A 72089-nucleotide genomic window follows, 5' to 3' on the forward strand; every position below is an offset into this window, starting at 1 on the left:
ATGTGAAAATTAATAATTTAAACAATTACTATTGTACTTATTTGTCTTATTTTTCTATATATAGTGTCTAAATTTTATTTTTTAATATTATTTAGTAACATAATTAATTATGTTAGTTGACATAACTGTTTATGGAATCAAATATTGACCCTATATATACTAGTGACATAATTAAAAAATTAATTACCAAAATGAATTATTTTTATCAATTAAAAGAGAGAGAATGCAAAAAATGTAATTATATGTAACTTTTTCTTTAGACAAGGGTGGATGCATGCATGTATAAGGGAAAACGTCACCATGTTGGATGTTTTGTGTCCAAAATTCTTCACACGGAAGACATCACTATGCTAGACGCCTTGTAGCATAGATTTTGGTCAAAAAACGTCATCCATGTAGACGTCTTGTGGATGATTTTTTTTTTGCTTAAAACGTCACCATGAATGACGTTTGTGACACCCTCTACCCCACATACATAATTATACAATAAATAAAGATAAATAAAAATCTTCATAAATAAAATTCAAGTCTCTAACCACATAAGGATAAAGAACTCACATTCATAAAATATAAATCATAGTCTAATGTGGAAATTACAAAAGGATAAAATTAAGGTCTTCTAATCAATTTAACAAAAGTAACATTTTAAGCTAATTCTAACTACGTTCTGATGTCACATATCCTATCAGAGCACGCCCAACTGAAGCCTAAGCTTCATCACCAACATGCTCATGTTGATGGTCATCTGCAACACAGTAGAAAACACACATAGAACAAATAGGGGAGTGAGAAACATCTCACTCAAGTTAAGGTGTAGTAGCACATACACAAATCATAACAAAGCACAACACAAAACACACATTAATCAAGCACAACTCAAGTCATACATACATTAGTAGCACATACATAGTCACTCATTATGCAATGATGCCATGGACTTGACTCATAAATGCATGCATGTGGCGCCATATGAAAGTTTCACATTTCTCATCATTGGTATGCTGCTACAGCAGTATACCTGGGGCAAGTTCATTCATGAATACATCACTGGTGACCAAAGGTACACCTGGAATAGTTTGTTACATCACTGGTTTGCAGCCTAAGCGACACACCTGGAATAGATCATTTCATCACTGGTGACCCAAGGTACACCTGGAATAGCTTGCTACATCACTGGTATGCAGCCTAAGCGACACATCTAGAATAAATCATTTCATCACTGGTGACCCAAAGTATACCTGGAATAGCTTGTTACATCACTGGTATGCGGCCTAAGCAGCACACTTGGAATAGATCATTTCATCACTAGTGACCCAAGGTATACCTGGAATAGCTTGTTACATCACTAGTATGTGGCCTAAGCGACACACCTGGAGTCATATATGTACATGATGCATGTCACACATTCACTATTTCATTGACTCAACATTTCACTTATCACGTCTCATCATATCTCATGTCACATTATTTCATAATATCATATCATAGATCATATGTTCACATTTCACATTCTCACGTCATATTCACATAGTCTCATACAAGGAACTTATCATAAACATATACATCAGAATAACACATAAACCATACCAAGAAATTATCCAACATCATACACATTCAATTCGCAATTCATAACATACAAAGCATAACAGTCATAAATCCAACTTCACGAGTTTACGCATTTTTTACAACTAGTCAGTTAATATAATATTTCAATCGGCCAAAACACTTCAAATATTATCCAAAACACAAATCCATCATCAATTTTACATATAATGCCTCAAAATTCATTCGAAGATCATATCCCTAATTTCACTTCATAGGGTTTCCCACGGAAACCCACAAAGCAGTCTAATTCATATCAAAACTTATTTATTTTCGAAATCAAACACATATTCACACCCAGCAAACATTAAAGAACACAATAGAAAACTCAAAAGTCAAAACAGAAAACATTAAAAATTTGTCTGTTTCTCATAGGGTTCTCTCAAGAACCCACATAATACTCTAATTCATATAAAAAATTATATAATTTTGAAATCAAACACATATTTACACTCAACATCACACAAGAAATGCAATAGAACATTTAGAGAGCAAAACAAAAAACTTTAATATTTTGCCTGTTTCTAGAAGCATGTATCAGACAAGGGATTGGGGGTCAATCCTGCTACCTAACAATTATTCTCACACCCCCGAGCGAGATTTCTCACTCCCCCTTACCTGGATAAGCAAAAGATGAAACTAGAGCAAAATCTGGTTGATCTCCTTCTCTTAGTTCTCCTTGGTCTTTAGAGAGTGTGTTTAGGAGTAGTTCTAGAGTCTGCTATTTATAGATTTTAAAAGTGGCCAGAACGGCCCATTTTGGATCCAGAACGGCCCGTGCTGGATCTTTTCATCATGTGTTAAATTCGCATCTAGAACGGTCCGTTCTTAAACCAGAACGGCCCGTTCTGGAGTTGAGTTTTAACTCATAAGACCATGTTTGGAACGTCCCGTTCTTAAACTAGAACGACTCGTTCCCAACTAGGGTTATAGGCATTTTTGGTGGTTTGGAACGCCTCGTTCCAGTTTGGGAACGATTCGTTCCCAACTAGGGTTTATTGACTTTTTTAGTAGTTTAGAACGACCCGTTCCAATTTGGGACTATTCTGAGCTATTAAATACACCCTTATTAGACTTTGGACCTTCATATAATTTATGAAAATTGAGGTGTTACAACGTCTTATTCATCTTGTTTGTGAGAATCTTGGTAGGGTTTAGGGATGACCGTGGGAATCTTGGCAAGTATAGGAGGGTTCATAGAAATTTGTATATTTCTTCTTCATTTTTGGTTACTTCCAAGCACTTTCTTCCAAATACAACATAAATGAAAAAAGTGAGATAATGAGTTGCAATAACTTTAAAGGTGAATAATTTTGAAAATAATAATGAAAAAATATACATTTTAATATAGAATATAGAAAAAATATTAATTTATGAGTATAATTATTTGTCCATCCTAATTAAATTTAATTCAACTTGTTTTTAAACGCTCCATAAGTAGCTCACGCTTACTTTCATCATGTATCTATTAACACTAATTTTCAAGTTCTAATATTTTTAAAAACTTATAAAAACTCCAGTTTTTAAATTTCAATTTAACAAATAAAAAAATTAATTTCAATTAAATTATTTTTTATACAACTTAACAAATTTAATTCTAAATTAAAATTATAACTAATGATCAAAAATTATTTCACAAATACTTCACATAAATAAATCTATACCCTAAAAATATATATGCAAAAAAATCAAATATTGTTATTATTATTAGAATCAACTTAAAATTAAACATAACAAATTCTAAACCATAAAACAAAATATCCTTATATTACTAAATCATTATTATATAACTATAATCATACAAACAATAATATTAATACTTCATTTTAATTAACAACACAATTATTTTCACATCCATCAAATTATAATCATTCCCAAACAACAATCCTAAACTAAAAAATATACATCAAATTAACAACATAAACATTATAAAAACTTTTACTATAAATAAATTAATACTATAATTAAATAAATATCAAATAAAAATTACAAAGTTTACTTACCTTCATGTTTCTCCTTTCACTAGTGGAAAATTAGGATACTACGTCACCCATTTTACGTCAGACATACAAACACCTGATGTAATAAAAACGCGGTGGCATGTTTCGTAATTTTAGTTAAATTATTTACGTCGGACCCTATTAGGGCCGACGTAAATAACCCACAGGACCTGCTTAAAAGAAGGTGTACACTAGCTAGATTTCAAAAACTTCATGGTTTCCTTCTCCCGCGCGTTGTGCAATGGAGGCCACACGCAAGAAATCCTTCCGCCTCCTCCTCAAATCGTGGTTGTCCTCCTCATCTGCACCTTCTTCTGTTTTTCTTCGCGTGATGATGTTTTTCTTCTTCGGACGGTTGCGTTGGTCATGGGCTTTTCTGAGAGGTTCTATGAGGTAGAATCTTCTGCTGAGTGTGTTCACGGGAATAGGAAAGTAATGTTTGCGTTGCATTTCGAGTTTTTTAAGCTGGAGAAGGAAGTGACCAAGTCCGAGTTTGGAGAACCCACTCCTGGGTCTATCAAGCAGAACGGGTCGTTCTGCTTGGCGAACGGCCCGTTCTGCTTGGAGAACGGCCCGTTCTGCTTGGAGAACGGCCCATTCTGATTGGAGAATGGCCCGTGCTGCTTGGAGAATGGTTCGTTCTTCATGCAGAACGGCCCGTTCTGCTTGCACTCATTTTTCTTTTTCTTTTTTTAAATTTTTTATGACTTTTTTACGTTGGACCTTGGCATGTCCGACGTAAATTTACGTTGGTTTTCGTGCCCGACGTAAATTTACGTCTCTCGCTTCAACGTCGAAAGTTTTTCTGACGTAAAACCCCTAAAATAACCGACGTAGAATGTGTATTGTGTACTAGTGTTCTTTTTCTCTTCTCTTCTTCCTTCTTCTTCTTCTTCCTTCTTCGGTCTTCACTCTGGTGACTCTCCCTCAACACTCTCACTCACGCTCAATTCCTTTTTAATTCAACAATAGCCTCTTCTCGAGAGAGAATCAGACTGCAAAAGTATGCAACATAAAACTCGTTAGTCTATACTTGACGCCTCTTTCAATTTTCGGTCAAAATTGCCTACAACTACTGCGTTTCCATGCATGCAACCATTGCCATTCGTACCATGCAACTGTTTTGGTCAAAAAAACAGAAAAACATCCACCAACTTGACATTTTCTAAATGCATGCATTTTTGCATGAAAGGCGTCACCACTTTTGATACCTTCCGAACACGCCAATGACACAGATTAGGGATGACAAATATACCCGTATCCGTAAGTCAGGGACGTATCTATGTAGAAGAGGGTGGGGGCACATGCCCCCACTACCATTTTACATACATAATTTTTTTAGTCAAAAAAATAATATATTTTTAAAAATAAAAGTTATATTTTAATAAAATAAATATATATATATATATATATTTAAATTATCTTATTATAAAATATAAAATTTTAAAAAATTATCCATTTATTTGATATTTATCATATTTTCGAAGGAGATTAGTTCTCATATGTGATAAAAAAAAATATCTTAATAACGAATTAATTTTTTTTAAAAAGTTTAACTTTTGATAAAATAAAATTTGCACCATATATTTATCTTTTGTGTTTTTTATTTATGTATACGTAAATTAAAAAAATTAAAACAGTAAAGATTATAAGATTGTATACATCAATTAATTTAAAAAATCAAAATGGGAAAGATTGGAAGATTTGTATTCTATTTAAAAAATTTATTATAAAATATATTTTGAAATAAATTATCATCTAAAATATTATATTAGATATTAAAAACATGTTTATATTATAAATAAATTAAACTTGGTTTTTATATAATTTAATATATTTATTTTTAAATTTTTATTAGTATTAAATTATTAAAAAGTATATTTTTAGAATTGTAGTTCTAACCAAACATTTAAATTTTTTTATAATATATAAATAAGTCACATTTAGGATATGTATTTTAAAAAATAGTTAGATTTAAACTACTAAATTATAATATAACATAGTCTAACCTAACTTATTTTTATCTTTAATTATAAGCATAAATATAAAAATTTGTAAAAAATAATTATAATATATTTATACTTTTAAAAATTATATATAAAATTTTTAATATTATAAATATATAAATAATTATTGCTCCCACTATCTAAAATTTCTGGATCCGTCACTGCTGTAAGTAATACCCAAACTTGTCATGACTTTGACGAGATATACCCAGTTTGACTAGGTACGAGTATAGGATAAAACCCGATATATTGAATCAGATATGGGTACAAGTACGAGTATATACTTATCCGTCTCCGTTCTCATTCTCAATTTAATACATACTTCTGATTTAAATATGTTAAATTTTTTTAATATTTTATTATGTGTGATTATTTATTATAATATGAGATAGAGAAATAATATAATTATAATATAAGAAAAATAATTTAAAAATATTGTATTTCTTTTTACAAAAAAAATAACAATTTTTGACAGGTGTGGGTACGGGCAAAGGTATACTCAATACCCGACAAGTACGGATACGGGGACAAGATGAGTTTAACTCGCGAGACGAGATTAAGTATCATGAAACTCGTACCCGACCCGTCCCGTTGTCATCCCTAACATAGACCGAAAGAAACATCAACCAACCTGACATTTTCTGAATGCATGCATTTTTGCATGAGAGGCGTCACCACCTTTGACGCCTTCTAGACATTAACGTGACAAAAATTATTTATTTTGGTAATTTAATTTATTTTAGACATTTTTTTATTTATTCTAGATTTTAAGCCAAAAAATTGACTTAATATAATAGGATCAAAACTAACATAAAAAAATGTAAAATAAATTTAATATATGATATTAAAAATAAAATAAATCATCCTTATATATTTAACACAAATTTTTATATTGCATGAGAATGTTTTTTAGAAAAAGAAAATTTTGACGAAAGAAGTTTTAAAGATCTTTTTTAACTTTTTTTATCTAATTTAATTTTTATGTATCATAATTATTTATTAGTTTAATTATAGTATTTTAAAAAAAAATTATCAATAAATAAAATAATATTATATTAAAATATAAATTATTTATTATAAATCTAAAATATTATTTATATTTAAAAATATTTATTTATATATAATTTATTATAAATATTAGTGACCTATACTTCTATATTATTATATTATTATTATATAAAAATAAATATCTTTTTAGTAACCGTTAGATCTCTATTTTTATATGGACTTTTTTATATGGACTTTTTTATATTTTTACTTTACTTAAAAATTTAAATTACTATTTTTTGACATCTTTTTTATGTTAAATAATTTATTCTTTTTAATTAATTATTCAATTATTCTCAAAAATTATTATTTTTTAACAAAAATAAATAAAAACATGAAAGTTTCCTCCTCACTAATATATAATAAATATTTAACTTGTAAATTAGATATGTTAAAATATTAATTAATATATAGTTTATAATTTTAAATGAATTCTTAATTTAAAATCTTGACCATTCATTATTTTAGGCTAAAAACCTATTTTGGTCCCTTATAATAATTGTTTGTTTCAATTTAGTCCTACTTTTATTTTTTGTCTCAATTTGGTCCCTAATAAATTAATTAGTTGCAATGTGGGACTTCCGTCTAAATTATTTAAACGAAGTTAACTGTTGGTCACGTGGATGTCACGTAGATGCACAGGTGGACGCCACGTGAATGCCAAATTTCTTGAAAATACCTGGAACCAGAACGGGTCGTTCTGGGTGCACACTTGGTGTGTTAATTTTGCATCTAAAACGGGCCGTTCCAGATGTAAAATTAACACACCACGAGTACAAAAGAACGACTCGTTCTGAAATCAAAACGACCCGTTCTGGTTTCAGAACGGGCTGTTCTGGATATAGAACAGCCCGTTCCAGAACTATAATAATTTTGAAAAATATTTTTTTTATGATAAAAATTTTAAAATTACTTATTTTTATAAAATACAATTATCTTATAAATAGAGTGGTAATTTTTCCTTTTTCTCTTTCTGTCTGAAGAAATATTTAAGTGTCACTTAATAATTTTTTGCAACTTATTTAAAATTAGAGGAATAAAATGATAAAAAATTAATAGGATAAACATAATAAAATTATTAATTTGTTTTCTTTTAGTGTCCTCTAAATTTTTACACTCATTTAAAACAAAAATATTTTATATGTTATTTTGAATTAATTTAACGAAGTACCATATGATTTTTAAGTTTTTAAAAAAAATTTATAAATTTGATCTATATATGAAAAGCTTTTTAATTTAACAATTAAATTTTTAAAAATTTGATATAGAACATTAATTATTAAGTAAAATAAATCTATCAAGACTTAATCTTGAAGTAAGTAAATTTTTTCTTTATTAAAAATGAAGATAATTTTACCAAAAAATAAAAAATAATTAAACAATAAAATAAAGGTTAAATACTTCTTTTGGTCCCTTACAATATTTTTTTGTTTCAATTTAATCCCACTTTAATTTTAGGTTTCAATTTGGTCTCCAATAATTTAAATCGTTCCAATTTGGGACTTCCATCTAAATGATTTAAACGGAGTTAACTGGTGGCCACGTGGATGCCAGGTGGATGCCACGTAGATGCCACGTAGGTGGATCAAAAAAATACATGAATACACCTGGAACCAGAACGACCCATTCTGAAACCAGAACGACCCGTTCTGGTTACACTGTTGGTGTGTAAAATTTGCACCTGGAACGGGCCGTTCCAGGTCCAAAATTAACACACCAACAGTGTAACCAGAACGGGCCGTTCTGGTACAAAGCATTTTAAACACTAGATTTGGTAATATTGTTAATGAGGATTAATAACTTCAATTGCTAAACATTTGGGCTATACAGTATATCATTAACGATGATGCAGTGCATCACTAAGGACAATGGTAACAAGTTTTATTTCATTGTTAGTCAAACTGGAGTGAACCACTTACTACCAAATTGACACTATACAGTCAAGGATAAAACGAAACAGTGCTTTTCCTTGAAGTCATTGACGATGTACCCTAACAATAACAACCTGTTCTTCAGGAGGTACCCCTAAACCCTGAATTTTATTTTCAATTTTTGAAATACATTGCGGCATTTTAGTCAAGATTTTGAACTAGATAAATTCAAATCAAAAAAATATTTTGGAAGGTCTTATCTTATTTGATTTTTTTTTATAGTTTTATTCATAAATAAATATTAATTTATTTTATTTTTTATTTATTATATATTTATTAATATAGATATAATAAAAAAATACAATAAAAAACATGGCGTTCTGGAACGGACCGTTCTGAATTCAGAACGGCTCATTCTAAAAGCAGAACGACCCGTTCTAAAAGCAGAACGGGACGTTCTGGTTTTAGAACAGGTCGTTCTAGTTTCAGAACGGCCCGTTCTGGTTTCAGGTTTTTTCCAGAATTTTGGTGTCCACGTGTGCATCCACGTAGATGCCACGTGGCCAACAGTTAACTCCATCTAAATCATTTGGAAGGAAGTCCCAAATTGCACTAATTTAAGTTATTGAGGACCAAATTGAGACAAAAAATTAAAGTGGGACTAAATTGAAACAAAAAAACATTGTAAGGGACCAAAAGAGGTATTTAACCTAAAATAAAATATATATAAAATATTAATGTATTTATTATATTAGATATAACAAGATAATTAAAATATAATTAATAATATATATTTTTAAAATTATTAGTATTTTATATATAAAAAAAAAAGAATGAAAAAAAATTTAGTGGGGGCAAGTGCCCCCACTATGATTAACTTAGATCCGTCCCTGCATGTGGTTGTGTGGTGAAATGTTAGTCTTGTGTATCCTCTTCCTTTACTTCAGGTTCTACCTCTTCAGGAACATGTTGTTGTTATAGGGGTACATCGTTAATGACTTCAAGAAAAAATACCATGTCATTTCATCCTTTACTATATAGTGTCAATTTGTTAGTAAGTGGTTCACTCCAGTTTGACTAACAATGAAATAAAATTTGTTACCATTGTCTTTAGTGATACACTGCATTGTCCTTAATGATACACTGTATAGCCCAACTGTTTAGCAATTGAAGTTATCAATTTCCATTGATAATATTACCAAATCAGTGTTTGAAATGCTTTGTACCTTGGATCTTTTTCCTTCCACGATTCACAACCGTGAACTATAATCATTGATAGTTTGTGTTTAACAGTCTGGAACCAGAACGGCCCATTCTGAAACCAGAACGGGCCGTTCTGGTTGCACTTTTAGTGTGTTAATTTTGCACCTGGAAGGGGCCGTTCCGGATGCAAAATTAACACACCAAGAGTGCACCCAGAACGGCTCGTACTGGTTTCAGAACGGGTTGTTCTGGTTTCAAATGAGTTGTTCTGGTTCCAGGTGTTTTCAAAAAAACTAGCATCTACGTGACATCCACGTGCATGCCACGTGACCAACAGTTAACTCTGTTTAAATAATTTAAACGGAAGTCCTACATTGCAACCAATTAATTTATTAGGGATTAAATTGAGTCCAAAAATAAAAGTGGGACTAAATTGAAACAAACAATTATTATAAACGACTAAAATTACTATTTTTTTGACATCTTTTTGATGTTAAATAATTTATTCTTTTTAATTAATTATTCAATTATTCTCAAAATTATTATTTTTTAACAAAAATAAATAAAAACATGAAAGTTTCCTCCTCGCTGAAATATAATAAATATTTAACTTGTAAATTAGATATGTTAAAATATTAATTAATATATAGTTTATAATTTTAAATGAATTGTTAATTTAAAATCTTGACCATTCATTATTTTATTATTACATCTAAAAGTGAATTTTAGTGATGCATTTGGTTCACGGTAGAATTTGCCGGCAACTTAAAAAGAAATGGAAATTGTATCTTTTCTTACCGGAAATTTGAAATTCTACTGAACAAAAATAAAGAATTTGTTTCACAGTTTGTGACTAGCGTCATTCGTCAAACCCTAACCCTCGAACCCTCGCTCTCACTCCCACACGCTCGCGCAACCTCCTTCTCTTGCTCAGAGCACGCTCTCACTTGTGCGGTGCTTCATACCAGGTTTCTTTCTCTTTTAGTTTTCATTTTTTATTTCGTTATTTCGTTTTGTTGGTTTTGTTTTTGATCTAGGGTTTCATTTTTTATTTTTATTTTTTCGAAAAAATGAGAATAGAATGAATTTATTGTTTCAAATTTAAAATGGCGAATGTGCTAATATTTCTGAAATTAACTATGGTATAGACCGAGTGAAGGCCTTGAATGTCGTTGATAGAGCAATAATATGAAGTTGTGTGGCAATTCCTGATCTTATAGTGAAGGGAGAAGGCTATGTGAATATTCTGCTTTCTTCAATTTGGGTTGTCCCTTACTTGTAGCCATAAGAAACGTCTATGGATGACTTCATAGCTAGGATAAAAGCTGTAGTCTTTTTCAGATTATTGTAGGTGTTTATGGGATGAGGATAAGGGGCAGGGTTACAGCTTTCATTAGATGTATACTAGGAAAAAACTAGATGATCGAGAAGTAGTCCATTTTTAAATTTTAAATCCATGGTGATAATGAGAGTAGAAAATAATGAAAATCACATTTTCAGTTTCGACTTTGGATGGGCCATGCTCTATATATGCTTAATGAAATTTGTTTGTACGATGTTCATTTTCTTAGATTCATGTTATTTTCTTTTCAACCTTTTTTTTCCTTCCTTTTTTCGTTTCCTACTACATAATTAGTTTACCATGGTTAATGGTCAAAGAATGGACGATTAATGGGAAAAACGAATCATCCTAAATGTAAAGCAACCATTTTTCTACTATATAAAGCATGGATGACATCATTAATCTTTTTATTTTTATGTTGTTTTCTGCCATATCATAGAATCATTCTACTCTTTAAAAGAAATAAAGCAATCAGTTTCCATCTTTAGCATATAACCCACTTCAGTTTGCCTTCCATGTAGCTAGCATAGTATAATGTAGGGAGCTAAATTGGAAGGATTAGGATTTTGAATAGTGGCATAATTCTTCAAATTGACCATGAACATGAAGTATGTATTCTTGTGAAAGAAGCAAAATGGTAACATTTGCACTATTTTCTACATCAATTACTAGAAGGAGCCAGGACATTATCTTATGAAGTGCTCTATGATTTTAACATTAGACAAGGAATGCTTTCCTTAATTATACATTTCTTCAATATCTCAGAATCAACATCTTAATCAAAATGTTTATTGTGTAAGAAACTAAGAATATGTTTTACGCATGTAATATTATTCAGTAGGCATTTTGATATACTCAACCAGTGCTTACCATGGAAGCTTCACCTTTTAGATTCAGGGATCTTATTCATCTGATATCTTGCACTATTGTGGAAGTCTTTAGGGATAAGGTAAATTCACTAATTCAGCAAGTCCTCTTTGGCTTGTGGGATCCTCCAATGGTCGGGGTAGTTATAGAGGAGGAGTGAGTTGCATGTATTCATGAATTCCTTTTTCAATGACTACTTTTGGCTTCTAGCATGGGCAGGGATAGTTTTCTCTGTGGAGCAGTTGCTCTGTTCGGTCAGTGATCATTCTGCTCCTACACCTAAACTACTGTCTAGGAAAGTCACTTTTAAGTTCTAACAGGCATTTTGCTGGAGTTGAGTGGGAGGAATATAATTATTTTGACCCATTTTAGAATACACCCTAAATCCCACAATCTTAGGCAGGGGAGGTACTGATAGAAAATGCATCATCCTCCACTGGAAGACTTTTATGATTTTTTCAAGGAGTTGCTCATTTGTTTTATTTCTTCTTCCTTAACTTTGTTCTTTTCTTTGCTTTCCTTTAATTTTCGTTATTTATAGAACTGCATGGCCTTTCAAAAAAGATAGATAATTTTGGAGCATAAAGGAAAATAAAAAGAGAAAAAAGAATAAACAAGGAGGAAAAAAAAATTTTAAAAAAAGGAAAATATCGGTGTGTTAGAATCTTTGAAGCACAGATGGCCCTCTTGTTTTAAGTGTTGCAGTGTCAAACACGTTTCTGACATCACACTTGTTTGATAGTCTGACACCATGTTAGACACTTCTATATAGGTATTGAATTTAAAAAATATTTTTTGTTGGCTTGGACACTTAAGCCGATATTCCTCCATTTGGATGGACTATGGAGACATTTATATTATTAAAAAAAAACCTTCATTTTTGTAACTTTTAGATAAGTCAAATTAAAATATGATATATAATATTAAAAATAATGTCTCTCACCTTTTTCAGTTTATTTGAGTCTCCCTCATTCTCTGTGTATGTGGTTTCTCGTTGTCCTATTTTTTAAACATTAAATATGGCAAAATGTTAGTGTCTGTTTTGTGTTCAGTGTATTAGAAGAACCTTGTGCATGATTTTAAATCAGTACAATAGCTCCATATAATTTACTTTTTAGATAATTCCTATGTAGTCTCCTGGCTACCTTGCATTGCTCTTAGCCCCTTTTTTGTTAGTTTTTTTATTTTGGATTGAAGAGTTTTAATAAATTTTTTGGTTAATAGAAAAATACAAATGGATTCGTCACAAAGCACAGTTATTGGGGGAAATGGTGGGAGTGGTGGAAATGGGACGTTGATTTCACAAAATAATGACATGGCAGCTTCTGCAGCAGGAGCTGATGATTCTATGCAGAAGCTGAACCAGGTCAGCAACTCCATTCAGAAAACTTTGGGCCTTATCCATCAGCTTTACCTTACAGTTTCTACCTTCAATGCTGCCTTTCAAATGCCTCTACTCCAGCGCATGTAACTCTCGTCAATCCTTTTCCTTTAATGCATTTTTTCTTTGTTTTACTTTTGCTTTTGCTTCATGTTCAAAATTGATCATATTTTACTTTAAATGTTCCAGAAATGGCCTTGTTGTGGAGCTTGACAACATGGTTAAATTGGCAGAGAAGTGCAACATTCAGGTCCCTATGGAGGTTATCAAGTGAGTTGTTTGCCTTTGTATGTGTTCCATGCTCCTATAGTTTTCTTATGACCTAATTTAAGTTTTATTATTTTTAATTTTTCTCATTATTGTTGGGTTTAGTTTAATTGATGATGGGAAGAATCCCGATGAATTCACCAAAGATGTTATAAACAGCTGTATTGCAAAGAATCAAATCACCAAAGGAAAAACTGATGCTTTAAAGGTCTATTCTTATTCTTGATTTTTATTACATAATGTATCCAGTTTTGTCTTCCCATATATTTAATAGGCATCTTTAGTTCAACTTAGCATTTCTGTTTGGGCAGAGTTTGCGCAAGCATCTTTTGGAGGAACTAGAGCAGAACTTCCCTGATGAGGTTGAAACTTTTAGAGAGAGTCGTGCTGCTGCAGCTGCTGTGAGTATTATTTATTTAGTGTTTTATGTCAATGTAGAACAGAGCTTTAAAAATAGACCTTCCTTTGTCATTGGTTTGCTCTTAGTTTATTTTAGGGTCTTATGATATCATGATTTCTGTATTTTAACTATTCTACTCTTCTTTCCTTAACTGAAAATGGAAACAAACAAGCAATATCAATCCAGAGAGAAGATAAATACACATCATTTTAAAGAAATTGAAATAGAAAGACAATACAGAATAAAGGACAATGCAACTCTTGAGGATTTACTACCGGTTGGTGACAGGATCTTTAATTCAGGAGATCAATTCAGATTTCCAGCATTAGACAGAATTGTCTGATATTGATTGAGTCTGAATTGTACAACTAGGAGAATATGCTTTTTATTATTTTAGGATCTCCTGTATATCCTTTCCTTTTTAAGTTCGCTGCCAACTAAAGGGGAATATCTTCCCTAATAGTCCTTGCCTTGTAATCAATCATTCATAGTGAAATAAAGTATTTTCCAAACAAACGTCCATACTTTCCCTCTCAATTTCTCATGGCCTTCTCTCTCAACTAATAATATTTTTCTCTAGCAAATCACAATTTCAACCCTCCCTTGCGGTAATTCTGTTATTGGTGAATCCATACTATCCACGTACTGTTCTGCCTAACAAGTTCAATTTGAATGCTCACCTTCAAGTACTACTAAGTACTAAGGACAACATCTAACTGTTCAGATTTATTGTTAATTAATGTAAATAGGGATTTGAACTCAATCGCTAGGCCATCAAGTATAACATCTGACTGTTCTTGAGTTGAAACAGTTTCTCCTATAGAAATCAATGAATCTCAAATAGATTTTATGCGCTTAAGGAACTGTGCAACAATTTTATCACCTTTTTTCATGTTGGGAAGTTCAGTGCGGAGATGACATGCATGAGCTTTGGTTTTTGCCTAAAAATGATGGTGAATCTTCTCCTAAAGTTGCCAAGAACGGCAGAATGCAATCCACCAATCCACCCTAGGCAAAATAAAGGAAGAGAGTTCCCAAGCAGTGTAGGCTGGATTTTCAATTCCAGCAACACAATCATCTTCCAAATTGCAACTATTAGGGATTTCTGGAGAAACACAAGCGATGAAGATGATCATCCTCCTAATTTCTGAATGCTTTCTACTCGAGAAACCAATTATTAGGTTCTTTGATAATCCTCATCTAATCCTTTCCTGTTCAAGTTATATTGTTAAAAAATAAGTAACCCCACTAAATTTAATTACCTTGGGGATGGTTTCTGGTGCACTTTTCTCACTCTAGATCACGTGGTTAATTTAATAGTACCATTGTAAATGGCAGCTTTTGAAGAAACTACTTATATTGCTACAGGTTTTGAAAGGGCTTAGCAGGGAAAAGAAACCCGAAGACTAAACTGAATCCTCTAGTGAATTACAAGAAATATATATATTTTTCCATTAACATGAACATTGGCTTTATTGCATGCAGGAGTTGAAACGTCAGACACAGGCACAGGCACAGGCACAAAGCGTACTGCCAAATGGAGATGTGAGGGTAAAATCAGAGCATTGAGTGATATATGTATTTATTGTGCCTTTTTCTCGTGTAAAAATGGAACTCAACAATTTTCTTTTTCTGACGTTTTATGTATGCATTGTATAGTGCAGTTCAGCTCTGCTTCCTTGTTTCTGCATCTTGGTTTAAATGTTATAAATTTGCTGACTCAATTTTTTTGCTCACTTTATTTCAATTGAAAGTTGTTGCTATTTTTGAGTGTGTGCTTATTTCAATGATCTTGAGGTGTAGGGTAAGTGGGAATTTATTGGTAGGTAAGCTTTGCCCACCTATGGAAGGAATAATTGTGTGATTTTCTTTTTTCAATCAACAAAAACTGCATCCATTTTCTTATTACTGCATCGGGTGTTACTAGTTTTCTTAAACACTAGTAAATTTCAAAGAAAAAATCCATCCAATTCCAACGTGAATGTAATGTGCGATTTGAATTAGGTTCTTTTTCGCAGACACTTGTTAAGAATGGTGAATTTGTATCTTCAAATTGACCGGACCCAAAGTCAAGTACTTCCGTTTTTTCCCCATTTATTGTTCAAGATTAGATTATACAGATTAAGAAAAATAAATAACTTTTATTCTTATTAAAGTTATTTATATTTTTAGCACATTTTTGTAACTCTTGTTTACCACTTTGACACTTATAACTCAATTTTTTTTTTGTTCATTCCTAGAATATCTACTGCCGATAGCAGTGACTAATCTCCTTGCTAGGTTGGAGGCACTTCAAAAAGTAGGATAGCTGGTCCCAAGATTTAATGCGGCTGCATAACATTTATAACTTAATATACTATTACTTTCATCGGTTTTAATAAAGTTGTAATTGAAAATAAGTAATTAGTGTTATCTTTAAAGTTTAAAATAACAATTATAAACAAATTACCTAAAGAATGATTGATAGAGGATTATTAAACACGAGAATGTAAACAGGAGTCCTTAAGGTACATGTTAATCAAAATACGAGTTCAATTTCGCAAGTAATTATTGTTACTTGTCCGTTTTAGTTCAAATAGACAGGAAGGTGATGTACAATGAAAGAAATAATTTTTACAATCTATCTCACAGAAGAAAAAGAAAAAAAAAAAACGGGAACCGAAACGGTTTTAAATATAATTTCTCCCATTTCCCCCACCCCTTTGTAAGTGTTCACTTTTTATTTTAACACGATTTTGAACCTTTTAAATAGAGTCAACATAAATCTTGTTCTATTGAATCCTTACATGAAAATTGCGAAACCCAGTTAATGTTTAAACTAAAATGACCTATAAATATGTTTAAAATAACGTGGAAAGTGAGCCTTGCGAACTCAACTGAAAAATCTAATAATTTTCTTTCAAAATTGGCTTAAAATTGCACATAATTACTATTTTAGGTCAACATTACCTCGAACTTAGAGAGTTAAATAAGATCTTTTAAAAGATAAAAGACCAGAATTAAATTTGATTTAAAGATAAGAGATAAAATATATATTTTAGCCAAAAACATACTACATGCTAACCACCGCCGCCAAGCTAGGTAACATAAATGTGAAGCATCACCATCTATCTTCAAGAGGTAACACTAATCATTTGCATATTTGGCTCAAGCTGAACAAGTTAACACATGCTACAACTATTCAGACAAATACGACATGCAAGAAACAAGTTCAAGGAAACAAGTTTGATATCCTTCAAGCAGACTTGATCATCCACCTCGCATATGTGCACCTAGCTCACCAAACTGATCATCTGCCTCCACTGTATCTTCAGATAGCCGCACAGCATCCAGCTTCTGCTTGAGAATTTCTATGGCATTTAGTACTAATTGAGAAGCTTTAATTGCCCCAGTAGATTCAACTGTGAATATGAAACTATCCTGCCTCGCAATAATTTCTACAAGCCCTGGCTTGCCCATAGCTTCTGCCTTCTTAAGCACCTCATCGTCATATGTGTATGCCTCAGCGTCAACCACCATGACCTAATATAAATGCCAAAATAGAAACATAAATTACCTCAAGACAGCGCATTTGATTTTGAAGGTTAGCAAATTCAATGTTTTGGTTTCAACAAAACATACTATATCAAAGAGGGATTCACAATAACAAATCAAAATGAACCTAAAAAAGGGTATCAAGTGGTTGACACTTGACAGAATCAACAAGATACATCAGACATCATTTCAAGAACCCTTTATGTGCCTTTCTTCGACAAAAAAAAGAGTATCCATATCTGCCATTGATAATACTCCTGGATATGCTATACATCCACCATCATGAGCAGGATTGCAAACCTTGATAATGTTTTATTTATTGTATTGCAACTCAAGATTCATTATGAAATTGATAGCTCAGGACCTGATCAGTCTTGATGCATAAATCCTTCACATTCATTCTAGCAATGTTTTCTTTTTCGCACTTGAGTTTATAGTTATCAATCTTGGATGGTGGCAAACACCTAAAACACCAGCACCAACACATAGCCGGATAGGATAGCTTCCATTGTGATATTTTTTTTATACACATTATGTGTGTCAGTGCATGTGTATGTATATTATATATAAATATAGATACTCACAATGAAAAATAAAATCTACTAAAAATTCATGAAATATTCATAATTAACAATAAAAAGTCATACATGTAAACCAAAACATGGTATGGTAGTAAATAACAATAAAAGTCAAGCACCACTCTTTTGAGTTGGTCCTTGAGATGATGCGGCTGTCCACTGCCACACAGGACAGAACAGAGGATATCTAGTGTATCTAGGGTTCAGAAGAACAGAGAAAGGAGTGCTGCATGGGTGTCATTGGAAAACCACCGGAGATGGGTGGCTCTGGCCAATAGAGCAAGGATGTCGGTCATAAAGTGGGTCACACAGAAGTGATGAAACACACAGGACCCCTTGTATTTAGTTTTTTTAACGTTCTGGTAAAGGAGTGGGAATGTCAACTGTGGCCTTTAAAAACACCCCCTAAAAGGACGCTGTTTCAGGGGTGAAAAAAAGGTCTTTTGAAAACCCCTCAACAGAGGGGTGCTATAGCCCCGCAAACAACCACTTTTTGGGCCATGATTGTTGCCAAAACAGCCACAAAGGTAAAACGCACTGCAAATCAATCCATCGCAGCAATAGAATGCTATTAATAGCTCTGCTTGAGTTATTATCTTACATGAAAAGTCTTCTTCAGGATCAAGTACATAAAGTTCTAGGCACCTTCCAGAATGACACGGTATGAAGTTGTTCACTTTCCCCCAGTTTTTCAGGCTTGACAGAAGAATTATGATTTTACAATACCTTGGGATTGGATTTTGGAAGTTATAGAGGCTACCTAAACAGACTTCTCTCTCGCTCCAAAAGATTAATGACAAAAGGCACAAAATTTTAGGGATATATGGCATTAATATCATGTTTATTGAAGACCATCCTTACTCCAAGATAAACCAAAAATTTTACAGAACATAAGCTCTTATGCTTTGGAAAGAGAAGATATTATTTCTCGGTGACAGCTAGCATGACCAAAATATAAATAATCTTGTCTCCTAATTACTGCATGTTCCTCCTCTATGTGATTCTGTAAGCCTATATTAGAGGTCGTTTCCATAAAAAATTGAAAGAACAACATTGAGCATCCTTTACTTCAGTCACAAGAAGCATTATGCATTCAAAACACCAAATTACAAGTGTCATCATTGAACACCTAAAGAAAACAAGTAGAAATATCTCTAAATGCACTTTCTTCTCCACTTCTATCCAAAAAAGATTAAAAATACAACATACAATGTTCAGGATTAGGGATTAGCATGATATTGCAAATTTGTTCAGAAAAAGCTGACATGCATGTGTTAGATAAAGACCAAAAGGCAAACAAACTACCAATTAAGCACCAAACCTAGAAGACAGGCTAAGTAACTTCGAATTATGCACAGAATTAACAATAGCATTACCGATGAAAGCAGAGAAAAGAGCATAACCAAAACCATAATTCAAAAGAGAACAAATGAGAAAAACCCAACCTGTTGTGTTACTGGATCAATTTCAAACACACGAGTAGGACTACTATCAACCCATTCTCTTTTCTCTTCAAGAGTCAATGTCTCCATCAAGTCCTCGTTTATATGAATCTCTGGTTCATACATGAAAGTGACAGTTGCAGCAGGTGACCATTTGGCATGATCTTTGCCAATCCCCTTCCTAGCTATCGCCCTCAGCCTCAGCTCCTGTCCTCGCCTCAACTTCACAATGATAATTCCCCTGAATACCCAGTTAAAAGCAAAGAACACCCATAATAAAAAATAAATAAATAAAAAACCAAATACTCAATTAAAAACAAACAACACCCATATGAAAAAACCAAATACCCATTTGAGAACGAAGAAGACCCAGCTGAAAATAAAGAATACCCATCTTAAAAAACCAAATACCCCCATTTGAAAAACAAAGAACACCCTAATAAAAAAGAAAACCAAATACTCAGTTGAAAAAAGACCACCCATTCCGAAAAAAAAAAACCAAATACCTAGTTGAGAACGAAGAAGACCCATTTGAAAAAACGGTTAATACCCAGCTGAAAACAAAGAACGCCCATTTGAAAAAGAACCAAACGCCCAGTTGAAAACGAAGAAAACCCATTTCAAAATTCCAAATACCCATCTAAAAACAAAGAATACCCAGTTGAAAACGAAGAATGCCCATTTCCAAAAACCAAATACCCAGTCGAAACCGACAAAAACCCGTCTAAAAAACTAGGGTTGGAAAGCAAAACCCGCACCTGTTGTCGCTGGATTCATGGTTAGAAGGGTCAGAGAAATCGACGGGAACGACGGAATGGTCGGAACTGTAGAGGTCCTTGCTGGAGACATCGAGTGTCTGGTCAGTCATACACTTAACCCTAAGATGAAACTCGACGGAGCAGAACTCGCACTGGCCGTCGCCGTCGCAGGCGTCGCAGTCACGTGAGAAGCGCATGGACATTGCACGCTCGCTAGTGAGCGGAATGAGGCCGAGCCTGTGCGCTATGAACTCGTCGTTGAGCACCGAAGAGTTTACCTCGATCTCCACCAGGTCGATCGCGATCGTCGGCACCTCCGCGATCATCACGCGCCGCAGCGCGTTCGCGATACTCGCGTCCGTATCGCGCAGCTCGAACTTCGCGTAATCGTCCTTCAGCTCGCGAATTTTCACCCGAGGCATGCGCGCGTACGATACACCCTCCATCGTAGTTGTTTCCTCTCTCTGTTTGAGGGAAGAAGCGGAAGAAGAATAAGAAGGAATATAAAAACCCTTTCTGAAACCCCAAACGTTCCCTTTTCTCCTCTTACAGAGTTTACATTGTCATGATGTATTTTATTTTAGGGTTTTTGGTTTTGAAATGTTAAAATATGTATTATTAATTTGAATTTAAGAAAAATCAAGTAAGCTTCAAAAGAAATGAAAATAATTCATTTAACATTTGAGAAAAAAGAAATAAGAGTGGCTGAGATAGGAAAATGGGAGTTTTTACTAACTTGGATAGGTGTAAAAGAAACGAAAAAATTTAGTATAGTATTATCGCAAATATTTTTTATTTGATCGATTAGAAATTGGATTTAAATTGTATGTAGTTAACTAAATCATATAGTCAAACAATTATTCATCCTTAGATTTTTGTATTTACTACTCCACATCATTTCTTTTTTACTTTTCAAATTTTAGCACAAAATTACATTGTTAAATTAATAAAAATGAAGTAAAGTTGGTTTATTTTGTTAAAGTTCTCATTAACTAAGGCAATTCGATAAAATTGAATATTCAAATTAAAATAATTAAATATGTTTAATTCTTTTTTATTGGATCAAATTCCATTCAAACTAATTAAAACTAACCTTAAATAATTTGATTAGGGATTTGTATTTTACAAATTCGATAATTGTACAATTAAAGTCATTATATGTTATTATCATAAGTATTATTTTAACATTATTAATAACACATAAGTGCAACATTATTATATCATACTAATATTAACAATAATACTTATAATTAGTATTTTTTAGGCTAATTGCTTGGATCGGTTCAACCAAGACTTGGTGTTATTACCAATTTGGTTTGCTTAATGGATTGGATGTGTCTTTGACTCAGAAGTACCCTAATCAAACCAACTAAAATTCAAAGCGAATTAGACTAATTTTTTTTCCTAATGAACAAATAAACTTGTTTTCATTTAAATTTTCTCACACATTATAAGATGCTTTTACAACTTAAAAGTTAGCCAAGCCTGTCACCACTAGTAAGGCTAGCCTATCACTTATGTTAGTCTATCTGTCCACACTTGTCAGTTAGGAGTGCTCATGGATCAGATTTTTAAAAATTTAAATTGAACCGAACTAATCTATTTTATAAAAGTAGATCGATTAACTAATTTATTTTTTACAAAGTGGATTGATTCAATTTTTTTTTGCTAGGCAAAATGAAATATATTAAAAGTGAGTACAAGGGGTACTCCAACCCATATACAGTTAACTTAATAAAGATTAAGACATGCAGCAGGTTCCCTTAACCAACAAAAGAACGGATAGTAAAAATCAAGATCTTTAGCTTTCAGCCACTTCCAAGAGCGTAGTTTTATCAATTCGACCATATCATTTGGGGATGTGAATTTATTAGTAAATATAGCTTCATTTCTCGCCAACCAAATGCTCCAAATTGAAGCCAACCAGATCACCGCCCATTTTTACTGATTTTTAGCACCACAACTCGGAAGGCCTAGGAATTGCTCAAAATGAGATATGAAATTATTTTGATGAGCAGCAAAGAGGCCACACCATTCCAAACACAACATCCAAACCTGGTATGCAAAGGAACATTCGAAAAATATATGGTAGGAGGTATCAAGACCTTGATTACACCACACACAACCAGAATTAGAAGACAGTAACAAATTCCTTTTTGCAAGATTAACTTTGGTTGGGATTCTGTCAAGCATCACCCTCCAAGCAAAACAAGAAACCTTGGAAGGGACAAGCCTACACCATATGAACTTATGAAGAGGGATTTCTGCAGAAATTGAGGCATTAACAATTATATAGTAGCCTGACTTGACTGAATACAGTCCGCTTGGATCAGTTGACCACTTTCAAGAATCATCATTTGTATCATCTATTTGAACACCAGTTAGATCCATCATCAAAAGTGATAACTGAGATTGCTCCCACTGAAATAATTGTCTCCTCCAACACCAATTCCACCCACTCTCCGCCTCTCTACATAATTTCATATCCGCCACAGACATGTCTTTATTGTTAGAGATAGAAAATAACCTATTATACCTCTCGCAAAAAGGTTTTGTAGTGCACCAAGGATCCCTCCAAAAGGAAGTGTTCCTTCCATTCCCCACTACTCTCACACACTCCTTAGAAAACCAATTACATGTAATTGTTGCACCCTCTTCAATATTCCACAGGTCATACCACCATCTAGATACCCCTTTACGGCCACCTCTCCTATTCAAAGAAGTCACTGCCCCATAAATAGAAGTGATCACTTTAACCCACAAACAATCTCTCTCTACTAACAAACGCCACCTCCACTTTCCTAATAAAGCTAAATTAAAAGATCTCAAATCTCTCACACTCAAACCCCCATAATGTTTTTCTTTACACACATCATCCTAAGACACCCAAGCTATTTTCCTATGTTCATCGTCCCCACCCCAAAGGAAATTTTTAAGTAAAGATTCAAGCTGAGAGATCACACCTGTGGGGGCCTTGAAAAAAGAAAGGAAGTAGATTGGGATTGAATATAAAACAGATTTCAACAGGACAAGTCTTCCGCCAAAAGACAAGAGTTTGCCTTTCCACTTAGTCAACTTTTTTTCCACCTTAGAAATAACAGTTTGCCAAGTTGACAACCGATTGGGGTTGGCCCCAATAAACAAACCCAAATAAGAACACGGAAAATGACCAACTTTGCAATTAAAAAAAGTAGCCATTCGGCCCAGTATCTCTGAATCAATGTTAGCTCCCAAAAGCTTACTTTTGTGAAAATTTACTTTCAACCCAGCTACTAACTCAAACAATTGTAAAACAGATTTAATGGCCCAAACATTTTTCCAAGAGGCCTCTCCCACAAAAATAGTATCATCTGCATATTGTAAGAGAGAAATCAGAATACCATCTCGACCAGCAGAATAGCCTTTAAAAACTTGCATCTGAATTGCTTTAGTCATCAAAGAATTCAAACCCTCTGCAACAATTAAAAATAAAAAAGGTGCTAAAGGATCTCCTTGTCGTAGTCCTCTGCCAACCCCAAATTCACTAGAGGGACTACCATTAACAAGAATTGAAACCCGAGCAGTAGATAAACATTCTGCTATCCACCTCCTCCATTTACTAGGGAATCTCATTCGCTCCATCACAAATAGAAGAAAATCCCAGCTAACAGAATCATACGCCTTCTCAAAGTCAACCTTGAAAAATAAACATACTTGTTTTTTCCTCTTTGTTTCCTCTAAAATTTCATTTGCCACCACAACACCATCAAAAATTAATCTTCCCTTCACAAAAGCAAATTGGCACTCAGATATTACTGATCCAATAACTGTCCTCAATCTATTTGCTAATAACTTTGCCAACACCTTATACATGCACCCAATAAGAGAGATAGGTCGATATTCTTCCACTTTTTGGGGGTTATCTATTTTAGGCACAAGGACCACAAAGGAACTGTTAGAACCCTTAACTAGCTTCCCATATGCATGAAATTCATGAATGTAAGCCATGAAATCGTATTTGATTGTCTCCCAAAAATCCTTAATGAAATTGAAATTGAAACCATCAGGGCCAGGGCTTTTTGATCCGTCACAATCCCACATTGCATTTTTCACCTTTTCCTCGGTAAAAGGCAAAATTAGAGATGCAGCTTCATCCTCCTGCAAAAATTTAAAAGTTGGATCGTTAAGAAAAAGTCTATTACTAGACCTCTCCTCAAAATGTTTCTCATAAAAACCTGTGACCGCCTCTTTAATAGCAGAAGGCTCATAATACGTCTCATTAGCCACCTCTAATGATCGAATTTCATTCCTAAACCTCCGTCGATTTATACAAGAATGAAAGAATTTTGTATTTCCATCCCCTTCTCGCAACCATGTTAACCGTGACTTCTGTAACAAAAGATTATCCTTCAAAGACATATAAGCTACCATTTGTGCCCTCCACTGCTTCCACTGAAGAACATCCTCCTCCTGAAGATTAGAAACTTCACTTTTAAGATCCATTTTGTTAAAGTTATCTCTGGCTTCACTAATTTTGCGATCAAGATCTCCAAAAGTATCCTTATTCCACGTCCTTAACTTGATTTTCAGATTTTTGAGTTTTTCTTTTAAGACAAAAGCAGCCCTTCCAGACACAACTATCTCCCGCCACTGGCTTTTGACAAAAGCCCCGTATCTAACATCATTTCGCCAACAGTCAAGCACCCTAAAAGGCTTAGGGCCCTAGTTCACCTCCTCATTTTTCAATAAAACAGCACAATGATCAGAGACACCTCTCTCCAGTCCCCACTGAACAGTATTAGACCAGGCAGCTAACCAGCCATCTGACACCAAGAATCTGTCTAATCTGCTCATACAAGACCCGTCAGATTTATACCAGGTATATTTCCTCCCATGAAGAGGTAAATCAACCAAGAATGCCTCTTGAATAAAACCATCAAAAGCCTGCATATCATCATCTCTCCAATGAGTAGACACACCCTTTCTTTCCCCGCCTGACCTCACTGCATTGAAATCGCCACCAAAACACCAAACATCACCCCCACGATTTACCCTGAGCTGTATTAAGCTACTCCATAATTCCTTTTTTCTATTCACATCACACGGAGCATAAAGATTAACAATAGAGCAAAGAATATTATTTTCTTTCCACGTTCCAGCCACGCCAATGAAATTTTCACCTAAAAAGATATCATTCGCAGTAAATTTGTCTCTCCTCCAAATTGAAAGTAAACCTCCTGACATATCATTAGATAGTTTGAAAGCCCACCCAAAGTCTCCACCACCAGTTAAAGAATTACAAAACCTATCATCAATCACCTCCCTTTTAGTTTCTTGAAGTAAAAAAACATCAGCCCTCTCCTTGCATAACAATTTTCTCACCTCTAATTTTTTCAATCTCCCCCCAAACCCCTTATGTTTAACGACACCACAATCATTTACTCAACAAAACACCCAACCACACACCCATATTCACCGAATAAAACTACTGAATATCCCTACCAGCTGCCACCCAATCACGCTTTTCCAACTCTTGTAGATCTTTAACAATGACTTCATCAGGAACTAGTCCCTTTACACCCAATTTTTTCCCAATCTCCCACACATGAGCAGCCACAGAGGCAACATTCAATTCCTGTATGCTATCATCTATATGAAAGTCGGCGTGACTCACCTGATTCTGTTTTTTTTGTGGTCTTCCTCTCTTCCTACGATTCCCAGCATCATTGGATACTCCTTGCGAGCCTACAAACAATATCTCTGTTGCCGCATCAGCTAGGGAGATTGGCACCTCCCGCAACTGACCATCACAAAACACCTCACGAGAACCATTTTCTTCAGGCACATCCTTGGCAATTATTGCTTGATTTCCAACTTGTTTATCCATCATGCAAACTACTCTACCTGGCACCACACCCTCAACGCTACTACACAACCTAGGGTTGGATCTGTCAGCAAAATCTACCTTTAGTACATCTTCATCAAAGTGGGCCGCTGCCTCACAATTACATGCGGAGCCCAGCTCGGTACCACACTCCACCACATTGTGCCGCAAAGGTGTAGTTTTTGTAGCTTGGCCTGACCCAACAACACCCTCCACCAAATTATCCCCACACGAAACCTGAACATGGTCATTGCCTAAAACAATTTCATCCGTTTCTGGCAACGCATGCAGCAAATCCTTACGCCGAATTTCATTCTCCACATAAGATGGGTCAATTAATCCTTCATCCTCCAATAAGTGAGATCGGATTACTTCATTAGGCCCAATATCATCACGCCTCCCTCCAACTAAATTATTTGGGCTAGGCACAATGCAAGGCCTAAAGTATGGGTCACCAACATGATGAACCATATTGACATCCTTATTAGGCCCAAGTTCAACATCAGAAAGGCTGCACTCCTGCTTATTATTATCCCCGCAACATGTGGTCAAAATTTGCCAACATATCAGTTACCATATCACCAGAATTCAAATCCTTATTCTCCTTTACTAACATGTCATCAAGATTCTCAAAAATTACACCCGCGTAATCCGGTTACCTGATTTTCTGCATACTCACCAGCTTGAATCCATTGGTTGCACTTCCCCTCTTCCACTTGAAATTCAAAAATACCATTCCTTTCCTGCACATCATGACAAAAAGTATCCCAGCTACTATCCCCAAGTGAAGATTGAGATGAAGAACAATGACTGGAACTCAAAAAATTACTAACTGAGCTACTTGATAACACATTCCAAGGATTAACGAAGGGATCCTCTATAATGCTGATTGAAAAAAAGTAGTCATTAATCTTGATTTTCATCCACCTATTAATCACCTCCACTGAAGTAGTGTGAATTAACATCCAAGCAACATCCAATCTGTCCATATTCTTCGTTCTATCGTCAATGCGTACAAATCTACCAAAAATAGATGCTATTGATCTAAAGAATGTTTCTGACCATATATGTACAGGGACACCAACACATCTTACCCATACATGCTTTCCTTTTACGAATTCATCTTGATTCCACGGGCGAATTGATTCAAACAAAATTGAAAACATGTCCTGTAACTCCTTCATCAAATCCTCAAAATTCTCCCCAGGGAGTGGTTGAATCAATACTAGATTATCACCCATTGGTATAATCTTTATTGAACGAATACCTTCAGATAAGAACTTATCGTGTAAATGGCATACTTCATCAATTTGTCTCACCTGACCAATATAGCATCGTTGTAACCATTCCATCTCCTCATTTGACACAAAAAATTCCATACCATTCCACTTTTCTGCACTCTTAGCTTGTTGGGTTACTTTGGGCTTCCATACCCTCCTTGTATTGGCTCTAACCACGTCCACAAAACTCTGTCCCTGGACTATACCACTCCCATAATTTTGTCTTTGAACCCCCTCTTCCATAACACCGCCCAAAATTGTGCCCACTTCTTTATTCCCCTTCACCTTAGTAAAACGGGATAGATTAACTTGGAGCTTAAAAGTGCCAATCCAAATTTGTTGCAGTTTCCTCTCCAAATACTCAGGATATTCATTCTCCATGAATCTGACGAAACCAAAGCGATCACTGTACTTACTCCTTTTATTTGGAATATACACATCAATAACTTTTCCTCCCCACTTTGTGAAAACTCTCCACATATCTATGGTACCAAAATTCTCAGGAAAATTGGTGAAAAAATATGGCACAACATCATCATAAATTTTGCCAAAAAATCTCCTATGCCGTTGCCACCCATTCCCATTATTCATCACCTTTTCCTCTGGCATCCTCTTGTTCTGTTGATATTCCAATCCCGATCGAAATTCTTTCCTCCGTCTTGATCTCACCACGGTCCATTCTCCCTCATTCTCATGCTTTCTCTCCCACGCTCTCATTTTTTGAAATTCTAATTTGGGAAGGTGAGAGCACTAACCTTGCAATCCAGAGACTCTCCACCTAATGTCGATTTCGCAATCCAAATGCCTCCGCAGGCACACCGACCTGCACCCTTCACGCGGCGGCGGCGCTTCAGGGTTCCTCTTTGTGATTCGATTTTTTTTAAATATGGATCTTTTTTTTTTAAAAAAATTTGGATCAATGTAGTGTGATACGATTATCCATTTTATACTCATATGGATCAATTTTTTAAGAAAACTGAACGGAACTGAATTAATCCACTTTGTAAAAATGGATCGGATAACTGAAACGATTTTATAAAATGGATTGGTTCAAAAAAAATTTTTATCAAAATGGATCAAATTTTTTAATATGGATTGGTTTGGTTATGGATCTATTCAATCAATTTAGATTTCTTACACACCCTTAATGTTAGTAGTCTTAGCCTTGTATTACTCTTTAGTCTTGTCTCTCAATTTAAAAGTGAAAATATACAAAATTACAAAACCAACATCGACAGAATTCAATCCTTTTAATACAATGTATATTATACTAAAAAATTAACCACTATGGTAAATTACACTTTTAATTTTATGAGTGAAAAATTTAATATATATAATATAAAAAATTTATTTATATGTCAAGATCAAAAACTTTAATATATATATATACATATATATATATATATATGTAATTATTTATATAAAATTAATTTATACACTTTAATTGATTTATAATTTAGTTGTTCTATTAATATTATATTGATTATAATTTTTTGAAAGATTTTTTACGGCATGATATGAATTTTATTGAAACTTATAAGTATAAAACATATATGATATTAATATTTTTTTTGAAAAAACTAATAGAAATTAATGATTCACTAGTTTGATTTCTAACTCACTAATTCATTATCTTAATCGATTTGGTAATTGGTTCAATTTTTAAAACATTACTTACAATAATTCTTTTATGATATTATTATTTTATAATATTAATATATTTTATAATTTATTATTTTATTAGGCATCCAACACTCACGAGTTACTATACGATTAATACATAAACGTACGTCACACATCTCGACCATTTCACTTCATCACTTTCTAGCTAGTTTTAAAGTTATTTTTTAGTTCATCTTACTCTAGCCATTAGACTAACTACTAAAAAAAATTCAACATATTTTTTATTTATTATATTATTTGCATATTGACATTCAAGTTCATAAAAGAATCATGAAAGTTATATGTGATGGATTATCTTAGTTTTAAATATTAGAATACTTTAATTTTAAATGTTAAATTATGTTTAGTAACTTTAATTTCATATTTTATACGCTATATTGTTTATTCACAATTGAATGTTATTTACACTCTTTTAAAATAGGTTTTATTTAATTTTTGAGATAAAATAATATATTTTTTATGCTTTAAAAAAAATAAGTAACTACCATTCTTTTTTCAAGAAAATCGATTAAACCAAACAAAATCAAGTAACCAATCCATCGTTGATTGATTTTTATTTAATTTTGGGTTTTATTTAATTTTTGAGATAAACTAATGTATTTTTTATGTTTTAAAAAAATAAATAACTACTATGCTTTTTTCAAGAAAATGGATTAACCAATTCGTTGATTGGTTTGGTTTGAATCACAAATTTTTATTTTAGAAAATCTTATCCAAATTAAACCAATCAAAATTGATTGGTTCAGATTTTAGTTTATCCCAAATCTAAACCAAACTAGTATATAAACACTCCTAGATTTCACACACTCCAAATGAAAATAATGCATCAAGAATGTGAAAAGCTTAATATGTTTAAATCATACTTTTCTTTTCATATTGATACTTTTATACTAGTGTAGTGTATATAAATGTAGAACAATTCACTTTACAAACTAGTTTTGTAAGATTGAGTAGTTGACTTATAGCTCATTATTTTAAAATAGTAGGAGTCCTATTAGTAAATATTGTTGGACTTATCAAACACTAAAAGAACTTGACATTTTATTTAAGATCAAAATACAGTGATGTTATGTATTGAATTTGTGGTGTATTGGAAAGTGAACTACTACAAATTGAGGGGGGAAAAAATACACCGATGAGAATGGAACAAATATAATGACTTTAATACAAAGAAATTAAAATCTTGTAAAGAAGTTGCAAGTATCAATCCCATACTAATCTAAGGAGGGGAGAGGGGAGAATTATAAATATTTCTTTTTGGTTGGAGTGGGGAGAATTGTTGTAAAAGCATAAAATGTAAGAGGAAGAAAATTTCTTCTACCTCTGACCAATTGCACCCTTTGGTGCATTTGAAATTAGCAACCAGTAAATTGCATTTAGTTTAATTCTTCAATAATTAGAGGCATTTAACCGTAGTAAAATTATAACAAGATTTGAGATCTTTACAAATAAAGAGATTATAGAATAATAAAAATAGAGAGAACTTTGAAGAGAGTTTTTTTTTGAAGAAAAAAAAATGAGTCAATTTATGAATTTTTTTTTATTAAAAATAGGATAAAGTTTGTAATCCTATTATAATGTAAGTTTAAATGACCACCGGGTCTTTAGTTTTTTAAAAAAGAAATTAGACAAACACATTAAATTAAAATATAAAACCACTTATATAGTTATAAAAAAGCACTTTTTTAAGAAAAAAGTTTCAACATATGTACCTTTGTTTTCTAATTACCCATGTTAATTACATGGAGGAAAACTTATGTTTGACATTTCCCAACAGTACATCAAATGCACTCTTCGTTGTATTTTCTTACTAATTGATGTAAGAGTACATATCTTTTACAGTAATTTGTTTCAATACACTCGAGTAAGGATTTCCTTTTGGGCAATGGATGGTAATATAATACTTGACCTCGTGGCCTTTACATTATGAAAACTTTTTAATTAGCTAAATATTTTAGTATTTTACAACGTTGTTCGCTTTAGCTTTTATGTAAGGCAACGACACAAAGTGCTTTGATTATGTGTCCAAAAGTGTGTATTCTCATAACAGTTTTAGTTTTAGCTTGAATTAATTAAATTAATTTTTTATTTAAATAAGTCAATTAATTAAGATAAAAAATATTATAGTACTGTTATTGGATCAATTTATTCCCCTTTTTTTTTTATTATTTTGGTATCAATAACAACTAAAATTATGGAGCCCGAGTCTCATTTGTTATTTTTGTCTATTTAAATTCAAATTATTCAATAAAATTAATATATTTCTACAACACAATACATTCTCGCACACACTTTGCCTTTTTCATATGTTATTCTTTTTTATTCCAAATTTAAAATACTCGTCAATTGGTATTAGAGCTCTTTTTTTTATGGACTAGTAAGATAGATGTTGAATTAAATTTTTCATATGTTGCTCCTGTTATCCTTGATAGGGAAAACTATAATCTTTAGGCAGTGAAAATGGAATCGTACTTAGAAGCTTTGGATTTATGAGAAGCCATGAAAAAGGATTATGACGTGCTTTCACTACCTAGAAATCTTACCATGGCCCAAATAAATAACCACACAGAAAAAAAAAACCAAGAAGACAAAGGCAAAATCATGTATATTTATTGGTGTTTCTCAAATCATATTTGATGAAAGAGTCTGAGATGATTAAAGGTTACTCAGATAGATTGATTGACATTACTAATAAGGATAAATTGTTGGGTGGTAAATTTGCATATTAGTTACAGAGCTTAATAGATATGACACATTAATAACCATCTTAAAAAATACAAAGGATCTTTCCGAGATATCATTGGCATAAGCTATACATGCTTTGCAAGCCCAAGAGCAACGAAGGTTTATGAGAAAGGAATCAACAATCAAAGGAGCCTTACTAGGCAAGTGACAAAATATGACCAAGTACATCAAAAACAAGGATTTTGATGGAATGGGAGTAAGTTCAACAGCAGCCAATGCAAAAGGCAAATGGAAAAAGTCTTATTTGGTTCGCCAACGTTGTGGAAAGAAAGGTCATCCACCATTTAGATGTTGGAGAAGACTTGATGCTAAGTATAGTGAGTGCAATCAAATGCGAAATGAAGCTATTATTTGCAAAAATAGAAATCAACCACATGATGAAGTAGCAAAGGCTATTGATAAAGAAGAGGAGGCATATTTGTTTGTTGATCAAGATGAGGAGGCGTATTTGTTTGTTGCTACATGCTTCTCTAGCATTGAATCGAGTCAAAATTGGCTTATTGACAATGGTTGTATGAACCACATGACAAACAACAAGGATCTATTCAAAGTTAGGCATGTCAAAGGTTCAAGTTGGAAATGACAAGTACATTGCTATGAATGGAAAAGAAACTGTAATAATCTCAACCTACTCAAAAACACATTTCATTTTTGATGTGTTATATGTTCCTGAAATTGATTAGAATTTATTAAGTGTTGGACAACTAGTTGAGAAAGGTTATAAAGTGTTCTTTGAAAACAAACATTGTTTGATTAAAGATACATGACAAATATATTCTGAGTAAAAATGAGAGGAAAAAGCTTTGTTCTAAATCCATTATTAGAGGAAGAGCAAATTTTGAGCAAATTTTTTCTACAAAAGAGAATATCATTGAATTGTCATATAAAGGACAAGTTGAAGAAGAACAAGATAATTTTAAAATAGAAGCACCAAAGTCCCAAAATGGTGTTATTAAAGCAAGGTAAAGTCCAATATAATCAAGAGAAGGTAGAGAAGTAGAACCAAAAATATGATATCATCATAAAACCTACTTTAGAGAAAACAACTATTGTTCAAAAGCACACAAAAGGCATATACAATTGGTTAAAGATGCTTTGAGAGAAGAAGAAATTGATGGAGGCCCATGGGCCAAAGGGGCTATGGTTAGAAGGCTAGATAAGGATTAAACTAACATTAAGGAAAAGCCCATGACACTTTTTAGTTGGGTTGTACATTAAAAGCCCAAGTAGTTTAGGGTTTAGGCCATTAGGTTTGTATTTTGGTTTTGAGTCTTGTATTTTGGCCAAGTAGAATAGATTAATTTTTAGACCTTGTATTTCAACCATTTTGAAGGCTAGAAGGTAAATGTGCACATGTGGATACATTACATGTAATCTAGCACACATTTAAAGTGCATTTGGAACCATGTGATCGGCCATGTGGAGGTGGTGGACATGGCATGTCCAAATTCACTTTAAATGTGATCTAAATCACATGATAATGCAACTTACACGAGCTTGCACATGGGGTACCAGATATCTAGGCTTAAGTTTCAAATTTTGAATTTTGAAATTCAAATTTTGGCACCTAGAGTTTAATCTAACCATTCCATGGTTATAATTAAACTCTAGGTTAAGCCTAGCTTCCTTGGCACTCTACCTTAGCCTATAAATCATTAGGATTTGTGTAGATGATACACTTTTGAGCATTACATGAGAGATATCTTTTGCATTTTCTCTCTAGCCAAAAGTCACCTTAAGTAAGGAGAAATCATCATTCACCTTGAGATTTCCTCCTTGTAGCCTTGGAGTTCTATCCAACGAGCTTAGGCAAATCTTCTTCAACTCTTCTCCTTCTTTTCTTTGGATTCAAACCTTTAAGTCTTCTCAAGAATTCAAGAAGGAGTGGCATGTAGAAGTTCATGGAGTTTCTTCAATCCAAGACTCCATCAGAAATAAAAGAGAATTCTATAAAAATTTGAACATGATGAAAAGTGTTTAAAAATCTTGATTAGGAATATGAAAGTTGAAGATGCTAAAACCCAATTATATAAGAGGAAAACAATAAAATTTCAACAAGAAAATTCTCATCTAGAATAACAGATTAAGTTGTTAATGTCTTCTCCAAAATATTGTAAATTAGTAGGTTGAATTTTTTTATAAAGAAGATGAAGTTTGTAACCTTCAAGACAAGGACGAGTGTTGAGAACATGTGTCTTAGATGTTGTCAAAACAATTTTAGTTTTAGTTTAAATTAGTTAAATTAATTTTTTGTTTAAATAAGTCAATTAGTTAAAATAAGAATATTATAGTGTTGTTAGTGAATAATTTGTTTTCCTTTTTTATTATTCCAGTATTAGTAACAACTCCTAAAATTATGGAGCATGAGTTTCATTATGTTATTTTTGTGTATTTAAATTCAAACTATTCAATAAAATTAATATAATTCTACAACACAATACATTCTCTCACATAACCAATTGTTATTCTTCTTTATTCCAAATTTAAAATACACAGCAGCCTTCATTACGGTTTGCATGAAGACAAAGATTATTAACTTGATCTATTTTGGAGCTTATTTAAGTTCAGATCATTCCATCCATGCAAAACAGATAATAATGCTTGATGTTGTTTTTTCTTCCTAACTAAATCTCGTACTCTTTTTTGGGTGTATGCAGAGGGCGATGGAGGAGGCCACATTCTGACTAGAAGAATGCACACAGAGTAAGAAAAATCAGATTATGAATTTTCGATTTTTTCCAGTAGTGTTAGTTTACTGTCCTCTTGGTCATTGGGAGGAAACATTGCATCTTCATATGTATAAATACGTAACAATAGCACAGCACACCCACGAAATATCATCCATAACATGTCCATTGGAATCACAATGCCTTCAGAAGCAGGACATTGCTGTCATTACTAATTGCCATGTTACTAACTTTGAACGATAAAATCATCACATGTTTAGCGCAGATGATGCCTACACAATGAGAAACGAAAATCAATCAGCCAAGATAATGAATATGACTATATGATCACCTATGCTTTACAAAGAGCTCAACAACAATAAAAGCCTTATCTTACGACGTGCAATAAAACCTATGCTTTTCAAAAGAGTTAACGAAACATATTAACTAACATTAAGAATCTCTTTTGTAAACAAAACATGTCAACTAACCTTAGAGTCGCCTTTGTACCACGGCGTATTTTGCAACGGATGGTGGGGAGTCCAAGGCGCTGGTGAGCTTCGTAACGGTGACATCCAGAGAAACCTACAAAAACAAAAGAGAATAGACATATTTAGTTTTCACTGTAGCCAGAGAAACCTACAAAAACAAAAGAGAATAGACATATTTAGTTTTCACTATGTTTGAGAACTCGTTTGTATCAGTTCAGACGAAAATTTACGAGTTTCAATGCACCAAACTGAGAAGCAAAATTTTTTTTTTTTCTGTTCAATGTGAATTTATAATTTTTCAACTGGAAACCAAACATGCACTTAGTTCACCATGGTTAGTCTTTCAAGACCTTCAGCTTTCTGATTTTATTGTTTTTACCAATGAGCATGACCCACTTATACGATAATATAATTATAAGATCCCATACACAATCCAGAAAATCACATACCATAGTAGATTCCATCAACCTCGAGGACATCAATCTGTATACAAAAAGGAACTTGGATTAGCAGCTGAGCAATATATCTCGATGAATCAGAAATTTATTTAATATGAAAAAGGAGGAATTGCAAGTTTTATGAACATAAAATGCTAGAAAATCATATCAAACTAGTATTTCGAAAGACATTCTTTTTATACTATCAGTTATAGAACATTAAATTCAGCAACACAAAAACATATCCCACATTTAGAAACAGGCTCATTATTTCCGGATCATGATCCTCTACAGTATTTTTTCAACTGCATGAATCTCAACCATTAAAATTAAATTTTACTTATAAGAAATATTAATAAAAAAATATAATTAAAATATAATGAATGGTGCAAGATTGAACTGCACCTCCTAACAGTTATTTTTTCAACTGCAGGAGATCCATATCCATTATTTTTTGCCTTCTAACCCTTCAGTGGAACTCAATTGTGCAAGGCTCTGTGCAACATCACATATTAATCATATAAAACAAACATAATCAGAATAGTTATAATAGTATTGTAATAAGCAAAGGCATGCCATCTAGCGATAAATTTTGGTTGGACAATACTTTTCCCACTTTCTTCAGAATAATTGTATTTAAAAAATTAGCCAAGCTTTTATTTCTCGTTCCATATTACTAGGTGATTATATTCACATCACAATTCCATTCATAGTACATTATAACGGATGCAGCCTCCCTTATTGTTCTTTAAATTGAAATCTGTGCTTAATATGGCTGTGTGAAGCCAACCAAAATTGATCCAAAATCATTATAGCCAATTAACAGCGTGGAATGCAACACAAATGTTGCTATTCAAACAAATTCAGAAAATCATTTTAGGTTGTGAGTTTTCATGTTATTTTGTACTCTCACTCAGACCATACCTTTTCAACAGACAAAGTTTGAAGACCAAAGCTAGAACTAGAAGCAATTTCAGCTTATACTCCAATTCAAACCACATCCAAGGGATCATCATAATACATAAAACTCAACATCCCTACTCCCCTAACCCTAACCTTCACTTTCTCATAAACGCAACAAAGGACAAACCACAAACCCAATATAGCAGAAACAGTACATAAACTCCAAAAGCAATGCAGAGATCTTAAACATAAATCAGCAAAAAGGAGAAAGTGGTCACAGGCACTTGAAGACCAATTTCCTTGATACTATCCATTAACTCCTGAACTTTGTTTTGATCATTTGCTCTGGTCCTCATCAAAGGCCTTCTTATCTTATCTAGAGGAAGCTCCAATATCACAGGTCCCCCACCACCACCACTACTGCTTCCAGAACCACCAGGAGGAGCCCCTAAATATTAAAATAAATCATTTGAAATTGAAAAGAGAGAGAGAGAGAGAGAGATGCAATTTTAAATTGGTCAAAAGAAATAGAGGGAGTAGTGCACCGTTGGGGTTGGATGAAGCAAACACAGTGAAACTCCTCAAAGTATTCGGAACCCGCAGAACAAAATTTGCCATTTTCCTTCTTCTATACTTCAATTTTCTTTTTGCTTTTTTTCTTTTTTATCGTGGTTCTATATAAATAGTCAAAATATTGAGAAGCGGAGAATATGATTGGTTACATGACAAGCATGGCCCACCAATTTCAGTGGCTAAGATTGTTCTTCTACAAGCTATAAGGAAGGCCCGTCTACACAGAATACGCGCTACAAAATGGTGAAAGATAAAAAAATTGATCGATTTCAATTTTCAACTTTACTGGGAACCGTGGCTAGGGATGGCAATGGGCCCCAATGGGGGCGGGTAACAGTAAATTCGCCCCGTCTTGCTGAATAAAAATTGGCCCCATACTCATTCCATATCCGTGCAGGTATTCATTAAGCGGGTATCCATGAATTTCTTGAATACCCATGGATATCCACGGATATCCATGGATATTTATAAATTTATTAAGAAATTAAAAAAATTAATTACAAATAGTTTTAAGTTTATATTTTAATGTCATTGAAATATTAAGGCTTAATTGTATTTTTGATCTCTCAAGTATTGCAATTGTACAGTTTTGATCTCCAAGATTTTAATTGGATAATTTTAGTCCCTAAAGAATTACAATTGTGCGATTTTGGTCCTTCAATTTTTAATTGAACAATTTTAGTTCCTCGAATATCATAATAGTGCAATTTTAGGAGGGTGTATTGGATTAGAATTTTAAAGGACTTTTTTAGTTAAAAAAAACCCTGCGGATTTTAAAAGACTTTGCAGGATTTTCATGACTTTTAAGATTTTGCAGGATTCTATAAAACTTAAAATCAGGATTTTAATGGATTCTGCAAGACTTTTAAATCAGGATTTTAATGGATTCTGTGGGATTTTGTGGATTTTGTAGAATTTTTGTGGAGTTTTGACATTTGATAAGATTTTTAAAAAAATTCATACATTCAAATTTAAAAAGAGTCAAAAACAAAAATAATAAAAAAAAAAAATAATGTCTAGATAAATAATAATAATAATAATAATAATAATAATAATTGTCCATAATATCTTATCCTCTTTTTATAGCATCTACTATCAATTGTAATAATTCATCGGAATCCTCCTTATTCCAAGCTTCATATTTTTTTCTCTTTTCCTTTTCCTTTATTATTTCCTTGTGAATCTCCCATTTGAATTACTAAAACAATATATGTTGAAAACTAGTTATATAAATAATTATGGATAAGAGACAAAATTAATAAAATTATATTATTATTTTTAGAAGCACACCAATCATACAAGATCGAATATATCTTGGCTATCCCAATGGATCAAATACCTCAGCCATTATAAAAAAAATATGCAAAAACAGAAATATAGAAACATAAGATAATTTTTTATATAAAAAAAATCAGTATATTTGATATTGGAAAAATATTTAGATACATAATTTTTTTATATAAACGGAAGTATTTAGATATAGAATATATATATATATATATATATATATATATATATAGATATATATATATATATATAATTTTAGTTATATATTATATGATAATTTTTAACAATATTTATAAATGTAAATTATTCTAACAAATATTTTAACAATATTTCCTTTTTTTTTTAAATAAACTAATGAAGGCATAAATCCTAAACCCTAAAAATTAGATACTACAATGTCTTGTGTTAATTTTATTTTTTTAAAATATAAAAAAAATCCTAATTTTACAATATAAAAATAAAAAGAAAAATTCATAGTAAAAAAAATAAAATAATTGTTGAGTCATAAAATGAGGAGAGATAAGAGTAACAAATTAAGGGAAGGAGAGAGATCGTAATTTTTATGCTGAGAGGGTTCTTCTCCCAACTAAGATCTATTTTCATTTCATTCTACTCACAGAAACCCTAACAAATTCATCTTATATATATATATATATATATATATATATATATATATATATTGTAGAGATTATGATATCAATTTCATCTTTCACCTTTTTCTTTTCTTGACCTGTGTTATAAAAAAAATTACCACTTGAAAGTTAAAATTTCAAGTATTTTTTTGTGTTATATAAAGAAACAAATTCAACTACATAGAATAAAATAAAGCAAGTCAATTAAAGAGAACAAACAGAAAAATATAACAAGTCAATAACACTATCATTTACATATCAGAGTTTCACAAAATAGGGGAATGAGATGAGAACAGTACTACAATATTATATATGAGCAATGAACAATAATGCAGTATTATTAGTAGAGAAAAAAATGGAGAAGACAGGAGCATAGAAAAAAAATATGAAAAAATCACTTGAAAATTCTTGAAACACTTGAAAAGTCACTTCAAACAATCATTCAAAATCCGATGGGTTTGGATGAGATTGTTTTATGAATCTGGTATTTATAGATAACACTAGAAAGTCCTTCAAAATCCCTCTCATACAACAATCCTTTAAAATCCTTATATTTTTTAATACCAATGGATTGTTTTTAAGTTGTAAAAAATCTCAAATGAATACCAGTGGATTTTAATGGACTCTTTAAAAAATCTTGAAAATCCAGATTGAATACCACTTGATTGTTTTTAAGTGACATAAAATCCTGATTGAATACCAAAGGACTTTTTTACTCAAAAAAAGTCTTTTAAAATCCTACGAAATCCTAAACCAATACACCCCCTTAGTCTCTTCCATTAAAAATTTAATAATTTTAATATATATATATATATAATGTTTTAAAATTAAACAATTATTTATCTATTCAAATTAACGTATATTATAATTTTCGATATTATATCAAATGATATATATTTATTTTTATTAAATAAATAAAATTTATATATTATTATTTTTATAATATTATTGATAAATTAATATCAATAATATTATTAGTATATTTATAGATAAACTAATAATTTGATAAATATAAATTGTTATATATTAATATACTTTTACAAAAATATAAGTATATTAATTAGAAATATATATATGATCTTATATATTTATATTTTTGTAAAAGTATATTAATATATATTAAGTTATATTTTTCAAATTATTAGTTTATCTATAAATATAGTAAAAATATTATTGATATTAATTTATCAATAATATTAAAATACTAATAATATATAAATTTTATTTATTTAGTAATAATAAATATATATCATTTGATACATTAACAAAAATTATAATATACATTAATATAAATAAGCAAACAATTATATAATTTTAAAATATTATATATTAAAATTTTAAAATTATTAAATTTTTAATGAAAAAGACTAAAATTGCACAATTATGATATTTGAGGGACTAAAATTGTTCAATTAAAAATTGAGGGACTAAAATTGCACAACTGTAATCTTTTAAGGACTAAAATTACTCAATTAAAACCTTAGGGATCAAAATTACACAATTATAATACTTAAGGGATCAAAAATACAATTAAGCCAAATATTAAAAATAAAAATTCAATGTTAATTTTGAACTTTTATTTAACGTTAATTTTGTTGAAATAATAATAAAAATGCAAGATAATCAATAACTTAAAATACATCAATCTCACAAGTAAGTTAAAGTCTCATCACAAAGCTACAATAATTCAATCTCATAATTCCAAATGAAAGTAAACAACTTAAAATACATAAATCTTATTGGTTCAATCAAAGCTAGAAAATTAATCAAATTACATCTAATATAATTCTATAACATGTTTAACACATGTCGGTAACTTCATCAACCTCACTTTTGTAAGAAAATAAGATGAGAGAGTGTAGTTTTAGGATTATGTGGTACAAGGATAATTAGGATATTTAAGAAGTAATATTAAACGGGTACCCGCGGGTATGGATATTATCATATCCGCCCCCGCCCCATTTATAAATGGGTAAAAAATTATCCGTCCTCATTATCCACTATCCATTTATTATCTGTAGCAGGTTTTATCCACGGATACCTGCGGGTGCGGGTATTTTTGCCATTCCTAACCGTGGCAACGATTGCTTCTTTCTATCTTGTTACGTACACACTTCACTGCTCACTTTCTATTAATCTGTGTGAACATTCAGTTGGGTTTTGAATGATTGGCAGGAACTACTCACCATTGGGGTCGTCAAGCACTTTCGTTGCGAAACCTGACAACCTCAATTTCTCAAACTCTGTTCTTCCTTCTCAATGTGGTAGGTACTTCATAGTGAGATTTAAAATTAATTTTGAGAAGAAAAAAAATTCTTTGAACAGAAATTTTATACTCGAGTTTTTTTTTACCAACATGAATATATTTTTTTTATTAACAAACTATTTTACTTTATATGTACCAAAAAAAAAAAACTATTTTACTTTATAAAAATTAACAGCAAATATTTTTATTAGTATGTCTAGAACTAAAGTTTTATTAGCCTTGTCTTGAACCGGTTTTGAACATAATATTTTTCCCTTTTTCTTTTTAATTTTCTGTTTTGAAGAATGTTATTAGAGTTGGCTCAGTATTGAATGACAAAATAGCAGCTTATCAGGTTTTATCAATTCGTGTTCAAACTTCAAATACATTATGTTATTCAAATTTCAGCTCAAGAAACAATAAACTTCACCACGGTACCAAAGTTTCTTAACCTTCGGCCAAATTACCTTGATATTGTGATAAGCAACTAATTCAGTTCCCGAAGTCGAACAAAGTAAGGTTATATACATCAACGATAATAAAAATGGAACCTAAATCCTAATACATTTGTCCCAACTCCAAACCAGTATTATTCGTTTATACCAAGTAAGGTTATATAAGCACCACGAACACGAAACTCTCCTCCCCAGCTGATGATCCCTCATAGCAGAGCGAACACATTACACATCGTTATTTTGATTATGCCACAACAATAAATGGTGTAACAAAAATGTACTTGTGTGTATATACAAGAACAAAGAAGAGACTATATTGATGTAAAAGAATAAAACAAATGACTTTATTCTCATTCTCATCCTGTACAATCCCAATCACAGTATATGATGTAATTTTTCCTTCCTAGTCTAGGTCTCAACTCGTAAACTAAAATGGGCTTGTGGAATCTACAACAACAGAACGTGTTAGGTATTGTCGTAGTACATGGCAGGCGACAAGTTATGCACAGCCTCGAGATACATGAGAATTGAGTCAAGCCCCGCAGTACATGGAATGGAAGGATTAATAATGTAATGGATAATGATAGTTACACAAATAACTTCTCTTGCAAATCTCATGCATTTCAGTGGGGAATGAGTTGTTGAGTAGATTGAGATTATCAAGAAGTTTCGTCACATACTTACAACTATCATTGTCCCTGATTTAAATGTCCTCATCACCTTGAAATGTCCTGACAAAACCAAGCCACAGATATCATGGAATGCCAAACCTGATAGTGAGATAAGTGCTATAGGGTTCTAACAGCAGTCTGGTTTGTACATATACAAGAGCATTCCTCTTCCTTTCCAAACAGCCTTTTCTCACGATTAATCATCAATTTAATCAAGGGTACTTTTTTTGAAACTTGGCGCCAAATCTCATTAACTGTCCCGTTGGCTTCTTCATACTCAAAATATCGCTTAACCTGAAACCAGATAAACTAAATTAAGGTCTGTCGTAATATGAGGGGGAAAAATCAAAATAGAAGGCAAGCCAGAATGCTCTTCTTTTCCACTATAATTTTCAAATACAAATCAGACAATGTAAAACATACATTGGAACTACTTTCTTGGACATCTATAATTTCTACTTGAGCAGCTATAAGAAAGCACCAACGTACTCAACAAGTACATCAGAATAAAAGGATTCAAGGGTGTCATTAATAATATATTGAGCGAGAAGCAATTAGAATCTACTGCACTAATTGCTAATTCAAATAAACTATTCAGGATCTTCTTTAAGAAATCATGAAAATACCAATCACCAGAATTTCACTTCACTTCACTTGGCATAAACATGTATTTATGTTATGCATTTATTCGAGGACTCTTGAAGTTCAAAGGAGGGTGTGGAAACAGGATTCTTGATTTTACATAAACGAGACACTCCAATCAAACTTCACATATTAAAAGTACAAGTACCATAACAAGAAAAGGTAGGTCCTAAAATATTGGAATTTTTTAATTAGGTCTCCAAATTAATATATATATATATATATATATATATATAATTGGGTCCTTTAGTCCTTAATCTTATAAAAACAATTATAATTGGGTTCCTAGGATTTTTAGAATTTCCATAAATTGTCATTTTCCAGCAGTTGTAATCTGCCAAAAACTAACTACAGGGACCTACTTTTTAAATTTAGGGACCCAATTACAATTTTTTTTAATTTGGAAACCTAATTAAAAATTCTTAGGGACCTACAAATTAACTTATCCACCAGGAAACAAAGTCAATGAGCAATTAGCACACTCTTAATAATGAAAATTAATAATTAATTACTTCAGTTAAAAGACCACAACGAAGGAACCTGTCTTCCCACCAATATAACGTTGCATATGAATAAAAAATAAAACTTGAAGAACGAGGGAGAAAAAGGAAGGAATACAATTGGCTATAATTAGCAATGTCAATCTATGACCAAATATCATTGGATGTATTGAATCTATCATACGTCGCAAGAGATTAAAAAATGCAACAGGTGGAGTGAAAGACAAAATTAGTAGTAGCATCCACAGATTTTATTGAAAAAATAAATTATGCCAGCACTACTAACCTCCTTTAGTTCTTTCTGATATCCCAAGACTCCATCTGGGGTTATGGCTCTCAATTTTGACACCAAATATCCTGGCTTTATGGCAGAAGTAGTTTCTACAAATACAGCAATCTTTTTGTAGTCTATAGTATCTTCAAAAGGCAATTCAATACCATCACTGATAATCACTGGAATGCACAAGCTAACTATAGCATCAAACAGTCGGCAGGCTGATGGAGTATCTCCTGCAGGATGTAAACAGAACTTTGATGTATGCATTCCTTGTGAAGCTGCCCGCCGACTCTCTCTGGATTGTGCTCCATGCTTTATTATGACATCCTCTTCCTTTTCTAGAATTTGAAAGAGTGTATCACGAATTTTCCCTCCCTTTAAAACAGATGAGGACAAAAAAGGAATCAATACAACAAGAACAATAAATCATCCTAATCAAAGGCAATGTTCTGGTTATTTAAGCAAATACAAGGAAAGCAACATTATTACAGCATGATGCTCAAGTATTTTAATGAAAATACAATGGGGAAACTTATCAAAGATCCCAGTGTTTCAAATCTTGAAGGATAGAGGCACATAGCAACCACCCAAAAATCCTATAAGTGGATAGCTGCTATGCTGAATTTTTTAATATAGTTTATAGTTTATATAATGCATATTATATATTATACACATTATAAAAACCTGGTAAAAATTACTCAAAATTTGCGATTCATAATTAACAATAAAAAGTCATTAGTACAAGTAAATGCCAACAAAAGTCAAATACAAGTTTTTTATGTAGGATTGTCAATTCTCATCTTCTAAATCCAAGTCTTCTTTGTCATTTTCACTACTTTTACAGCTATACATTTCATTTTTGGAAATTAAAATCCAAGAAATTGCTCCACCCAATAGTCCTAAGGTCTCTGTATAGAGGACCTTTTAAGGTATCAACATGTAGCGCCACTATCCCAGCCACTATAACCTCTATTTGGCCCACTATTTGGTCTGCTATGGCGACCAATGCGGGAGCAAAGGGCCTTTCCACTCCACCACTATAGCACACAATTTAAAACCCTGATAAATACTGATTCATACTGGTACTTCGCAGTATACAAGACCAAGACCACTAAAAAGTAAAACATTACCTCAAACAAAGAATACATATCAGTTTAAAGACAACTTTTTTTTCAATAGGTATCCTCTTTCAAAGACAATCCTATTTGAGACACTAATTTTTTTGTATAATTATGATATTGGTAAGAAGTATTTACTAATGCAGTGACTAATCAACAACAAAGATCATGAGTGCACACAAAGTGAATATTTCCCTCCCGATATAGTTTATTTCATATATTAAGTCAAGATTTGAACCCTGGATATCTTAGTTAAGGAATACAAGTTGCTACCACTTGTTTCAACCAATATTGAGGCACTATTCAAGACACTAAATATGGACATCAATCTTGGCGGGAATTTGGAACTTGGTTCACCAGGTAGTGGGAGAATAGTTCCTTCCACCAGACTCAACTCCTTTTGGTTAATACATAAGCATAATAATGCAATACTTCTAATTACAAAACCAATAATTTATACCATGTAGGTAACAAAAGACAAAAGAAGGTGGTTTTGCAAACACACAGCAAAGAAGAAAATGCAATGCCAATGAAACTAAGAAGTCCAGAGACAAAGACCATGTGGTATGTAGATCTCTAGAGAGGAGGCTCCATGGTAGTTGCCTAAATAAACTACTTAAATTTCATTGAATCCATCATCCTTCAATTTGCTTCTTAAAACTACATTCATAACCAAGAGGCATTTCAAATGTACACAAAGCAGAATCTCCCAGCTTGATCCAAGGTTTTGAAACATGACTGCAATTTCAGTTGCAACATCAAGGTTTATGGGGTCACCACAACCACAGTTGTGGTTGTATGCAACAGTCTATGACCACAATTCTAAAACCTTTACTAGATCAAAATTCATAGCCCTTTCAGCAGCATGTTCATTCCAGCATTGATCCTAAAAGCACAAGCTAAATTACTTTTATTCCGATGCAAGCAGAACCAAGGTTTTAAAACACAGTCTACATCAGCAACCACAATTTCGGCCACGGCGTCAAGACTTTTGAGCTCCCTACGACCACAATTGCGGCTGCATAAGCTACATTCGTTTGCAATCTTCCACAATGCCAAGGATCGCAAGGGAAATCGCGACCTTAAGCGCAACTTAAAACCATAGGTAGAGCAACACAATATAAAATCTAACCACACGTCAACGATTCATCATCTCAATTGAAATGAAGGATCCAGATCAGAACACAAGACATTACCTCTTTGCGATACCGATTCCCCATGAAAAACAACAAGGTGTTGCGACCCCCGATACCGACATCACCCTCGTACGTTCTGATCCGGTGCGAGTAGGGCACAACGACGTCCTTCACGAGCGAGCCCTGGTCGGGTCGCAACCGGCCGAAATCCGATACGAGCAGGACGCAGTTTTTGACCCGATCGATGACCCGGTACAAGGCATTCGGATCCGAAGCCACAATCACGTGATCCCTCCCCTTGCTCCTCTTCCAATACTCCTGCCCCTCCAGCCACTCCACCAGCGCCTCCTGATTCTCCTCGTCGCTGTAAACCGGTTTCTCCGAACCGGCCCCCGAGCCGGGCGGTCGGACCGGGTTGACGATGAGGCTGAGCGAGGAGAAGAAGGGCACGAAGAACAAATCGGCCTCCTCGGGATCCGCGACCCGAGCCACGGGCGACGCCGCACGTTCGGAGTGAGGTCGGGAGAGATCCGAGAAGAGGTACCACTCGGCCATGTGCTGGTGGCCGGGGTACTTGAGCGAGGCGACGTCGTCGGGGGGGGAGGCGCGTGAGCCACGCGCGAGGGAGTGGTGGTGGATGACGCCGTGGGTGAACCTGCGGGGGAGATCGTAGAGGAAGACCTTGGCGGCGGGGGGTTTGGGGGCGACGGAGTTGAAGGAGAAGGTGGCGGCGGCGTCGAAGGCGGCGGAGGAATCGGTGGGGTGGAAGAAGGCGTTGAAGATGGCGTAGAGGACGAAGAGGAGGAAGAGCGTGGCTAGGGTTTGCTTGAGGAGGGGTTTCCGCGTCATGGCCGCGGAGAAGACTGTTTGGGAAGTGGAACTGAAACGGGAAACGAAACTTGGTTTGTTGGGTTTTCTGGCTTTGGCTTTTGCTTCCTCGTTCGTGTTTTTGGGGTACGGCATCGTCGCCACTTTCTTCACCTTTCTAAACGTACGCATACCAGTATTATTAAATAAATATATATACACTACGACTACGGAGATCCAATTATACCACTCGATACCATTATACCATTAGATGCATCCAACGACTCTGCGGATGCAACATCAAACCGGACCGACGGGAGGGGAAGCTGCTAATTGCTAATGCAATCATACAATCATATGCATAGGGATCCACAGTTCTTCTTACTGTCATGTAAAATATATATACTCACCTAACTTAGGGGGTGTATTGGTTTAGGATTTCGTAGGATTTTAAAAGACTTTTTTTGAGTAAAAAAGTCCATTGGTATTCAATCAGGATTTTATGTCACTTAAAAACAATCCAGTGGTATTCAATCTGGATTTTTAGGATTTTTTAAAGAGTCCATTAAAATCCACTGGTATTCATTTGAGATTTTTTACAACTTAAAAACAATCTATTGGTATTCAAAAATTTAAGGATTTTAAAGGATTGTTGTGTGAGAGGGATTTTGAAAGACTTTCTAGTGTTATCTATAAATATCAGATTCATAAAACAATCCCATCCAAACCCATCGGATTTTGAAGGATTGTTTGAAATGATTTTTCAAGTGTTTTAAGAATTTTCAAGTGAGTTTTTCATCTTTTTTTTCTATGCTCCTGTCTTCTCCATTTTTTCTCTACTAATAATACTACACTATTGTTCATTGCTCATATATAATACTATTCTCATACCATTCTCCTATTTTGTGAAACTCTAATATGTAAATGATAGTGTCATTGACTTGTTTTATTTTTCTGTTCGTTCTCTTTAATTGACTTACTTTATTTTATTCTATGTAGTTGAATTTGTTCCTTTATATAACACAAAAAAATACTTGAAATTTTAACTTTTAAGTGGTAATTTTTTTTATGACACACGTTAAGAAAAGAAAAAGGTGAAAGATGAAATTGATATCATAATCTCAACAATATATATATATATATATATATATATATATATATAAAAGATGAATTTGTTAGGGTTTTTGTGAGTAGAATGAGATAAAAATGGATCTTAGTAGGGGGAAGAACCCTCTTAGCATAAAAATTGCGAATTCTCTCTTTCCCTTGAATTTGTTACTCTTATCCCTCCTCCTTTTATGACTCAACAATTATTTTATTTTTTTTACTATGAATTTTTCTTTTTTATTTTTATATTATGAAATTAAGATTTTTTATATTTTAAAAAAAGAAAATTAACATAAGACATTGCAATATCTAATTTTTTAGGGTTTAGGATTTATGCCTTCATTAACTTATTTTTTAAAAAAGAAAATATTGTTAAAATATTTGTTAGAATAATTTATATTTATAAATATCGTTAAAAATTATCATATATATATATATATATATATATATATATATATATATATATATATATTCTCTATATCTAAATACTTCTGTTTATATAAAAAAAAATTATATATCTAAATATTTTTTCAGTATCGAATATACTAATTTTTTTATATAAAAAATTATCTTATGTTTCTATATTTTCGTTTTTACATTTTTTTTTATAATAACTGAGGTATTTGATCCATTTGGATAGCAAAAATATATTCGATCTTGTATGATGGTGTGCTTCTAAAAATAATAATATAATTTTATTGATTTTGTCTATTATCCGTAATTATTTATATAACTATTTTTTAACATATATTGTTTTAGTAATTCAAATGGGAGATTCACAAGGAAATAATAAAGAAAAATGAAAAGAGAAAGAAAACTATGAAGCTTGGATTAAGGATGATTCCGATGAATTGTTACAATTGATAGTGGATGCTATAAAAAGAGGATAGAATATTATAGAGAATTATTATTATTATTTATCTAGACATTATTTTTTTTATTTATTATTTTTATCTTTGACTCTTTTTAAATTTGAATGTATAATTTTTTTTAAATCTTATCAAATGTCAAAATTCCACAAAATCCCACAGAATCCATTAAAATCCTAATTTAAAAGTCTTGCAGAATCCATTAAAATCCTGATTTTAAGTCTTGTAGAATCTTGCAAAATCTTAAAAGTCATGAAAATCCTGCAAAGTCTTTTAAAATCCGCAGGATTTTTTTTAACTAAAAAAGTCCTTTAAAATCCTAATCCAATACACCCCCCTTAATTTCTAGCTCCTATGCTATCATTCGTTTTTATTTTCCTACTTTTTTAATTGAGTTTTTATAATCTTAAAATTGTTATAAGAAGAATATAATTTTTTTACAATGATTTTTATCTCATTTTTCTATAAAAACATTCTCATCTAACTTTTCTAGATTAAGAAAAAAGTTTAATGCATAATAAAATTTACAATATCCTTTTTAAAACAAAAAAAATTTACTCCTATTTCTCTTTATCCCCTTCTCTATCTCTCTTACTCTCCTCTCTTCCTCTCTCCCTCTCCCTCCTTCTCTCCTCCTTTCTATTTCTTTTCCTCCATCTCTCTCACCTTCACTCCTCCACCATTCCTCTATCCCTCTCTCTCTTACTATTTCTCTTTATCTCTCTCCTTCCTATATCTCTATCTGTCTCTTTACCTCTCCTGTATTTCATTATTTTTATCAATTGAATAATAATTTTATCTTTTGACATTATATGATTGTCAAGATTTAATGATTAACTATTTACTAGATTAAATTTTTGTGCAGGATACTTTTTTAATAAAACGTTTAAAAATGAAAATTGTCATCTTTTGATAAAATAAAAAAAATAAAAAATAATATATATATATATATATATATATATATATATATATATATATATATATATATATATAGACTACTACCCTAAACAAGTAGTAACATTAATCAAATAGTTCTTCTATCTTTAACATTATTATGAAGGCTTAATGATTAGTCATTTGTTAACTTAAATTCTTATGCAAGTTTTTCTCCTTTAAATAAAAATGAAAAGAAGACAATTTTACATATAAATATTTTAATTTGTGTAATAGTTGGCAATATTAATTAAGTAGCACTCCTATCATAAAAATTTATGGAATAGTCATTTGTTATCATAAATTTTTACACATAAGGTAAAATAATTTTTTTTTATGAAAATCCAATAATAGTGATTAATGATAATATTATTTGAATAAAAAATTTTATTTTTAATGTTATCAATTTTTAGAGTTTAATGACTAACCAATTGCTAGCTTAAATTTTTATCCAAGTTTTTTTTTCTTTTTAAAAAATAAAAAATAAAAATGAATATTTTTTTAAAATAAAGGATAAAAAATAAAAAATATTTTTTATGAGTAAAACGAATATTTGTAAAGATATATAATTTTGCACAATTAATTAAAGGTACTATTTTCAACGGGCATTGTAGGGTGTTAATACTTTTTTATGCATAATTAACTTCTGAGCCTAACTCTGATTTCAAAGATCATTATTTTTAAAAAGGATTTTTCAATGTTTTTTCCACAAAATAAAATATTGATGGTGGCTTTGTTAAAAATATTTTTACATCATTTCTATTGTGATTTCAGTTGCGACAATTATGCAATAAAATTAAATGATTAGCCAGAAACTTGAATGCTTTAAAAGATAAATCAAAGCTACAATAGGATTATTACATAATTTCTCAATTAAATGATAGAAGACAACATTGTGTTATTTTAAAGCATGTATTTCTATTTCTATTAGAAGCCTATTAGGATACTTTAGTTTAAAAAATGGTGGTGTTAGTGGAAAAAATAAATTACCAACTTCCAGAATTATTGAAACACCTCTGCAAAATCCTAACTTGTTTTTGATGAACACAATTTTGAGGATTTAGGAGGGCTACTAATATTGATCAAAAGTGAGCTTGGCATTCAAAGAATAGAATGCGTTCGAATCTACAAAAACAAACCCAAAAGAGGAAGAAAAATACAACTTCATAAGAAGAGGGCTTGAGTGCATTTAGAGAGAAAATGGAAGATCCTAGTTCCTTGGGTATTTTAGCAGCCACATTGACAAACAATAAAAAAGGCTTGAGCTTCCTACACGAGAGTCAATGATCATTCGATGAGTGTTTGGTCAGTCGAAGAGCTTCCTACACAAGAGTCAAAGAAGCACTGAGAATGCGCGATATGATCAATCTTATGCACCTTTGGTGGTTTTATGCTTCCAATTCTACGTCGATTAGTAACAAAAATGTTGTATAATAATTATGGGCTTTTATTTCTACATCGATCACCAACACAAATTGTAACGTAGAAAGAAAAAAAAATTCAGTAGCTAGAACGGGTCGTTCCCAAATTGGAACGGGCCGTTCCAAACTACTGATTTGGCCTTACAAAAATGAAGGAGAACGGGCCGTTCCGGAAGGAGAACGGGCCGTTCTGGAAAGGAGAACGGGCCGTTCTGGAGGGAGAACGGGCCGTTCTGGAGGGAGAACGGGCCGTTCCGAAGGGAGAACGGGCCATTCCGGATGAGTTCCGGAACGGGCCGTTCTGATTTCAGAATGGGTCGTTCTGGGCGTGGTTTTTGTGCGTGATTTGGGAGTTCGGAACGGGCCATTCCGAACTCGGTACGGGCCGTTCTGGCCAATCCGAAAAGTCTATAAATAGGGGTTGGGGGCTTTCGGGAGAATGTGAGTTCTTAGAGAGAAGCTTTAGAGAGAAGGTCTCTGGGTCAGTGAGCTCCTTTCTCTCCCAAATTTCTCTGTATGATTCTTTTTCTCCTCTAGACCACTAATGCCTTCTGGCTTTTCTTGAAATTCAGATTAGAAAGCTTGCTTTTAGGAGGATTGAAGTTCCGGGTTGAGCTTTGGAAGGGAATTCTATTTTGTCACAGTTGTTGGCTATTCTGAGCCAATCTTCAGGTAAAGGAAGCTAGAATGTTAGTTATTTAGGTTGCATGTGAGTTTACAAACTCAATAGGTGCATGAATGTTGAGAATCCATAGATGGGTTGAAGAAAATCTCATTTTTGGGGTTTTGAGAAAAATGAGGATTTTGATGATTTTGATGCATAGGTTGGATGCATGTGAGATTTAAGTTTATTTTGAGTCGTATGGAGCCTATGCATTGTGTTTTGTGTTTGCATGTGGCTGAATTTATTAGTTTGGATGAGAGTTTTGAACTCTCTGACTGGAATTTAGGCCGGGTGCAGGTTGAGCGCGTCAGGTGTGGAAGAGCTTAGGGCTCTCGGGTTGGATGTTGGGCCAGGCGTGATTTGGTTACGTCAGGCGTGGAGACTCTTAGGAGTCTCTGTCTCAAGGAAACCGAGCGTGAGTTGAATGCGTCGAGTGTGGATGAGTTTTAGGACTCTCAGGTTGGGATTAGGCTGGGCGAGCTCAGGCTGCGCCGAGCGTGAATATGTTTATAAATAATTGATGCTTATGCATGTTTAAAGTTGAAGATTTGGATCATGTATGTATGATATATGTTGTATGGTGAAGTGTGATTCATATGTATGCATAGTGATGATATATATGAATGTTTGAATGTGATATGACATGTGTATATGTTCATATGGTATGTTTATTGATCATAATGGTGGTAGACCATGTATGATGTATGATGCATTATTGCATGTGATGTCTTATGACATGTGTATGATTGTTGATCATTATGGTGGGCAGACCATATATGATGTATGATGCATGATTGCATGTGATGCCTTATGGCATGAGTCTAGCCTAGGACTTGAGGAGAGGAAAAATATTTTCGAATTGGAAGAGCTCACATAGAGTCTCTTGAGAGTGGTGCTTGGATAGGCCACTGATATATGAGAGTGGTGCTCTAGGAGGCCACTGGATTTGGGAGAGTGGTGCTTAGATAGGCCACTGGGTTGGGTGAGTCTCCTCTAAGTCCTTAGCTAGTGTTGGAGCGGGGTATGAGGTCGATGGTTATTCCCTTAACCAAGTACTCGGGAAGGTGCGTGGACCCTTGCGGATAGTTGGTGGGCGAACTCCACAATTGACTTGGTTAATGCATGCCAAGGTCGTCGTAAGCCCGTACCCAGCTGTGCTATACTGACGGTGGATCTGGACTTCCAAGTGTGTAAGTGACATCATCCGAGTAAACCCGAGTGAGGATTATATATCCTGTTTAGCTGTGACCGAGCGAGCGCATTGGGCGTGAAAACGGTTGGGGTGGTTTCGGTAGGATGGAATGTCACTTATACAACTCTATTGTTGTGGAGATCTCCTAGGTGTATGCGTGACGACGCATTAGATGATTGATATGCATTGATATCTGTCATGAGATACATTCATTGCATGGTTATTAATATGATGAAGTGTGGTGTCTGACTTCATGATTGGTGGATTGTATTTGATGCATGAGTAGTGTTGGATAGAGTGTATGGTGTGACTCTATGATCATGATTGATGGGTTGGATGATTGTGTAGTGTAGATTATTGTTCTATACTTGTATGACTGATTTGTGAATTCTAGTTTACCCTTCTGTTTCCATGTGGTGGAACTGTGATGATCATACTTGGTATGGGAGTAGGTCAGGGCTAGCTTGGAGTTGAGGTGACCGCTGCGAGACGGGGAGTTTGATCTTCGTGCTAGAGTTACCACGTTGGGTAACGGTTTTGTTTGTGCTTGACCGACACTAGGGAATATTATTTTTGGGATGACTGTACATATATAGCGTTTTATTTTGTATTTAAGAAATTTAGTTATTTTTATTCTTATCTATACCTGTATGTATGAGTTATCCAACTTAATATTTTCTTAGTTCACTAGTAATAGTGCGATTCCACTAAGTGTAGAGACCATGGCGGGTCGTTACACAAATGATGAAGAATACTTTTGGGATTTCAATTCTGCATCGGTCACTACCAAAACCAATGTAGAATACTTCATATTTACATCGTTTCTCCATAGAATCGATGTAAATATATTTACGTTTTCCATTTAATTATAAAAATGTCATTGCATTTTTTAAAATCATTTTTATTAAAATTGATGTAGATATGGTGACGTTGGACAATGGTTTTGTAGTAGTAAGGAGGGATCTTCTTACTCCAATAGTATTTTTTGATAAACTTATTCCATTTAATAACTTTTTTTTATATCAAATTTCAATAATTAAACCGTTAAATTAAAAGTTTTTAATGTATAAGTTTACAAATTTGAAAACTATTTGATACTTTATTTCATTAATTCAAATTGACAGATAATCATAAAAGTATTTTATATGTTGATTTGAATCTATATAACAAAGTATCATGTGGTTTTCAAATTTTTTAAAGATTTGAAGACTTGATTTATATATTAAATTTTTTTTAATTTAATAGTTGGATCATTAAAATTTAATGTAACACATAAGTTATTTAGTAAAGTAAGTTTATCAAGACTTACTCTTAAAGTAAGTGAGTCATTCTATCTCTTTCTCTCTCTATAGGAAGAGAGAGAGGAAGGAGAGAAAAACTCAATAGATTTAGTTAAATTTCTAACATAATAATCTTAATTAACACCAACACTCGAAAAGAATATTCACGGTCTTCATATTTTTAAGAATGTAGAGTTCAATAACCTAATATACAACCTATCATCAAAGATTACATTTAGTGTGATTGGGAAATGTACAATTTATCTAAAGCTAACTTTGTGATAGGTTGAGGTATTTATTGCTAAGAAAAAGCATGGACATTGGTTTAACTTGTAGAATAAATGAAATTGATAATGCCACTAATATGTGAGAGTGGGTATATAGGTCAAGGTTCGTTTTAGCTCATGGCTCACATGGATATGAGCTAATGTTTAAAAAATTCATATGATGACAATAAAATTTTTTTGGCCTAGTTTATGAAACTTGCAAGCTTATTCTACGAAATTCATGGGTTAGCTCAATTAACACTAAGACTTAACAATATTTATTTTTAAGACATTGAGACTTTAATATTTGACTGGTTTACTTTGACTTTTAAATTTTGAAAACATTAAAATTTAAGACTTTGATGTTTAATTAATATATTTGGACTTTTAAATTTTTAAGACATTATAATTTTGATATTTTTGACAAAATGTGAAAATATTGATATGTTATAAACACTTTGAATTTCATTTAAAATATTTGATATTATTTATAAATATATTAATATTTTTTGTTTTAAAACTATTAATTTTTCTTTTCAATATCTCAATAGCTCAAAAAAGGATAGAAAAAAAAAAAACTCTTGAATTTGACAAATTTTTGTTTTATGGATATTTTTTTTCAAATTCTCATTAGGCCTATGGATTGGCCCATTTATCAGCGAATTTCACGGATCAATGTTTTTTTTTTTATTGTTTATTTCACTGGCTGAAATTATTCGATTTGTTAAAATGCAACATTTACAAGCCAGTCTTAAATGATTCGTAACCGTTCATATACCTACCCTACTAACATGTATATCTTATAGTAACTCTTTCCTTAATTTAAACGTGAATTGCAATTTCCTCTTATGTAGCTTCACACTTTCTCAACTTATATCTATAATATTTTTTATTTTTATTTTTATTGTATGTGTGACTAAACTCCTAAACTCAAACCTGCAGCCTCTATCCCAAAGAGACCATTTTTGTTACAAGTGCACTATATTCATAGCTAATGACAAGAAGAACTTATAAATTTGAAACTTAATTATAATACATCCACCACTCTTTGATGTTTAAATTTCATATAAACAATGGGGATGACCATGGGAGAATTTGCAACCATATAATCAAAGATGTTTGAATACTATTTCAGAAAAAAGCATTTAATCTGAACCAATACATCTATGTATTGTACCATTAAAGTCGTACGTTATTCATCACATGACATGAAACATTACGAATGTTTGTCATTTGAATCACAAATCATAAAGATTCTATAAATGTGTAAGAAAAAACTAAGAAAAACAAATGGTAAATGTAGAGTTGGAAAGCATGAAGTAACTCATCAAATTATGAATCAACGACGTCAGAGGGCAATCTAATTATTTAACTGGCGGAGAAAGAGCTACTCATGCCTCCACTAAAAAACAAAATAAAAAAAGTAATAAATGGGTGATTATTATATATATTCTCTTTTTTTTTTCTGCATTAATATATATATATATATATGTATGTATATATATAAAAAGAAAGGTCTACATTAAAATAGAAAAAGAAAACTATTATTAAAAGAACAACTAGGGTTGAAAAAGGGATTCTAACAGCCGCAAAGTGCAAAAGACAACGAACAGCGGAGTTGACGCAAAGAGGATCAATTAGTGCTTAAAACAATTATTTTATCCGGATGTATACTGACTAAGACATTCACAGAGTAAAGAGAATGAAGATTAGGATTGTGGAATGTACCAAATGAAATGGATAGACTAGAGTTGTCTAGCCAATTGAAACTAATGATAAATAATTAATTTAATTATTATTCTTATAGTAGGTAAAGGACTATCTACTAGTACCACGTCAAGAATGTTTCAATAAATCATGCTTGGATAACCACCAGAGTATCCTTCTATCATGAAATTTTTCTGCAAGCTGTTAATATTGATAGCAAATTAAGTATAGACAATGAGATGTACACAAAACATAGACTATATCCTAGGAGAAACATGAACCTGCAAAGCATTTTTCATGACCACAGTGAACTCCTTTTTCTCCGACAAATCAACATCCCCTCCCTGAGGAACCTTCCACTCAAAATTCAAAACCAAATTAGCCACAAAATACTCCAAATGAAGCAACGCCAAATTATAACCAGGACAAATCCTCCTCCCTGCTCCAAAGGGCATCATCTTGATCTCTTTAGTACCAGTAATATCAAACCCCTCATCATTCAAAAACCTCTCAGGCTTAAACGCCAAGGGATCCTCCCAAACCTTAGGGTCCAACCCCATCTCCGCCACCATGAAATTCACCGTCCCATTTTTCGGCACCAAGTAGTCCTTCAAAACAACGTCTTCAGTGACCGCATGCGGCAACACAAAGTGCCCCGGTGGGTGGCGCCGCAACCCTTCCAAAACCACAGCTTTGAGATAACCCAGTTTATGCAACTCTTCTTCTTTCACTTCCCTCTCCTTCTTTTCACCCACCACTTGTTTAATCTCCTCCACCACCCTCTCTTGCACGTGCGGGTACTTGACCAAATTCGCCATGATCCACTGCAACGCGGTGGAAGTGGTGTCCGTACCCGCGTTTAGAAACTCGTTACACAGCGTCACTAGTTCCCCTTCGTTCAGCTCGCGCTTCTCCTCCGGCAACTGCAAATCCAGTAAAGTGTCAACGTACGAAACGACGTCATCGTGGTCGTCGTTTAATCCACTTTCCTTGGCTTGTTTTTGCTTTTGCTTTCTGGCTCTTATAAGCGGAAGCAACACGTCCTCTTGCTCCTTCCTTAACCTCAGCATCTCCAACCATTTTTTGCGGTACAAAACGCGCGTGACGCTGGGCCAGAAGTTGAGAATATTGAAGCTCCCGAGGCGCAGAAGCAATTGTCTCTCCACGCGCGCGATGTCTCTGACTTTCCCCTCGTCGAGTCTCTCCCCGAAGCACATGAAGACGAGAAGGCAGAACATGGCGTGTCGCAAGTGGTCGATGACTCTAACGGAGTGGATGGACTCAGAAGCGGATTTCAGGCGCGTGAGGAGGCTGTTCAGCACGCACTTGCGGATTCCGGAGAAGGACCTAACGCGGGAGTGGTGGAGCATCTCGGAGGCGAGGTTGCGGCGGAGGGTGCGCCACGTGGCGCCGTAGGAGGCGGAGCTGATGTTGCGGCGGTTGCTGCTGAGGATTGCGGCGGTGGCGGGGGCCTCGGGGCGGTCGGAGAAGAGGGAGCCGTTGTGGACGAGGGCGCGGTGGGCGAGGGCGCCGTCGGCGATGAAGATGGCGGGGCTAGCGCCGATGCGGAGAGTGATGATGGGGCCGTACTTGGCGTGGAACGTTCGAAGAGTTGGTTCGAGTTCTGTGAAGGATTTTCTGAGCCATAGGAGGCGCGTTATGATTGAGATGTGTGAGGGACCGGGTGGGGTGGTGATAATTGCTTTGCCACTGGCTTTGGTTGGTGATGAGTGAAGCGAAAAGATGGCTCGGATGAGAAAGCAGACGCAGAAAGAGACAAGGGTGATGAACCATGCTTCCATGTGCTGCGAGTGATGCAGTGCAAGTCAAAGACGTGAAACAATGCACGATACTAGAAATGGACGTGGGTTCTTACATATATATATATATACATATACATAAGATAAGGTTAGAGAAGTAAACGTAGTATCATGGGTGGCAAAAGGGCCAGTCCGCCCGGTTTTGGCCCGCCCCTTCAATGGCCCGCCAAAAATGGGCCGGGTCGAGCTGGTCCGTCAATGAAAAACGGATTGAAAATGCTGCCCTGTTCCGCCTAAGTCGCCAGCCCGTATACTCAAAAAATATTTTGCAAAAAATAAAAAAAAAAAGTATATTTTATGTTTAAATAAAAAAAATGGAAAAAAATTATAAAAAAGGAATCATGGAAGCTGTGTGAGAGCTTGCCAAGTCCAAATGGAGAGTCAGTAGTAAACTGTAATAGCATTTCTCTATTGCCAAACATCACGTTTACTGTTGGAGGCAAACCTTTCACCCTCACGGCCTCACCCCTGAGCAGGTTTGGCTTTGAAATTTTGATAAATTAAATTAAATGCAGTTTTTAGTAGATGATTATACTCTACAAATTTACGGTAATCATCAAAATAACATTGGGGTCAGGAAGTAGTGAATATTTTGGCTTTCGGGAATATGGAATTATAGTTCAAAGAAAAACTAATTGCAAATTTGCAATAACTTTCCAAAAGATGTGGACGCATATTCGGTGGCTGGAAATGGACTCTGTTGGCCTGATTTTTTTTTATTTTATATTAAGCTTATTATTTATACTAAAGCTCAATCATTAAATTAGTAAATTATCTATGCGAGCTTGGCGGGTTGGAATGAGCCAGCCCGCTATTTAGCTCGCCAAGTTGACGAGCTTAGCTGAACGAGCTTGACGAATTGACGGACTAAAATAATGAACCCGACCCGCCAAGCCACGGCGATTTTGCCATCCCTAATATCTATCAAAGAAATCCACCAAAGAAGTAAACGTAGTTTGTTATTGACTCTAAGTGACAGCTTCTAAGGACACGTGGCAAAGTAGGAAGCTAAACTCTTGTCTGTCATACTTTATCTATGCCCTGTAAACCTAAATCTTTAGTGTTGGTCAATCATGTGCGTAGGTCCAAATTGACGTCATTGCATACGTGGGTGTCGACTATTTTTTAGTTTCTTTTGTCTTTTAGATTGAGCTAGTGGTGGTAGACTGGTAGTGTCGCCCATGTGTGGTACTGGACAGGATGTTTGGATCAAGAGAGATTTTTTTTCCCTTTTGCAATAATTAAGAAAAAGTTATCGTATCCATGAATCATGAATGAATAATGATCTATGACAATTTTACACTATCGTTTGATAAAATGATAATAATTATTTTCTTTACATTATAAAAGATTTTAAATACAAGGCTACTGAATAGTGTTTTAGAGTGCAATAAAACTACCAAAGACAATAAAGAAAGCTCACATTTTCAAAAGTGGTTTTTCTTTAATGAAATGCAGAGAGAGACGAGACACATTTGAAGGCATCCTATCCATGAGAACAATAATAGATGATAATTATATGACCGAATCGTCAAATAGTCATCGTGGCGAAGTAAAAGATGATAGATTAGATACATATGAAATTATGCATTTTTGGCGTTGATATTTTTCTATTAATAAGGTCGTACTTTCTACTTTGAGCTCCTTATCAGTTTGGTTTAAATATAAGGTATACTAAAAGTTCCTATCTATAATTTGATAATTATAAACCGAATGGTCAAATAGTCATCGTGGCGACAGTAAAAGATGATAGACACATGAAATTATTCATTTTCGCTTTTGATATTTTTGTATTAATAAGACCGCACTTTTTACTAGGCATGGCCATTTAACACATCTTCGTAGATATTCGCCCAAATTCGTCCCAATTTAAATAGGAAAAAATTATATTTATTGGGTTTAAGTTTTTTTCAATTAATAAAATTAGGAACAAAGACAAAAATATCAATACCCGCCCCATTCTCGTCCCACTTAATAATATAATTAAAAATTATTTATATATAAAATAAAATTAGAAATATTTATATGTAAAAATTCATATTATCTAACTTTTATTTTATTTTTAATTTTTTTCATATTTATTAGAAATAATAAATAAATAAATAAATAAAAAGGTAGGAACGGGAGCGGGGGCGGGGACGGGGCGGGGAAACCTGAACTCCCTCGAGAACGGGGATGAGTACCCAGATTTTATCCCAGCGAGTATCGAGGACGGGGGCAAGGAATATAAAATCCGTCCCCGTTCTGTCCCGTTGCCATGCCTACTTTCTACTTTGAGCTCCTGAATATTAGTTTGGTTTAAATATAAAGTAAATTAAAGTTCCTATCTATAATTTAGATAAAATTTATTAAAAAGTTTATTGGAATCAAATCAAACCAATTAATAATAAGTTAGTTTGATTTGAATTAATTGATTTTAATTTTAAAATAGTAAATATTTACATCTTAAAAATATAAAGATACATTATTTTATTTCAAAATTTAAAATATAAATCTGTTATTAAAATATTATAAATAATATTCAAGTGTAAATAAAATAATAATGTAAAAAAATATGAAATTAAGTAATTCAACATAGTCCAATATATATAATACAACATTTAAAATTAAAATATTTCAACACTTTGGAATTAAGGTGATTTCTTAGACATAATTAAAGTATTTAAATTATAATCATTATTTAAGTAGTGTTTATTTTATGCCTTCTTTTTTCGGTTTGAATATCAACCTTTGAGTAATATATTAAGTGAAACTATAAATTATTTAATATTTAGTATGCGTTGTGACACTAGAAATTATTTAATATTCACTGCAGCAATATATTGGTTCTCAATTTATAATATATTATATAACACGTTTGTGAAGAAAAAAAAATAGATAGAAATACGAGATGTTGAAGATATTTGTAAATGTCATCGTAAAATAATCATTTTATATAAAAGAAAATAAATAAATAAATAAATAAATAAAAGAAAACAAAATAAAAAAGAAGATATATATCATTTTATAATAAAAGAGAATGAAACTATTTGAATAGGCACACCATTGAGGAGACTGTGAAGAAAATATGAAAAAGGAAGTGATAGACTTACTTTTATTTTTCTTGTAACAATTTTAAATGTAAGTACATAATAGACTCCATAGAAAAATAAACGCATATGCAAGACAAACATATGACAAGTTATGAATCACAATGCCGAAATAAAGAATAACAAAAGAATATTTACATGGTATAGTAGTAAAAAGGAAAATACTTCTCAAAAACACAACAATCATGCAAGTATTTTGACCTAGAGTCGCAGCTCTTTTTTGTTGCACATATGATATTCCAATGTATTACAATCAATATGAGAACTCAGTTTCTTTCCTTTATTTCTCTTTTTTAATGCAATCAAAATTTAAAGTATTTTCTTTTGAAATATGTGGGAGATTGTTGCACATACGATATTCCAAAAGAAAAGAGTCCCACATTGCTTGAACCACTCAAGTGTAGAGACTTTATATATCAAAGTGCTCCTTACACTCCCAAAGAGGCAAGCAATGGGTGGTGGGCTCGCACACGTAAGAATGGGCCTTGTGAGCCCGTTTTAGTTCAAACTTGTCGGTTTGGCCCCCCTTGCGCGTGCGAAATAGGGTTTCTGAGCCTCTATAAATAGACGCTTTCGGTCCTTCTTCAGTGCCATCACACGCCTCGGGATAATTTTTCTAACATTTTTGTTTAGTGTTTCAGGTTCCTCATAGTTGCGTCCGCCATTTTTTAAACAACACTTTGCATTATCTTCCTTTGCCTTATTTATATATTCAACAACATCTTAATCTCATCGTTTTAACTGACCTAACACTGATTTAATATTTTATCTAATGGATTAAGAGAAAAATTGAACAACAAATTTTTCCTCACGATATGAAAATGGTAAGTGCAGAGACAAAGAGTTGAATGCAGGGGCCTAAAACATAACCTTAATTGGTGTTATAGCCAGAAACATAAACTTTATTAGGACAAGAAACATAAACTTGGTTGGCATGAGAATCGAAAACATAAAACTGGATTAATACATGAACTAGAAAAAGTAAAATTGATTGGCACAAGGACCAAAAACATAAACTTGATTGGCGCGAGGGCCAAAAACATAAACTTAAATGGTGTAGAGACCAAAATTGTAAACTTGATTAGTGCAAGGCCAAAAGCACAAACTTGATTGATTGGCACGAGGGCAAGAAACATAAACTTGGTTGGCGTGGGGGCCAAAAGCATAAACTTGAATGGTGGAGGGACCAAAAATATAAACTTGATTGGCGCAAGGCCAAAAGCATAAACTTGAATAGTGTGAGAACCAAAAATATAAACTTAAATGGCACGGGGACCAAAAATATAAACTTGATTGACACGAGGCTAGAAGCATAAACTTGAATGGTGCATACACTAAAAATGTAAACTGGATTAACGTGGGGCCAGAAGCACAAACTTGATTAATTGGCATGGGGACTAGAAACATAAACTTGGTTGGCACAGGGACTAAAATCATAAACTTGAATGTGCAGGGACCAAAAATGTAAACTTGATTGGCACAAGGTCAAAAGCATAAACTTGAATGACGTGAGAACTAGAAATATAAACTTAAAATGACGTGGGAACCAAAAACATAAACTTGATTGGCGCATGGCCAGAAGCATAAACTTGAATGGCACAAGGACCAAAAACATAAACTTGAATGGAACAAGGACCAAAAACATAAACTTGATTGGTGAGGGAACCAAAAACATTAACTTGATTGGCGCAGGGTTAGAAACAAATACTTGAATGGTGCGGGGACCAAAAACATAAACTTGATTGGCATGGAGACCAAAAACATAAAATAAATAAATGAATAAATGTTAAAATAAATAACTTGTACAAGGGTTGGACTTGGACACGAGAAGTCCAAAAGCATCGGATAGGTCTTTGGCAAAAGAGACTTAAAGGTTAACAATAATCGACACATAATCTTGATGGAATGCATGCATGATATTCACTGAATTCCTTGATGGGACTTGATGTTACTCTTCTGATGGGAGACAGAAAGACGTGTGTTTCTGATTTGGCATATTGGGGACCATGACCATCTTTATGATTTTAAACCTATTAGGGTTCCCATTAACCCCTAACGGGCCAAATCTGGTTTCCACTTATATGGACCCATCTCAGTTTTTCATGTTGGCAGTCTAAAGGCTTACTAAAATTAGATCACTTTTATTGAACCCAACTAAATGTAAATAACTAATATAAATACTACAAATAATATATGCAGCCCACAATAATTATTAGAAATAAAATTTCTAACAATCTCCCACTTGGGCTTTATATTCATTTAAATATTTATATCACAAAAATCTTTAGGCACGCAACCGTATGTTATTTACTTTTAGACTCCCCTTAAACAATCTGGTCCATCTCATACAACAACAGGGAACCACTACAGCTTTCATCACTATCTAATGTGACTAAACCACAATGATCACCATAATTGTATGCACTCAATGACATAGATCAAATATGGATAAGTGGCATGGAAATTACATGCAACGTGATCTTAATCATGTCTATTTCCAACTGGTCCAAACTTTATTCTTTATAGAGATCCATTCAAAACGCAACATATATATATTGCACAAAAACAAGCTCAGAATAAAATTATGAACATTAACTTTATTTCTGTAGAAAATCCAAATAATACAAATATCTGGAAAAATTAAAAATAAAGAAGACACAAAACATAAATGAGACTCCCACTAAACTAAGGTACTATAAGGAATTACACCCATATGAGCAGTGTGCTCATGAAAGACTTTAGGCACCAAACCCTTAGTAAGTGGATCAACTAGCATAAAATTAGTCCCTATATGTTCTATAGAAATTTGCTTATTCTGAACTCTTTCCTTAACAACCAGAAACTTTATATCAATGAATTTTGACTTGGTTGTACTCCTATTATTATTGGAATAAAGAACTGCAGAGTTATTATCACAATACATTTTCAATGGTCTTTCAATGCCATTAACCACACGTAAATTAGTGATAAAATTTCGCAGCCATATCCCATGGTTGGATGCCTCAAAACAAGCAATGAACTCCGCAGCCATGGTTGATGAAGCTATAATAGTCTGTTTAACAGACTTCCAAGAGATAGCTCCTCCAACCAACATAAAGATGTATCCAGATGTGGAGCGTTTACTGTCTTGACATCCGGCAAAATTAGAGTCTGAGTATCCAATGATCTCTAAACTGTCAGACTTCTGATAAGTGAGCATATATCCTTTTGTTCTCTTCAAATAGCGCATTACACGCTTTACTGCTTTCAAATGCTGCATCCCAGGATTACTTAAGTATCTGCCAAAACTCCCACTATAAATGCAATATCAGGATGAGTACAAACTTGAGCATACATTAGACTTTCCTCAGCTAAAGCATAGGGAATCTTTTGCATCTCATTTCTTTCAAGGTCATTGTTAGGGCATTGTTTGAGGCTAAATTTGTCTCCCTTGGCTACAGGGGTATCTCCTGGTTTACTATCTTTCATGCCGAATCTATCTAAAACTTTATTGATATAGTTCTCTTGTGATAACCTTATGATACCATGAGATCGATCTCTTAGTATCTTAATACCTAATACAAAAGAGGCTTCACCAAGATCTTTCATTTCAAAATTCTTTGTTAAAAATCTCTTGGTTTCGTGCAATAAGCCTATATCGCTGCTGGCAAGCAGTATATCATCGACATATAATACCAAGAATATATATTTACTCCTACTAAACTTATGATAAACATAATCATTAACTATATTTGCCTCAAAATCATATGAGGTAATAACTTGATGGAACTTGTGATACCATTGACGGGAAGCTTGTTTGAGACCATAGATGGATTTCTTTAGTTTGCATACCATGGACTTTGAGTCACCAGACACAAAATTTTCTGGTTGCATCATATAAATCATTTCTTCAATGTCACCATTTAGAAATGCAGTTTTAACATCCATCTGATGGAGCTCTAAATCATAATGAGCTACGAGTGCCATTATTATTCTAAAAGAATCCTTTGAAGAAACCGGAGAAAATATTTCTTTGTAATCAATGCCTTCCTTTTGAGTGAAACCTTTAGCAACTAAACGAGCCTTATATCTCTCGATATTACCTTTTGAATCCCTCTTGGTTTTAAATATCCATTTACAACCAATAGGTTTCACACCTTCAGGTAATTCAACGAGATCCCAAACATCGTTGTCTTGCATAGATTTCATCTCATCCTTCATGGCATCAATCCACTTTTGAGAGCTAGAACTTTGCATAGCTTGACAGAAGTTGATTGGATCATTCTCTGTTAAACCAATGCCATCCTCATGTTCTTGAAGAAATACAATGTAATCATCTGGAATTGCACTTTTCTTTTCTCTAGTGGATCTCCTTAATGACACTTCTTGAGATTGTTGAGCTTGCTTTATAGGTATTTGAGGGAGAACCTAAATATTGTCTTGTGTAGGGACAATGTCAGGAATAACTCCATGATTGTCACCTATTACTGGGGTAGGTACTGGAATAGTAATAGGCACGAGGACTTGATCACTGTCAATGACAGGTTCTTCCTCAAAGACAACATTTCTTATGTTCTCTTCCTTCCCAAACTTAACATCCTCAAGGAATCTCGCATTCCCCGTCTCAATGAATGATCTAGTAGTGGGATTGTAAAATTTATAGCCTCGAGAGCGTTCAGGATAACCAACAAAATAACAGCTAATAGTCCTTGACTCCAGCTTGCTTTCATGCGGCCTATAAGGACGCGCTTCAGCCGGACAACCCCAAATGTTTAAATGCTTTAGACTTGGCATTTTACTCGTCCATAGCTCATAAGGAGTTTTGTTAACTGCTTTACTTGGTACCCTATTTAGGATGTAGACTACAGTTTTAAGCGCTTCTCCCCATAATGACTCTGGTAAGGAAGAATGACTAATCATACTTCTCACCATATCCTTAAGAGTCTTGTTTCTACGTTCTGCAACACCGTTCATGCTTGGTTTCCCAGGCATATTATACTGAGGAACGATGCCACATTCCCTTAGGAAAAGTGCAAAAGGCCTTGGACGTTGTTCACCTGATCCATCATATCTACCCTAATATTCACCACCACGATCAGATTTGACGGCCTTAATTTTCTTTTCAAGTTGAAGCTCAACTTCAGCTTTAAAAGATTTGAAAACATCTAGGGATTGGGACTTCTCATGAATTAAAATTAGGTAGCCGTACCTTGAATAATCATCTATGAACGTAATGAAATATTGTTGTCCATTCCAAGATGCCGTAGGGAATGGTCCACAAATATTTGTGTGAATTAATTCCAAAACGTCCGTAGCCCTTTCGGCACCTAATTTTCTAGAATTTGTTTGTTTAGCCTTAATACATTCAACGCAAACCTCAAAGTCTGACAAGTTAAAGGGTTCAAGAATCTCATCCGACACAAGCCTCTGAATTCTCTGTTTAGAGATATGGCCTAAACACTTATGTCATAAGGTGGCTGAGTTCTAATTTATTTTACGCTTCGTACCACGAGAATCAATGTTAAAATTTTCTTTATTGGAACTAACTACATCTAGTAAGTATAAATTATCAATTAAAGAACCAGTGTGAGACCCCGGTTATTCTTTTCCTTTTCTTCCCCGAAGACTCAACTCCCTTTCACTCTCAAAACTCTCTCATTCACTCCTTCTTCTCACATTTCTGATTCACTCTCTTTGCTCGACTTCAAGGTGCTGAGTAGGTGATTTTCTTCCGGAACCGTGCCGTGCGAAGCTTCTCATTCTTCCACTTCTCTTCTCCATATCTTCCTCTTCCCAGAGCTCGGAATCTTTGCCCGAGGTAAGGGAAGTTAGTCTTCTTGTTGTGGATTTGGCTGAAATGAGTCTAAGAACTCATGCGGTTGCGTGTGATTGCGGATTCTTGGCTGTTTGGGTGATACATTGAGTTTTAGGGGACATTGGGGTTTTGAGAAAATTCTTGGTTTTTTTTATTGTAGATGCATGTGTAAAAAGAGGTTGTTTTTGAACTCTTGGATGAAAATGTGGTACTTTGGTTGGATTGCATGTGCTGGAAAGTGGGTTTTTGCAGGTTTAGGAAAATTTTCGAACTTGGTACGGTTGCTGCTGAGCTTCGCGCTGAGCGCTGTTCATCGCGCTGGGCGCGTGGCCACCAGGGGACCCCATTTGACCAAGCTCGCCGGGCGCAATGATGAGTGCGCTGGGCGTGCTTGAGAATGTGGGTCTCTGGCTGGCCCGCGCTGGGCGTGACTTGGACCGCGCTGGGAGCGATACTAGTTGTAGCATGATTTTGGGTTCCTGACTCTATGCTGAGCGCGGCCCTTGTCGCGCTGGGCGTGAGACTCCTTGGGAGTTTCTGCCTTGTAGGCGCTGGGCGCGTGAGGCTCCATGGAGTCTCTGCCTGGCATGCGCTGGGTGCAATGGGTATTGCACCAGGTGCGGGTAAGCCTTAGGCTCTCTGGCTGAGTCCCGCCGGGCGCAGGCATGCTTGCGCTAGGCGTGCTGGCCCCCTGGTGCTCTCTGGTTGCATTGCGCCGGGCGCAACCACGAGTGCGCCGAGCGCGGAGATGAGATTTGAGTATATGTTGGTTAATGTTGTTTTATGCTGAGTTGAGTTGAAATGGATGAATATAATGTGATGACTAGTAGATAATGTTGGTTGATTGATGTTGAGTTGTAAAATTGTGTTGTGTTGTAAGTTGATATGTTGAGTTGTAAAGTTGAGTTGTGTTGTAAGTTGATATGTTGAGTTGTAAAGTTGTGTTGTGTTGTAAGTTGATATGTTGAGTTGTAAAGTTGAGTTGTGTTGTAAGTCGATATGTTGAGTTGTAAAAGTTGTGTTGTGTTGTATGTTGATATGAGTTATTGTAGGCCATAAGGGCTGAGTTGTTGTAGGCCATAAGGGCTGAGTTGTTGTAGGCCATAACGGCTGAGTTGTTGTAGGAGATCTCCGAGATGATATGCGTGACGATGCATTATTTGCTAATTGCTGGTTTGTTGTGTAACGATGAGATGTAGACTGACGATGTGTTGATAGTTGAAGTTGTTTCTGATTACTTAAATCTTGCTATACGTTGTCTTTTTATACTAGCTTACCCTTTGTTATTTCCATGTGGTTGGACTGCTATGATCGTACTATGTACGGAAGCAGAGCAGGGATAGGTGTGTGGCTTGTGGTGAGTCTGCAGCTGGCAGGCGGAGCTGATCTTAGTTGTTGTTGTATTGTTTCAGCTACTTGGTGTAGTGATTGATGATGTATTTTGTTTGGTTTGGTTGTTTTGGCACACTCTAACTCCGGTCGGATTGAGACTTTGTATATATTTATATTCTAGATCCTATATTTATATACTCGTTCTTTCTGTCTGGTATTTTCAGTGTACAGAGGCGTGTGTAGTGACCAGTCAGGTCGTTACACTTTAGTGGTATCAGAGCAGTTCGAGTCTAGTGGACACTCTGTAGGGGTGGTTCCTTTAGGCTTTTGTTGTGTTGAACTCTGAGTTGTGTTGTCTTGGTGTGTTGTTTGTTGTGCTGATTGTTGTGGTGTTGTGCTGTGTTGTTGAATTGTTGTTTGGTTTAGATATTGTATACTAAAGATGTTGTTGCTTTTGTAGACAATGTCTAGAGCCAACGAACAGATAGCTCGGGCCATGGAGATGATGGCCATGGCTATGCAACAGTAAAATGCCTATTTTGCTCGGATGGATGCTGAGAGAGCTGCAGCTGGTACAGCAAGGCCCACTGGGTCACAGGAGAGCCGGGACCTGGCTGAGTTGCGGAAGTGCCATCCTCCTCAATTCAAGGGAGATGCAGATCCAGAGGTGGTTGACCACTGGATTTGTGAGCTTGAGAAGATCTTCACCATGCTGGGATGTTCTCAAGAGAGGAGGCTAGCATACGCGGTGTACATGCTTGTTGGGGAAGCCGAGCATTGGTGGAGGGGCACCCATCATATGCTAACTACCAGAGGGGTGGTTGTTGACTGGGAATGTTTCAAAAGGATGTTCTTGGAGAAATATTTTCCTGAGTGTGTGAGACATGCCAAGGAAGCTAAGTTCATGCGCTTACACCAAGGAGGGATGACCGTTTCCGAGTATGCGATGAAATTCGAGCACCTAGCTCGTTTTTATTCGCAAGGTATAGCCGAGGCCTGGAAGTGTCAGAAGTTTGCTGAGGGACTGAAGTATGATCTGAAGAGGGTGGTGGTGCCAATGGCCATCACGGAGTTTCCAACCTTAGTGGAGAAGGCGAAGGTGGTTGAGCGGTTGGAGGGTGGTAACCGCGGGGTGAAGACTGCTGAGGGGCCATCCGGGTCCAAGAAAGGAGGGAACCAAAGGAAGCCGTATGATAGGCCCCAACCGCAACAAGGAGGTCCTGTCATCAGGCAACCTTCTGGTGCTGCTAGTGGAGGAGGACAGGGTGGAGGTGCTGTCCTTAGATGTTACAGGTGTGGTGGGCCCCATATGATCAGGGATTGTCCCCACACAGAGAACCGGTGTTTCAGGTGCCAGCAGATGGGCCATGTGTCTTTCAACTGCCCCACCAGAAACAGACCGGAGAGGAGTGCTCAGAGGAGTGTTGCACAGAGAGGTGATGCCCAGAGGGGTGACAAACCCACCACAGCTGGTAGGGTCTTTGCTTTGACAGGTGCTGAGGCTTCGACTTCTTCTGATCTTGTGAAGGGGAAGGGCAGAGCTGCTGATAAGGATGTGGTGTTTTTGTTTGATTCTGGAGCTTCTCACTCCTTTATCTCTTAAGCTTGTGTTGCTATGCTGGGTGTACCTATATGTGATTTGGGGTTGAGACTGTTAGTGTTGACGCCCGCTTCTACTTCTATAGTTGCTTCTGAGTTGTGTGCTGGTTGCCCTATTGTTGTGAATGAGAAAAAGTATAAGGTAAACTTGATTTGTTTGCCTTTAGTTGATATTGACATAATCTTAGGAATGGATTGGTTATCTGCCAATCGTATCCTAATAGATTATGCCAATAGGCGATCGATCTTTCCTCAGGAGGAGGATGAGTTGTTGATTTTAGCTAGCCAAGCTGAATCATTGTTCAGGGATGGAGCAGAGTGTTGTCTTCTGCTTGCTGCTATGAGTGTGGAGACTGAGAGAGTCATTGCGGAGATTGATGTGGTACGAGATTTTACTGAGGTGTTCCTGGATGAAGTGCCTGGGTTGCCTCCTACTAGGGAGATGGAGTTTAGCATTGACATGGTTCTAGGTGCGGGGCCAGTGTCGGTGGCTCCCTATAGGATGGCTCCTGCTGAGTTAGTTGAGTTGAAGGGTCAGTTGGAGGACCTATTGGAGAAGCAGTTGGTGCGGCCGAGCGTTTCGCCGTGGGGTGCTCTTGTGTTGTTGGTGAAGAAGAAGGATGGAGGTAGTCGACTTTGTGTAGATTACCGATAGTTGAATAAGTTGACCGTTAAGAACAAATATCCACTGCCACGGATAAATGACTTAATGGATCAGCATAAAGGAGCATCCGTTTTCTCGAAGATTGACTTGAGGTCGGGCTATCACCAGATTAGGGTGAAGGAGGGTGACATACCGAAGACTGCTTTCAGGACTAGGTATGGTCACTACGAGTATGTCGTGATGCCGTTTGGTGTGACCAACGCCCCTGCAGTGTTCATGGATTACATGAACAGGATCTTCCGGCCGTTCTTGGATAAATTCGTGGTGGTATTCATTGATGATATCTTGATTTATTCAAGGACCCGGGAAGAGCATGGAGAGCACTTGAGGATGGTGCTAGAAATTTTGAAGGCGAAGCAGCTGTATGCTAAGCTTTCAAAATGTGAGATTTGGTTGGATGAAGTGAAGTTCTTGGGCCACCTGATTTCAGCTGAGGGGATTACCGTTGATCCGGCTAAGGTGGAGTCGGTGTTACAGTGGGAGCGTCCGAGGACTGTCACTGACATTCAGAGTTTTGTGGGTTTGGCGGGTTACTATCGACGATTTATTGAGGGATTCTCCAAGATAGTAGCGCCTCTGACCCAGTTGACAAGGAAGAAGCAGCCGTTCATTTGGACAAATGCATGTGAGCGTAGTTTTGAGGAGTTGAAGAGGAGGTTGACTACTTCGCCTGTGTTGGTGTTGCTGGATTCTGGTGAGCCTTTTGATGTGTATTGTGATGCCTCTCACCAGGGTCTTGGGTGTGTGCTGATGCAACACAGGAAAGTGGTAGCATATGCTTCAAGGCAACTGAAGAACCATGAGAGGAATTATCTCACTCATGACTTGGAGTTGGCAGCTGTTGTTTTTACCTTGAAGATATGGCGACATTATCTGTATGGTGCTCAGTTCAGCGTCTTCAGTGATCACAAGAGTTTGAAGTATCTGTTTGATCAGAAGGAGCTGAACATGAGGCAGAGGAGGTGGATGGAGTTTCTGAAGGATTATGACTTCTAGTTGATGTATCATCCTGGTAAGGCCAATGTTGTGGCGAATGCGCTGAGTAGGAAATCCATCCACATGTCGAGTATGATGGTGAAGGAATTGGAGTTGGTGGAAGAGTTCAGGGATTTGAATCTCTGTGTGGAGTTAGCTCAGGATGACATTAGTTGTGGAGCAATTACCATAACTAATGAGTTCTTGAGGCAGGTTGGACTCAAGCAGTTGCAAGATGTTGAGTTGGTTAAGCTTCTTGGTTTGCTGGGTACCGAGAAGGCCGTGGGTTTTGAGCTGGGCGGAGATGGAATCTTGAGGTTCAAGGGCAGAATTTGCCTACCTTAGGAAGCTGAGCTGAAGAGAGTTGTGTTGGAGGAAGGCCACAAGAGTAGGCTTAGCATACATCCGGGTATGACTAAGATGTACTAGGACCTCAAAAAGACTTTCTGGTGGTCTGGTATGAAGAGGGAGATAGCTGAATATGTGGCGGCCTGTCTGACCTGTCAAAAGGCGAAGGTGGAGCATCAGAAGCCGAGTGGGTTGATGCAACAGATTGAGATTCCCGAGTGGAAGTGGGATAGCATTACTATGGATTTCATCATGGGGTTGCCTAGGTCAACGAGGAATAGTGATGTTATCTGGGTGATTGTTGATCGGTTGACCAAGTG

At 34.3% G+C, this 72089-nt stretch overlaps 6 protein-coding genes across 6 annotated transcripts; 2 read left to right on the forward strand and 4 right to left on the reverse strand.

Moving 5' to 3' along the window:
• Positions 1–10520: 10520 nt before the first annotated feature.
• On the forward strand, positions 10521–15710 carry LOC109805501 (mediator of RNA polymerase II transcription subunit 10b). Its single transcript, XM_020367587.3, has 6 exons — positions 10521–10697; positions 13163–13405; positions 13509–13589; positions 13692–13794; positions 13898–13987; positions 15472–15710. Exons 2-6 carry the CDS (start codon positions 13173–13175, stop codon positions 15553–15555), a joined length of 591 nt encoding a protein of 196 aa, XP_020223176.1. The 5' UTR covers positions 10521–10697; positions 13163–13172; the 3' UTR covers positions 15556–15710.
• A 1280-nt stretch (positions 15711–16990) lies between these two features.
• LOC109806491 (DNA-directed RNA polymerases II, IV and V subunit 3) lies at positions 16991–20875 on the reverse strand. The gene is made up of 3 exons (XM_020368914.3): positions 20299–20875; positions 19544–19781; positions 16991–17508 (listed from the first exon to the last, which is right to left on the reverse strand). The coding sequence occupies exons 1-3, from the start codon at positions 20742–20744 to the stop codon at positions 17236–17238; spliced, it is 957 nt and encodes a 318-aa protein (XP_020224503.1). The 5' UTR covers positions 20745–20875; the 3' UTR covers positions 16991–17235.
• Positions 20876–34573: 13698 nt separating this feature from the next.
• SRX (sulfiredoxin) lies at positions 34574–37063 on the reverse strand. The gene is made up of 5 exons (XM_020368442.3): positions 36912–37063; positions 36645–36814; positions 35476–35509; positions 35027–35120; positions 34574–34828 (listed from the first exon to the last, which is right to left on the reverse strand). The coding sequence occupies exons 1-5, from the start codon at positions 36982–36984 to the stop codon at positions 34813–34815; spliced, it is 387 nt and encodes a 128-aa protein (XP_020224031.1). The 5' UTR covers positions 36985–37063; the 3' UTR covers positions 34574–34812.
• A 4817-nt stretch (positions 37064–41880) lies between these two features.
• ARAD1 (Exostosin family protein) lies at positions 41881–47069 on the reverse strand. The gene is made up of 3 exons (XM_083071096.1): positions 45963–47069; positions 43658–44023; positions 41881–42523 (listed from the first exon to the last, which is right to left on the reverse strand). The coding sequence occupies exons 1-3, from the start codon at positions 46899–46901 to the stop codon at positions 42347–42349; spliced, it is 1482 nt and encodes a 493-aa protein (XP_082927222.1). The 5' UTR covers positions 46902–47069; the 3' UTR covers positions 41881–42346.
• A 9255-nt stretch (positions 47070–56324) lies between these two features.
• Positions 56325–58012, reverse strand: LOC109806144 (cytochrome P450 89A2). The gene has a single exon (XM_020368523.3). The coding sequence runs from the start codon at positions 57948–57950 to the stop codon at positions 56406–56408; it is 1545 nt and encodes a 514-aa protein (XP_020224112.1). The 5' UTR covers positions 57951–58012; the 3' UTR covers positions 56325–56405.
• Positions 58013–68730: 10718 nt separating this feature from the next.
• On the forward strand, positions 68731–69786 carry LOC109806328 (uncharacterized). The gene has a single exon (XM_083071999.1). The coding sequence runs from the start codon at positions 68731–68733 to the stop codon at positions 69784–69786; it is 1056 nt and encodes a 351-aa protein (XP_082928125.1).
• The last annotated feature ends 2303 nt before the right edge of the window (positions 69787–72089 follow it).

Source organism: Cajanus cajan, chromosome 3 (assembly GCF_000230855.2).
Source record: "Cajanus cajan strain Asha chromosome 3, NIPB_CcT2T_4, whole genome shotgun sequence".
In the NCBI taxonomy this organism is placed as follows: Eukaryota; Viridiplantae; Streptophyta; class Magnoliopsida; order Fabales; family Fabaceae; genus Cajanus; species Cajanus cajan.

What these genes read in the sequence shown, in the direction of transcription:
- LOC109805501 (XM_020367587.3), top strand. Translation starts at nt 13,173, where the DNA reads ATGGATTCGTCACAAAGCACAGTTATTGGGGGAAATGGTGGGAGTGGT. An exon ending in ATGCCTCTACTCCAGCGCAT is followed by an intron (nt 13,406 to 13,508) that starts GTAACTCTCGTC and finishes TAAATGTTCCAG; the next exon opens with AAATGGCCTTGTTGTGGAGC. An exon ending in GTCGTGCTGCTGCAGCTGCT is followed by an intron (nt 13,988 to 15,471) that starts GTGAGTATTATT and finishes TATTGCATGCAG; the next exon opens with GAGTTGAAACGTCAGACACA.
- LOC109806328 (XM_083071999.1), top strand. Translation starts at nt 68,731, where the DNA reads ATGGATGCTGAGAGAGCTGCAGCTGGTACAGCAAGGCCCACTGGGTCA.
- LOC109806491 (XM_020368914.3), bottom strand. Translation starts at nt 20,744, where the DNA reads ATGGAGGGTGTATCGTACGCGCGCATGCCTCGGGTGAAAATTCGCGAG. An exon ending in CATGAATCCAGCGACAACAG is followed by an intron (nt 19,782 to 20,298) that starts GTGCGGGTTTTG and finishes CTGGGTATTCAG; the next exon opens with GGGAATTATCATTGTGAAGT. An exon ending in TTGATCCAGTAACACAACAG is followed by an intron (nt 17,509 to 19,543) that starts GTTGGGTTTTTC and finishes CATTTATATTAG; the next exon opens with GTCATGGTGGTTGACGCTGA.
- SRX (XM_020368442.3), bottom strand. Translation starts at nt 36,984, where the DNA reads ATGGCAAATTTTGTTCTGCGGGTTCCGAATACTTTGAGGAGTTTCACT. An exon ending in AAATTGGTCTTCAAGTGCCT is followed by an intron (nt 35,510 to 36,644) that starts GTGACCACTTTC and finishes TTTTGTATACAG; the next exon opens with ATTGATGTCCTCGAGGTTGA. An exon ending in GGTTGATGGAATCTACTATG is followed by an intron (nt 35,121 to 35,475) that starts GTATGTGATTTT and finishes TTGTTTTTGTAG; the next exon opens with GTTTCTCTGGATGTCACCGT.
- LOC109806144 (XM_020368523.3), bottom strand. Translation starts at nt 57,950, where the DNA reads ATGGAAGCATGGTTCATCACCCTTGTCTCTTTCTGCGTCTGCTTTCTC.
- ARAD1 (XM_083071096.1), bottom strand. Translation starts at nt 46,901, where the DNA reads ATGCGTACGTTTAGAAAGGTGAAGAAAGTGGCGACGATGCCGTACCCC. An exon ending in GGAATCGGTATCGCAAAGAG is followed by an intron (nt 44,024 to 45,962) that starts GTAATGTCTTGT and finishes TCTGTTTTAAAG; the next exon opens with GGAGGGAAAATTCGTGATAC. An exon ending in ATCAGAAAGAACTAAAGGAG is followed by an intron (nt 42,524 to 43,657) that starts GTTAGTAGTGCT and finishes ATCTGGTTTCAG; the next exon opens with GTTAAGCGATATTTTGAGTA.